Raw genomic sequence first — 63,098 nt, forward strand, 5'->3', positions numbered from 1 at the left:
CGTATATTGCATTATTTGTTTCAGAAGTACAGATCTGTGATTCAACAGTCTTGCACAATTCACAGCGCTCACCATAGCACATACCCTCCCCAATGTCTATCACCCAGCCACCCCGTCCCTCCCACCCCCCACCACTCCAGCAACCCTCCGTTTGTTTCCTGAGATTAAGAATTCCTCATATCAGTGAGGTCATATGATACATGTCTTTCTCTGATTGACTTATTTCACTCAGCATAACACCCTCCAGTTCCATCCACGTCGTTGCAAATGGCAAGATCTCATTCCTTTTGATGGCTGCATAATATTCCCTCGTGTATATATTCCACATCTTCTTTATCCATTCATCTGTCGACGGACATCTTGGCTCTTTCCACAGTTTGGCTATTGTGGACATTGCTGCTATAAACATTGGGGTGCACGTACCCCTTCGGGTCCCTACCTTTGTATCTCTGTGGTAAATAACCAGTAGTGCAATTGCTGGATCGTAGGGTAGCTCTATTTTCAACTGTTGGAGGAACCTCCATACTGTTTTCCAGAGGGGTTGCACCAGCTTGCATTCCCACCAACACTGTAGGAGGGTTCCCCTTTCTCCGCATCCCCGCCAACATCTGTCGTTTCCTGACTTGTTAATCTTAGCCATTCTGACTGGTGTGAGGTGCTATCTCATTGAGGTTTTGATTTGGATTTCCCTGATGCCGGACGATGTTGAGCACTTTTTCATGTGTCTGTTGGCCATTTGGACGTCTCCTTTGGAAAAATGTCTGTTCATGTCTTCTGCCCGTTTCTTGATTGGACTATTTGTTCTTTGGGTGTTGAGTTTGATAAGTTCTTTATAGATTTTGGATACTAGCCCTTTATCTGATATGTCATTTGCAAATGTTTTCTCCCATTCTGTCGGTTGTCTTTTGGTTTTGTGGACTGTTTCTTTTGCTGTGCAAAAGCTTTTTATCTTGATGAAATCCCAATAGTTCATTTTTGTCCTTGCTTCCCTTGCCTTTGGCGACGTTTCTAGAAAGAAGTTGCTGCGGCTGAGGTCGAAGAGGTTGCTACCTGTGTTCTCCTTTAGGATTTGGATGGACTCCTGTCTCACGTTTAGGTCTTTCAACCATTTGGAGTCTATTTTTGTGTGTGGTGTAAGGAAATGGTCCAGTTTCATTCTTCTGCATGCGGCTGTCCAATTTTCCCCAACACCATTTGTTGAAGAGACTGTCTTTTTTCCATTGGACATTCTCTCCTGCTTTGTCAAAGATGAGTTGACCATAGAGTTGAGGGTCCATTTCTGGGCTCTCGATTCTAGTCCACTGATCGATGTGTCTGTTTTTGTGCCAGTACCATACTGTCTTGATGATGACAGCTTTGTAATAGAGCTGGAAGTCTGGAATTGTGATGCCGCCAGCTTTGCTTTTCTTTTTCAATATTCCTCTGGCTATTCGGGGTCTCTTCTGGTGCCATACAAATGTTAGGATGATTTGTTCCATTTCTTTGAAAAAGGTGGATGGTATTTTGATGGGGATTGCACTGAATGTGTAGACTGCTCTAGGTAGCCTTGACATCTTCACAATGTTTGTTCTTCCAATCCGTGAGCATGGAACGTTTTTCCATTTCTCTGTGTCTTCCTCAATTTCTTTCCTGAGTATTTTATAGTTTTCTGAGTACAGATCCTTTGCCTCTTTGGTTAAATTCATTCCTAGGTATCTTATGGTTTTGAGTGCAGTTGTAAATGGGATCGAGTCCTTGATTTGTCTCTCTTTTGTCTTGTTGTTGGTGTATAGGAATGCCACTGATTTCTGTGCATCGATTTTAGAGCCTGCTACTTGACTGAACTCCTGGATGAGTTCTACCAGTTTTCGGGTGGAGTCTTTTGGGTTTTCCACATACAGTATCATATCATCTGCAAAGAGTGAGAGTTTGACTTCCTCTTTGCCGATTTGGATGCCTTGGATTTCTTTTTGTTGTCTGATTGCTGTGGCTAGGACTTCTAATACTATGTTGAACAGCAGTGGTGAGAGTGGACATCCCTGCCGCGTTCCTGACCTTAGGGGCAAAGCTCTCAGCTTTTCCCCATTGAGAATGATATTCGCTGTAGGTTTTTCGTAGATGGCTTTTATGATATTGAGGTACGTACCCTCTATCCCTGTACTCTGAAGAGTTTTGATCAAGAAAGGGTGCTGTACTTTGTCAAATGCTTTTTCTGCATCTATTGAGAGGATCATATGATTCTTGTTCTTTCTTTTGTTAATGTATTGTATCACGTTGATTGATTTGCAGATGTTGAACCAGCCTTGCAGCCCAGGGATAAATCCCACTTGGTCCTGGTGAATAATCCTTTTAATGTACTGTTGGATCCTATTGGCTAGTATTTTGGTGAGAATTTTCGCATCCATGTTCATCAAGGATATTGGTCTGTAATTCTCCTTTTCGATGGGGTCTTTGTCTGGTTTTGGGATGAAGGTAATGGTGGCCTCATAAAATGAGTTTGGAAGTTTTTCTTCCATTTCTATTTTTTTGGAACAGTTTGAGGAGAATAGGTATTAAATTCTTCTTTAAATGTTTGGTACAATTCCCCTGGGAAGCCATCTGGCCCTGGGCTTTGGTTTCTTGGGAGATTTTTGATGACTCCTTCAATTTCCTTAGTGGTTATAGCCTGTTCAGGTTTTCTATTTCTTCCTGGTTCAATTTTGGTAGTTGATACATCTCTAGGAATGCACCCATTTTGAAGAATCAGCTTCTGATAGTAAAAAATAGTAATAGGGTTTTGTTAAAAGATGGCGGCCTCGTGATCCAGGGTGTTTCTTTAGAATGGATTGTCTATATTCTATCACTCCTCCAACTGGCATGACAAGGTCCAGGTCTCATTTGCTGTGCAGTAACATTTTATGCAGTAGGTGTCCAGATAAGTGGAGTTGGGAATACTCCATCATCTTACAGGGGAAAGAAACCAGAGAGGAAGAAGGGGGAATAAAGCAATGAGAGGTGTGTCCCAAATTCTGCCTGTCAAACAACAAATTTCTCAACAAATTCCAATGTCACGTAGGCATCTATCCCCCACCGAAGGAGAGGAACACCGTGGCTGGGGGATAGTTATTGAAGTCACCTACATAGAGAGACTGAACCCTGTCTAAAGGGTCTCTTTAACAGATCAGATTGGACTGCTTTAAACAAGATTAAGCATTTAGTTATAGTCTTTCCCTAGAAGTAACGGATAGGAGCTAGGAAAGACTAGAAAAATTAAAAGTAACAGTAAAATTTTTACAATTTCTCTTTATATTAAGTGTAGTCTACATTTAATTTCGCTATGTAGGCTGTTTCCAATGCTATCCACACTACTCCACAAGAACCAATTGACTTAAAGTCTTAGGGGACTCATTTCCATAAGCTTGCTCCAAGCATCTTTCCTATAAAAGCAACTACTAACTCAAACGGAATTAAAAATAAAATTACAAGTTCCCTATCTCATGTCCCTACTCACAAATCTATATCGGAGATATAATGCTTAAGAAAATGTGCACACTGGGGCTCCTGGGGGTGCACTTGGTTAAGCAATCGACTCTTAATTTCGGCTCAGGTCATGATCTCAGGGTCGTGGGCTCAAGCCCCATGTCAAGCTCCAAGCTCAGTGGGGAGTCTGGCTCTCCCTCTTCCTCTGCCCCCACCCCACTTGTGCTCGCTCTCTCAAATAAACGAATATCTAAGAAAAAAAAAAAAAAAAGAAACCAGGAAAGGAAAATGCACAGCACCTGAGACTTCTTCAATAAGAATAATGGAAATGAATCAATTCAAATCCCTCCTCAAGAGAAAACTGGAGAAGTACAATGAAGGAAACCAAAAGGAAAGCACAAATATGGAAATAATAAGGATTAAAATAAGAGTTGATATAGTAGAGAATACAAAACACTAGATTTAGTTAACACATTAAAATTCTTGTTTGTTGAAAAAAATTAAACTACTTTTTCGAGAAAAAAAGGGAAAGGGGCACAAATAAAGTTTTCAAAATGATAAGAGATAACGACCCCTGAATTAGAGAAAATTTTTTAAAATTTAAGTCCTCGGGCGCCTGGGTGGCTCGGTTGGTTAAGCAACTGTCTTCGGCTCAGGTCATGATTCTGGAGTCCCGGGATCGAGTCCCGCATCGGGCTCCCTGCTCAGCGAGGAGCCTGCTTCTCCCTCTAACCCTCCCCCCTCTCATGTACTCTCTCTCTCTCTCTCTCATTCTCACTCTCTCAAAATAAAAATAAATCTTTAAAAAAATAAAATAAAATTTAAGACCTCTTTGCAAATAAATGTGAAGACCTAGATGAAATGGATAATTTCCTAGAGAAATACAGATCACCAAAACTGTCTCCACCAGAGAGATAAAGTTGAAATCGACCAATTTACATGGAAAAAAATAGAGAAAGCCATTCAGGAACCATGCCAAAACGTAAGCACAAGGGCCAGATGGTTTTGCATGGAAATTCTTCCAAACCTCCTAAGTCCAGATAGCCCCAGGGCTCTTTAAATTGTTCCAGAATATTGGAAATGAAGGGAAATTTCCCTAATTGCTTTTTAAAAGGAAGTATAGCATCAATACCTAAGCCTGACAAACAATGTACGAAAGGATAAAACTATAAACCAGTATCTATCATAAGTATCCATACAAAAAATGTCCAATAAATTATTAGCAAATAGACTCCAGCACCACATTGTCAAATGTGATACATCCTGACCAAATAGCATTTAAACAGAAATGAAAAATCGGTTTGTTATTAGAAAATCTATTAATATCATTCACCTTATTCATAGGTAGAAGGAAAAGGAACCATAAGGTTATTCCCATAGATGATTTTTGAAAGCCTTTGACAACATGTATTAGCTATTTACGATAAATAATAGAATAGCTGTTCACTCGAGAAGAAAGTGGCTGGAGAATACTTGCTGAAAATGACACACACACAAATTATAGACTACTGTAGTTGAGTATCTCACTTACTTCACTGGGACATATTGGGAACCAAGCAAGTGTGTCTATCCACTACCATTCAATATCGAGATGGAGGTTTGAGCCAATACAATGAGACGAGAGAAGACAATTAGGGACGTAAGACTAAGTACAGAAGAAGTGACAGTGTGGTTCATCCATGAGATGGAATCCTAGCCAGCAATAAAAGAGGACAAGCTACGGATACACACCACTTGGACGATTCTCAGAATCTTTATACTGAGTGAAACCAGTCTCCAAAGGGACTTTGTTTTACTTAGCTCTAGATGCTCCGCATTTTCTTATGGTATGAAATCTACCCTGAAGTCAAACAATCTATGAATGTTAATGAATGGATGAATAGATATAAGCTCCTAAACCTCCAGAGATGGGAATTTGCCACATGTTTCATCCTCCTGTTGTATGAACCACAATGGGTAGTATTTATCAAGGACCTCTATCTGCCTTCTGCCCTGGGAGACAAGTGGGCAACACTGCTCTCAGGGTACTTCATGTGGGCCTCCCATGTCATGACCCTGTATTTCCTTTTTCTTAGGAGGTAGATGTGGCTCTTTGATTAAATATTTGCTTACAGAAAGCCATAACGCAATAGGATCTTAAATTCATAATGGAATTTTGGCTGAAACTCCAATGATAAAAACAGTAGATTCAAAGCGCACCCACATTCTAGAGTGTGAAATCAAATCTGCCTCACTCAGAGTGACGATTTTGAAAGGAATTGTCAGCTTTTTTGTGCTGTGCTTCTCTTATCCTCAAGGCTTTGCTAACTTTTATTAAATGTACAGTCTAGGGGGCCTGGCTGGCTCAGTCAGTTAAGTGTGTGCCTTCAGCTCAGGTCATGATAGCAGGGTCCTGGGATGGAGCCCTATATGGGGCTCCTTCCTCAATGGGGCGTCTGCTTCTCCCTCTCCTTCTGCCCCTCCCCCTCCACTCGTGCTCCGTCTCTCACTTTCTCTCTCTCTCAAATAAAGAAATAAAAGCTTTTTTTAAAATGTACAGTCTAAACTCATATGCGTTTTGGGAAAATGAAGGAGAGATAAATGTCCCTTGGGGCAAAATGGCTTGGAGCATGGAGAAGCCCATTTCAAGATGGCAGAGCAAGGAGAGTTGGCATAAGTCACATATGACCACCAGGACATGTTCGTAGAACATGAAAATGTGCTTCGGGAAGCTCTGGAAATGATTAGGTGAGAAGTACCCAGTAGAAAAGGGAGAGAGACACCTCCTACTGTTACCCATACCTTAAAGGGGAATTTTTGCCCCGGGAAAACCAGAAAGGTCACACGATTTCTATCAGTGAAGAATGAAACCTTGGTTACACATGAAACCTTCGTTACACATGATTTCTGGAACCTTGGTTACACAAGCTTTCTATCAGGGCAGAATGAATGAATCCAAGGAGATGTGGTGGTTGACTGGCGGAGGGGTTGGGAATGTGGCTAGAATCTTCCCGGGAAAAGGAGGAGAGATGTCTTGAGGGTTGACCAAGACCAGCTCCCAAATCATCTTGAACTTTTACCCAAAAGTGAAACTTGCCCTGTGTTCTTAGAAGAAGGAGCAGCGGTATTTTCCAAGAAAAAGTGGACTCCAATTCTGTACAAGTATGAGAGAACAGAAAAGTTTTATTCTCATAACAAGAAGCAAGCAATTCAGCTGGGTGGGGCGTGGTAGTGTGCAGATGACCTACAAAAAGCAGCAAGTAATCAAGGTGTGGTAGCAACAGTTAGTGTCACAAGAAAAGGAGAGAACTGGTTAATTCAGCAAATATATTGCATTGAATTTAGTCAAAGAGCTGCTATAGATGTGTCTGAACACAGCAAACATTGTTCCCTTATGTGTTGAATTTCTGTCTGTCATCCACCCTTTCTGGCATTTCACTTAGTTGAGTTCCGAGAGATCTATTTTCCAGATGACCCTTTGTTCTTCAACGCGCAGACGATAAGGATCAATTTGAGTCCTTCTGCAAAATTGTAATTAAACAAATTTCCAATCATCTGGAAAGAATTCTATAAGCCTCTCCATCTATAGATTACCCAACACAAAACCAATCTTTCTAATAAACCATATGGGTGAGGTGATCACTGTGTCCTAAAGGCAAAAATAAGGGAGTAGAAGTCACAGAGGCAGATGATCCAGCAATCTAAAAAGAATCTAGAGGAGAAACTTTTACTAGGGAGCAAAAGAGAAAGTTTGGGGTCATCTTCTTTGAAGAATTCACAAGGTAGAGAGCATCCATACTTTCTGCTTTGGAGTTCCACAAATTGACAAGTTGGCCCTCCCCTGTTAAGTCAACCAGACCTCTGCCAATCGCTAACGGTGAACTTTATTACATCGCTTAGTTGGGAGAGCCTGGGAGACGCAGCTGAGAGCACTCTGACTTTGGTGAATGAGTGTGGGGGTAGGATCACCAGGAAACATGCAGGAAATAGATCTTTGCATTCCTTTTAATCTTCCTTAAACAGAAGTGAGAAAACAAATCGAGCAATCTGCAATGCTTGCACGATTAAGTCAAGTATCCCAGCTTGACTCTCAACTTCATCTCTGGCATTTTGCTGCTTTAGAGCATAGAGAGCCTCCTTCTCTGCTAATTCTCGCTCCATTTCTTCCTTTTGGTTCTGCTGCTCCAGTCTGTCCTCCAGCTTTCTGATTTTCTCTTCGAACTCCTCTCTGATCTGCACCATCCGTCTCTCTAGCTCTGCTCTGTAAAATTCTTGTGTCACTTGGACTTGTTTCTGAATCTCCTCTTCGGCCTTTCGGTACATCTTATTGGTGAAGCATTTTCCTTTGTTCTCCACCACGACGCGCTGGACCAGGGCCAGCAGCTGCGTTCTCTGGGCCTCCTGCTCAGCTCCTGTCGCCCGATTGTTGAACAGGCAGTAGCGATCCCCAAACTCATCCACCAGCTCTCGGATGCCGTCTGGAGCGTCCTCTAAGAATTTATGGAAACTCATGCCCTCCAACTCATCTTTCCGGGTGAATAAGAGAATCATGTATCTCCTAGCTTGGGTTCCAAACATTTCCAGAACCTTCTTCGTGGCCCTGTACTCTTCCAGCGTGTACCGGCCCAGTGAGACCACCAGGAGCAGAACGTGAGGCCCCGGGGAGGTCAGGAGGATGCAGTGAGCGATCTCCTTGCCAGTGTCAGCATCCCGTACCTCGGTGTCGAAAATGCCAGGCGTATCCACGACGACAAGTTCTCGCCCTTGCCACCAGCTGGCTCCTTTCTGACAGACCTTGGTGACTGATTTTGTTGCATGGCTGGAAAGAAACACTTTCTCTCCAAGGATGCTGTTGCCCGTTGCACTTTTTCCTGCTCCAGTCTTACCCACTAAGACAAGTCTCAGCTGTGAATCTCTGTGGTCTTGGCTTCCAAGCCCTGGGACATCAGGAAACAAAAGCCAAGGCATCAGGATGGACCTCTGGCCCCTTCCCCAGCAGGGCTCCTGTTCCGCTCACACACTCCTCCTCTCTTGCCCTAGGCTCCCCGCCCGTGAGTGACCTCTGCACTCGCAGGAACGCTACAGAAGGCCCTTCTGCAGAAGCCCTATTGAAAGTCTATAGAAAGCCTGATGTTCCTCTTGCCGCACGTGGGGAAGGCCCAAGGACTTTCCAGGATTCCGTCGGGCTTCTTACTCTTACCTTTTGTAGCTAAGTAGCCCACAGAAGAGGAAACAAAAGAGCTCAAGAGGAGAATTCTGAGCTGCTGCAGGTAGCTCTTCCCCATAAGAGCAATGCAGGAAGTAACTCGAAATCCGACTTTGGGACGTCTCTGTGGGCGCTCCTCCCCCAGTTTGTAGTCAAAATGGGACTTTTCTTCTTCCCGTTAAGAAGCCAGGTAGGGGGTTCTACAGCCCATCCCATCCTGGCAGGGTACAATAGGGATGCCTGGGCAGAAAGACCAAGCGTCCCTTTCTAGTTCCTGTGCGGGACCACCCTGTCAGGGATTGTGACGCGAGAGAGGACAACATTCCTCCATTTAAAATTAAAGACCTTAGCTTCGAATCTGGGGACATTTTTTACATTCGAAATCAATACATTAAAGAATGCTAGCCAGAAAATGCTGACAGTTTGCTGAAGTGACTTTAAAATCCCTTGATAGATTAAAAAATGAAAGAAAGAAACCCATACAGGTTAGTGCCGGTGGAGTTATCCTTTCTTAGTTCCACTAGATGAAGCGCATTCTCCTTCCTAGGAAAGTGGTCAGCTAATCCCAGCACAGCACGGCTTAGCAATAGAAACTCTGTTCTCAGAATGACCGAGCCTTGAGTGAAACACCAAATCATCCATACAGCTCTTCTACATTTGTCTTCACTATTTCTCTGCATACGTCCTTCCTGTGTCTACAGGGTCCTGGGCTTCAGGATTTGTTAAGCGTAGAACTGGGAACCCCGGGATGGAAGACAATGGGCAATTTCATTTGGGAGCCTGTTTCTCCGAGAAGGCAGACCCTGCTGGCCCGGCCCTCGAGTGAGTCTGGTTCCTGCATGAGGAATCCTGTATTACAACCATCCATTTCGGCTTGAAGGTGATGCATACGTTCCCACACTCACAACTCCAGACACTATTATAAATTCCGTTTTATTTCTCAGAGAGGGTATCGCCATTTACCCAGTTGCCCAGACCAAAAATCTAGGCATTGCTCTTGATTCTTCTCTTTCCCTTCCTTTCCCCATCCAGCCCATCAGCAACCTCCCTTGGCTCCACCTGCAAATCTGTCTGCTTCTCTCCACTGTGAAGCCCAGCACACTGGCTCAAGCTACCATCGGCATCCATGCCTCCGGAGGAGGCTCCCAGTTGGTCTCTCTGCTTCCATTTTGTCCCCTTCGGTCTACTCTGTAAATTGGAATATTCTTTTAAAAATAGCAAACAGAGGAGAGCTATTGCAGAACCCCCAACTCTGCCTTCCACAAAATCTGTAGGTATCACCCCCATCGCTTCTGAGCATTAGCAAAACCATCCCTGATGCAGTTTCTCACATCTGATCACCAGAATCCTGGGTGAGAGAAGGAGATTTCCAGAAACCAAGAGCACTGAATACAGGATGGTGAGGATTATCTAAGGGAAAAATGTGGATGGGAGTTCAGATGATTATTCAGTCAGCAGGACAATGGAAGACTCCAACCTGGGGACATCCCTAGGGCATCTGTAGGCCTAGTGAGAGGGAGCAGCAAGTCAGGGGAAGAGACACAGAAAGGCCCTGTAGCAGGAGAAGGTGCAGGGGGTCCAGAGGAAGTAAATGGAGAGGAAATCAGATATGGGGGTGGGATATTTTGCTCCAGCAAGGATGAGGGCTGGCTGCTAGCTCTCCTTCCTTCCCCCCACACACACAGGCGACGCCCCCCCAACATCCTCTCACCAAGGCTCCCAGGTTTGCTGGAGCATGCACCACTCTTCAGGGCTGACATTGTAGCGGGAACTCCTGCACAGAAAGGAACACAACTAGTCATTTTAGGGACACGGAAAGTAAGTGGAAACCTCAGCCTTCCCTGGCCAGCAATTGCTTTTTCCTGTAAACTTGCTGCTTGCTTTCTCCTCCCGTATTTCCCAAAGCTTCTCCACTCTCCAGATTGGCTCCTCTTCAGATTGTTCCTTTTTCTCTACACAAACAGATGCTTGGAGGGCTTTGTTGGTACTGCTTCTGGGCACCCTTCCCCAGCAATCCTAGGGATTTACTGACAGACCCCATACACCCCCCCACTTATGGAAGCCAGTGTGCCTAAACAATGCATTCCTTGCTAATAAATTCCTTTCTGCTTCTTCTTTTTTAATGTCCTCTCTGTGCCTTTATGCCTTTCTTTTGTGTGGCTCTGTGGAGGGCCCCTCTCCTTGCAGGGTGGGCTGCTGCCTGATTCATGAATGCTCCATAAAACCAACTGGATCTTCCAATTTGCTTGGTTGAATATTGTTTCCTAAGAAAGAACTCTCACTGGAGCAGACTTTGGTTAGGACTGGCTGAAAATACTAGTTGTTAGGGACAGGTTCATCTGATAAGAAGCCATCCAAAAACATTTAAAACAGTATTAGGAAGACAGACACTCCTTTTGTAGGAAGAGTTATTTCTTTATCCTTTATGCATAGGGAGTAAGAAACACCTTCTTGTAAACTGAGAAGAGAAATCACAGACTTTTTCAAAGTCAGCTTTGGCCACAAAGTTGGTGTTGGTGATGGGTGTTAGGGAGTAAGTAGGAGAACAGAAATAGGAAAACAAAAGGGTTTTGGGTGTTTCTTAAGGTCCTTGTTCCAGCATGTGGGCGTTCTCTCTCTCTCTCTCTCTCTCTTTTTTAAAGATCTTACTTAAGTGAGTTGGGGGAGGTGCAGAGAGGAAGGGAGAGAGAATCTTAAGCAGGCTTCATGCCCAGTCCAGATCTCGACGTGGGGCTAGACTCAGGACCCTGAGATCATGACCCAAGCCCTAGTCAAGAGTCAGACACTCAACAGACTGAGCCACTGTGATGCCCCTGGGCCCTCTCTTCATTCTGCAATGATGTGCTGTTTCTCCCAGTTTAGATGTGAAAACAGAGGACTGCACTTCTGTGGTACTGGCCCTGGTGGCTGAGTCCTTCCACTGCCTGAAGAACAAGTATCCAGGGGCCCCTGGGGGGCTCAGTCGGCTGCCGGAGTCCAGCTCCAGCAGGGAAAGGGTCCTTGAAGGAAAGCACGGCGTCGGCGAGGGAGGAGACACGGACACAGGATCAGGCTGCGAGCATCTCCTCCCGAGAGCCTCGGAGGGACTTTATTTATACATTAGAATATTTCCTTGTTTTTTCCATTCTTTCATAACATGTGATTTTATTTTTTACATCTTATTACAGTCATCTTAAATCATTTTGGATTTAAAAACAAAGGTACTAGACAGAGCGTGACCGTGCGAGACGAAGCGTTACCTATCTGCTATTGTGTGCTAATGCGGAAAAAGTTATATTTTTACTCTTGCTTAAAGATTATCTAAAGTTTATTCTTGCTCCCAAGGCAACTTACAATGTGTGCACCCTATCCTATCAAATAACATAGGGAGGTCCCTGTGCTGTGGGAAGGACATGAGATTTTCCTTTCCTAGAACTCTGATGGTTCAGAGGTGCCCGAGGAATCTCATCAATAGGGACTTTTACTAGGCCTGGATCCAACAGCTCCCTTAAGCGAAACTTATTAAAGAACTCCGCGTTGCTCATGTTAGATGAATTACGGATTGGAGGACGTTGGGTATTTTTACTTCTTGGCCCATCGTCAGCCCCTTTGGAATCAGTTTCATTGTGATTGCTTACATAGGCATAACTAAATTTATAAATCATTTTATCATGAAACCCCAGAAAAAATCCCATGATTATAAAGATTGCCTCAAATAAAATGAAAGGAAGTAGCAGGAGCCAGCGGTGGAGTCTCTTGATTTTCAGGATTGTCCCCCATACTTGGACTTTGTCAAACAGCATGAGTAGCTTGGCTCACGCCAGTCGGCTAAGTGGCCTACTCTTTGAGTTTGGCTCAGGTCATAATCTCAGGGCCCAGTTGGGCTCCACACTGGACATGGAGCCTGTTTAATGTTCTGATTCTCTTTCTCCTTCTCCTCTGTCTCTACCTGCCCCCTCCTGCTTTAAAAACAAAAAAAACAAAACCAAACAAAACATAAAAAACAGGGCTCCTGGGGGCCTCAGTTGGTTAAGCGTCTGCCTTCGGCTCAGGTCATGATCCGGGGTCCTAGGATCCAGCCCCACATCGGGTTCCCTGCTCAGTGGGGAACCAGCTTCTCTCTCTATTTCTGCCATTCCCCGCCATTGGTGCTCTCTCACGAGCCCACATGAGCTCACTCCCTCTCTCTCTCAAATAAATAAGATCTTAAAAAAAAAAAAAAACCACCAAATCTACAGCTTAACGTCAGCAAATACTGGAAATAGGAACCAACAAGAAATATACTTTCTGAGAACAAGTATGCCGGTAGGTTTAAGATCTACACCCAGGGCAGGGGTCCTCTCTCCACCAAATCACATGTTACACTCTGTCCCCCCCCCAAATACCCCTTTTCTCTTACCTGGAAAATCTGAGTCCTGCTCCCTTCTCTAACTTTGAAGGCAATGCTAAGCCGCAATGTTGAGAAAAAGGAGAGAGGAAGTGAGGGGAGGAGCTGTTCAAACATCTTCATGTAAGAGACCTGCCCGCTTCAGCATCTAGCCCGGAAATAGAACTTTCTCAATCATGGATTTGATTCGTGCAGTCCAATAGGGTAGCCACTAACCACATGGGCTGTTGACACATGAAATGTGATCTAGGTGTGATTGCAGAACCGAATTCTTAATTTTACTTCATTTGAATTAATTTTTTTAAAGATTCTATTTTTAAGTAATCTCTACACCCAACGGGGAGCTCAAACGCACGACCCCGAGATCAAGAGTTGCAAGCTCCACTGATGGAATCAGCCAGGCACCCCATTTGAATTAATTTAAAGTTAAATAGCCGCATCTGCCTATTAGCTACCATATTCTGCCATGCAAACACTCTACCGTGAGGGATAAAATATGGGTTATGCTGTGACATTCTGAAAAAACCGCTGAGTCGAAACCAGAGGCTGCCAGCTATTGCGTAAAGCCTGCGGTCCCGGACCCCACGTTTCAGCACATCAGGCCTTCCAGCCCAACACCTGCCCCTGGAGCTTTAGGCCTGTATCAGCATAGGCAGCCCTACCTCCTCTCCTCCCTCCCAGTCACTGGGGGAGAGACAGCTGCAATTTCCAAGGTCTCCTCTGCTTGAAGCAAGTGAGGGTAACTGATCCGCTTTTAACTAATGAGACGGGTCCAGAGTCACCCTGCGAGATGGTGCTCAGACCATTTGCAATAGGCTAATCCTTGGCATCTGACACTATCTGTCATGAAAATGTAAACTGTGAGACTATTAGGGGGGTGGTGAGCAGCATGGATCCCAGTTCTCTAGAGACATGGATTCCATTATGAAAGAGGTACCAATTTACAATCATACCCCATAACTGAGACTTTATTTCAAGTTGCGTAACACTTGAGTAATTATACAAACTGCTAACAATTCCAAAGAGATAAAATAGAAGACATAAATATCTCCGAGGATAGTATGTGGTCGGCCTTGTGCACACAAGCACAGGGTAACAGGAGACGGGGCAATGGAATAAAGTGTGCACTAGGAGTGAGGATAAAGAACATTCTAGAACAATATAACCCAAATAACAAGGACGACTCAGCCCTTGGGCGAGATAGGCAAAAAAAGCAAGTCAAAAGAACAGGCAGGGTGTAAACACATGTCTGTGATTCCGAAGTGATTTAAAGAGAGAACAGGTAGGATGATATTTTGTTACTAAGCGTAAGCCCAGCCAGAAGGTTTGTATCATTGTTTATTTAAGTGTGGGAGTGAGAGCAGAGATTGATGTACAATATGATCCAATTGAAATTTTAAGTACTATTAAACCCCCAAGCCATTACTTAGAGAGTCCTTATTGGGGTTACAAGGATCACTACATATGTTCCCTACATACATAGGGAATTCTCTGTTATGGCTGACATTTGTTAATGACACCCAGGTTCACGACCTGAGCCAAAGTCAGATGCTTAACCCGCTGAGCCACCCAGGCGCCCCTGAAATGTGTGTACTTTGCTCTCATTTTTGACGGCTATTTTCCCTGAGTGCAGGATTTCAGGCTAGCTGTTCTTTTCTCTCAGCACACTGAAAATCTGCCTCCACTGTTTTCCTGGCTTCCTCCTGGCTGTGAAGAAGTCAGTGGACGGACGCTTGTGTGGTTCAGCCGGTTAAGCGTCTGCCTTCAGCTCAGGTCAGGATCCCTGGGCTCGTAGCAGAGAGTCTGCTTCTCCCTCTGCCCCTGCACCCCACCCCCCGCTCGCACTCTCTCTCTCTCTCTCTCTCTCTCTCTCTCTCAAATAAATAAATAAATAAATAAATAAATAAATAAATAAATAAAATTTTTAAAAGGAAAAGAAAGAAATCAGTGGGCACCCGGCCGGCACATTTGGTGGAGTGCACAAAAATATTGGGGGGAAAAGAGAAATTACATAGGAAAGAGAGCGGAGGATGATTCCTACACACCTCACAGGACAGCCCCCAGGAAGTGTGTGGTCCACAGTCGATGTCAGCCCGGTTCTCAGAAGCCTCTCACAAGAACACCCACAAGCTTCTCACAAGAACTTCTCACAAGAACACAAACTTGTTGTAAATTTACCTGTGCACGACCGCACCTCTTTTCTGTCTTCCCCACAACCATATCCTGCCCTGTTCTCATCTCACCCGTCACATGGGGTTGCGGGCACTTCACAGGATATGAGGTTAAGGTGCAAGGTGCATGCCCCCTACCCAGCCCTGCCACGGCTGCCTAGTGAAGGACCGTCCCAGCTCCGACCTGAGCTGAGCGAAATGGCCAGCGCACGCTGTCCTGCCTGACTCTGATCTTCAGAGTCCTGACGGTGGAGCTTCAAAAGCCCAGACTGTTTACAGAAAACTTCGGAGGTTGATTTTTTTATTAATTTTATTATTGCTTATTTGAAGTAATAACAACTTGTACTTTGAATTAGAATTTCTTTTTACAAGTTGTGAACGGCCACAAGTGATGGTGTGTGAATATAAATATGTAAAAGTAGTTTGCACATTCTTACTATATTTTATTTCTATTTAACAAGAGACCGGGGATTTCAAATTCAAGATGGCAAACTGGCCATAGGCTAATCATTGTAGAAAAGGGATTCATAGACATTGTAGACCGTAGACACTCTCTCTTTCTGTTTTTTGAAACTTAAAAAAAAAAAAAAATCCGGGGCACCTGGATGATTCAGTCAGTTGAGTGTCTGACTCTTGATTTTGGCTCAGGTCGTGATCTCAGGGTCTTGGGATCAAGTCCCAAGTCGGGCTCCCTGCTCAGCAGGGACTGCTTCCGGATTCTCCCTCTCCCGGTGCCCCTCCCCCAACTTGGGCACCGCACACCGTCTCTCTCTCTCCCTTTCTCTCTCTCTCTCAATGAAGTAAATCTTTAAACAAACAAACAAACAAACTTTTCCTCTTGACCCCTTCAAATACCTATCAGATTAGTTGAAGAACTAAACCTCACAAAACTGGTTCTCGCTCCTTCCTTTGCAAGTCCTGTACGGATCTTCTAGAGTATAGCTTTGGACGGTGGGGATATTGGCAATTATTGAAGACTCAGCTGCAGTTGAGGGAGATATCTATGTTGCTATCCTGCCACATTCACCCCAAGCCTTTCACATAATCTTCAGACCCAAATTTCAAGTTAATGCAGATCATTTACATTGGACCCTACCTTTGACAAATGATATTCAACTTGTCACAAACCTAACTGAACGCTATTGCTCCTGACTCTACCCTTCCCCTGACAACCTTACCTGTCACCCTTAACTTTCCTATTTCTGAAAAGAAGCATGATCGTCGGACCCATCACCCACGTGGACGCATCCCACACATCCTTCACAGTAGACTTCAAGCCCTGAATTCTTCCTCAGGTCTTCCTCTATAAATCCTAGTTTAAATTCTGCATTATGGATCATGACTAGCACATATTTCAATAACGGGGATCATGCACACATTAAAGGCTGGAACTTCCAGAGTCCTCAGCACTCAGAAAACTCGGATATAAAATATGTTCAGATGAGTGAGCAATATTTCATTTGTCAAGTAAAAAGACAATGATTTATTTGATTTACTCCTTTTTTCCGCTGAGTATGTCTTACCTTCCAAAATAGAATATAAGGCTGAGAGAAAAGAAATCAGCTCACAGAAGTTGCATGTTCAATAGGCCTTAACACAGGTTAATCGAATTCATAATGCTTCTGCACATCTCGGAGGGAAAATGCCTTTTAAATGGTTTTTAAATGAAAAACATCAGGACACGGCATGAATACTACTGCACAGATGAGTCGCTCACAAGGAAGTATTTTTGAATATAAGAATCGCATGAAGGCAAAGAGCAGTTTGGTCCAGCGGTGTTATTTGACATATGTTATGAATATGTTTGCTTTATGAGAGTTTTTTTCTTCCGTGTTGTTTTTACTCCCTTCCTAATACTTGTGATGAACCTTAGAATGAGCAGAGATTTAGGATCTTATTTTTTCCAGACGTAATCTCTAATCCGTCTCCCTAAAATTCATGGATACAGTAAATACTCTTAGTCGTGTTCATAGTCAAAACAAAGATGACTGTAAAAATTCCAATGATTTGGGGGCACCTGGGTGGCTCAGTCGTTAAGCATCCGCCTTCAGCTCACATCCTAATCCTGGAGTCAGAGGATCGAGCCCCACACTGGGCTCCCAGCTCAGTGGGCAGTCCACGTCTCCCTCTGCCCTTCACCCTGCTCGTGCTCTCTCACCCCACTTCTGCTCTCTGGCTCTCACTTTCTCAAATAAATAAATAAAATCTTTTTTAAAAAATTCTAATGATTTGAATTTGGGATGTCTGCAATCACTGTACGTGATAGAAAGTCACCCCTCCAACTTCGAAGTTTCTCAATTGTTTTAGCAAGACACAACCTTTCAAATACTCACTGCCAATGTCACAGCTTGGAAGGGGAAGGAAGAGATTTTTCTGGTGGCAGAAAAGACTAGAGGGAATTTCAAACCAACAACAGCCATAAAGATCAGGGCATGCTCTGAAAGAAAAGTGGGAATCTTAAGATTTATCCATCAGAACTCTAGCAGCAAAAAGATGGCCTACTCTCATCGGGTCCCAGGGGGAAAGTTCAGAGAAGGGACTTCCTACAAACTCTGGATTCAGGGCTTTGGGAATGACAAGGGGGAGTGCTAGTAACGGTGAGAAGATGATATCCCAACCCTAAGGGGCTGGACAAAGACTGGAACCCAGAAGGTGAGTTGGGTAGAGAGGCTGTCTTGGGAGGAGCTCTCACCGTTGGCTTGGGGTTGTGGCTGGTCAGAGATGGCCCTGCAGGGAGAGAGGCAGGAGAACGAAGACCCAGTCTTGCTTTTCTACTCCCCCGGGGTCTCCTACTTGGACTTCCCACTGGCCAGGCCAAGCAGAAGTCAGAGAGCGAGACATCCCACCAATGTAGTCCATAGAGATCAGCCTCCTGGGGCAGAGAGCTAGGGTGAAGAAGGCGGAAGCGTGGGTCTGCAGAGGCCAGTGAAAAATATTTGGCACAGAAGAGATTTTTAGTTACAGTCAGACACATTTTCAGTTAGGATGGGACCTAAAAAAGAAAAGAGAGAAAAGCATTAAGAGAATCTACCATCTTTGAGATCTCCGTGAACGACAGAAGCAGCTTTCCAGAGAAACCCGATGCTTCACTAACAAATTACTCATAGACCAGCCCTGCAGCAGCACATGCCACCAGTGGCACGCCCACGTAATGTAGGCAGGATTTCGTATTTGAATTTTCCTAAACTGAGTCCTTCAAGTCTATACATCATTGCCTGAGAATGCCAGTTTTGTAACTTCTTAAATTTGTCGGCACTGTGAAGAGGGACGGAGAGGGGTGGGGCACGGAATGGGAGGTGGTGGGGACCAAGCTGGGAAGAGGTCTCATTCTGGTTAGCTGTCACTGCAGAACAAACCATTCTGAAGCTCGGTGGCTTAAAAGAGCAACCATCATTTATTTTTTTCTCATCAATCTGCAGTTTGGGCAGGACTCAGTGGGGATTGCTCATCTTTGCTCTTGGCAACTCTGTCCGAGGTGGTGGGGCAGGTGGAGAACCTGCTTCCAAGTCACCTTGCTTGTATGGCTAGCAAGTTGGTCCAGCTGGAAGATAAAAGATAAAAGAAGATAAAAGGGGAGCTGGCCAGCGACGTCAAGCTGGGGGCCTCTCAATGGGCAACATGGCCTTTCTCACACCATGATGGCCCATTTCCAAGGGCAAGCACCCCAGCAGGGCAGGGGGGCATTTTCCGCGTCTAGCCTTAGAGTCCCAAGGGGTTGCTTCAGCCATCTGCTATTTACCAAAACAGTCACAGAGTCCATCCAATTCCAATTCCAAGGTAGGGGACATAGACCCCGCAACTTAGTGGGAGAAGTAACGAAGTCAGATTGTAAGAAGAATGAGGAGGACAGAATCTATTGTCAAAGCCATCTTTGGAAAATACAGTCTAGCACTATTACAAATCATAGTAAATTCAGGAGCAAAAGTGAAATTGACATGACTACCAAAACATATGCCGTATTTTTGAAAGCACCTTCATAATCCTATCTAAAACCTCTTCAAGTATACCCTTCTCGGCTTCTTCCCTTAGATTTTTTAGTTTTTCATCATACTTCATCTTCAGCGCTTTTATTTTTCCCTCCCGTTCTTGCTGTGATTGATGAGCATATTCCATTTCTACCAGTTTAATTTCATTTCTTAATTGATCAGTGTAGATTTTCTTCAGGACTTCTGCCTTTTGTTTCAGCTTTTCGTCTGTATCCTTGTAAATGGCATCAGAAAAGTAAGCCCCGACCTTGCTCCACACCATGTCCTCTATCAGCGCTATCAGCTCCAGCACTTGAGCTTCCTTCTCGGCTTCCGTGGCTTTATTGTTGAAGGCACAGTAGCGGTTCCCACATTCCTGGATGATGTTCCTGAGGGCTACATCTGCACCTGCTATATAGTCACTTAGGCTCTGACCCTCCAAGTTATCTTTGCGAGTGAACAAAATGATCATGTGCTTCAAGGCTGCCTTCCCAAAGACAGCCTTGATCAATGCCACGGTCTTCTGCTCTTCTTCTGTATAGCGGCCCAGCTGCAGAACCAGGAGGATGGCGTGCGGCCCGGGGCAGGAGCAGAGGACACAACGGCTGATTTCCTTGCAGGTGGTTTCCAGGGTCTTCCTGGTGTCAAAGAGCCCCGGGGTGTCAACAACAAGAAGATTCCTCCCGTTCCGTTCCTGGGATGCTTTTTGACACTCTTTGGTAACAGCGTGAGCAGCAATTCTGGATTCAAATTCTTTTCTCCCAAGGATGGTGTTTGCTGTTGCGCTCTTCCCATTTCCTGTTTTCCCTACCAGAACAATCCTCAGAGTCCTGTCGGGCAAGTGAGCCATGTCAGTATCACGAGGCTCCGGGGCTTTAGGTATCCGCAGACCTTAAGGAAGGCAAGGAGAAGAAAAAGGGTCAATGGAAGTTAAGTGGAAAACATTACCTCCTCTTTTCTCTTTTCTGTTCCTCGTTGAAAATGTGTAGTAGTCTACTATCCATGTTGATCCCATAAAGACAGAAAGATGAAACAGTTCAATCACCATGGAAGCAATAATAAAATAGTTAAAGAGTTTCCACACCAAAGAGTACCAGGTGCAGATGGTTTCATGGGGAACTCACTTCTACCCTTAAAGATCGAAGAATCTCCGTGCACCTTAAGCTATTCCTGATGATTTAAAAAGAAGGAAAACTTTTGATTCTTTCTATGACATAGGTATGATACTGATCCCGAAGACTAACACAGATTTCACCAATAAATAAAGCTACAGGCCTGTCTGATTTGTGAATACTAATACAAAATCCTAAATGAATTATTAGACAGTAAAAAGTAACACACCATGATTAAATGTGATTTATTTCAGAAATCCTAGGGTGCTTCAATAGGAGAAAATGGGTTGTTACGACACATTCTCATGAATAGATTAAGAAGAAAAATACCTAGATGCAGAAAAAACATTTCGCCAAATGCAATACTAATTCGTGTTTAAGGCATTTCATAATTTGAGGTATTAGATACTTCTTTAATGTGATTTTATAGACATATAAATTTAAAATTTTTTGTCACCACTTATTTTCCACTGCAGCTAGAAGAGTTGATTATAAAATTCGTTTGGGGGGGCGCCTGGGTGGCTCAGTCGTTAAGCATCTGCTTTCGGCTCAGGTCATGATCCCAGGGTCCTGGATCGAGCGCCGCATCAGGCTCCCTGCTCTGTGGGAAGCCCGCTTCTCCCTCTCCCACTCCCCCTGCTTGTGTTCCCTCTCTAGCTGTCTCTCTCTCTGTCAAATAAATAAAATCTTTAAAAAAAAAACAAAATTCATTTGGATGAATGAAAAAGAAAATTATCCTGGACAATCAAGAAAGATAAGAACCATGAGGGAGGACAGGCTCTACCAGGTGACAAAGCATTGTAGCCTCTATAATTAAGGCGCTATGATGTCAGTGCATGAACAGAGAGTCAGAACAGTGAAACCAAACCAGAAAATTCAGAAACAGACCAAATTGATCATACTAGATTCATGAATATTCAATTCAATTATATTATGTTACATTTATATTCAATAAGGCAGCACCTCACATCAATGGCGGGAGGATGGGGGAAGACAGACTAATAACCAGCACTGAGATAACTATAAAACCATACAGAAAAACACCAAACTGCATCCACTTTCTTATGCCATTCAAATTCTAAATAGATTAGAAATCTAAATATAAAAAACAATCCATATAAATACTAGAAGAAATGTGGGTAAATTCTTTGTAGCCTGGACTGGATAAAATATTTCTAAGATTTTAAAGAGAGTAAGGAAAAAGACTCATAAACTTGATTACATAAAAATCTAAAAGATAATGTGAGGCAAAGAACACTACAGACATTAAAACACAAACGTCAAACTGAGGGAAAATTTTTTCAGCCAATATCAAAGAGGGTTAATTTTCCTACTATACAAAGAATAATGATGAATAAAAGAGAAAATTAGCCTATTATACAGAGAATTCCTAAAAGTAGAGAAACAAAAGACCAACAGCTTGTTAGAAAATGGAGTAAGACATATGAATAAAGAGTTCAAAGGACAAAGTGTAAATGTCCCTTGAATATATTAAAAGATTATTAACACTCCCTCAAACTAGAGAAAAAGAAATCAAACATAGAAAAAACAAAATAACTAAATTAAGACAATTCAAATTACACCGAGATACTATTTCTCAACGACAGGTTTGGCAAAAATCGAAAAATTTGCTGGTATACTCTGTTGGGAAAGGTTTAGAGGAAATGAGTCCTCTTCGTTTTTTTAATATATTTTTATTAATTCGTTTGACAGAGAGAGACACAGCGAGAGAGGGAACACAAGCAGGGGGAGTGGGAGAGGGAGAAGCGGGCTTCCCGCGGAGCAGGGAGCCCGATGTGGGGCTCGATCCCAGGACCCTGGCATCGTGACCTGAGCCAAAGGCAGACGACTGAGCCACCCAGGTGCCCCAGTAGGTCCTCTTCTCCATGGATAATAGGAATGGAAAAACAGTCCAAAACCTACAGAGAAGAAGTTAGCATTATCTTGCAAAAGTACATGTGCATGTATCCTTGGAGTATTAGTCCCAATTTTAGGATATATGCCTGTATATGAGGACAGGCCTCCCCAAAATGTGCCACTTTGGCATGCTGATTATTTTAAATAAAAGTTACTAAAGAAACAGCCTGTGCAAGAAGGACACTCAGACCCTCCTCTGTCCCCCTGCAAGTTGGAAACTAACCTCCCATGTGAAGGATGCCCTCCCTGTCCCAGGAGCTAAAGAGACATCCTTACGACCAGAGATGGGAGATTTAGAGCCAAGAAGGTTGTACAGACAACTCTTGTTACTTTTTACTCATTTCCTACCACAGCCCAAAGTTTATTTAGAATTCCTTACTAATTGAAGCTCCCAAAGTTAAGTTTTCTTTGTTTGGTCAATTCCTCCCAGATTCATTGTCTCTTGGTCTAAAAAGCATAAAAACTGCCTGGCTTGGTCATTTCTTTTGGTCTCAATTTCCTTACTGGCCTTCTTGCACACTCTGTTTTTTTTCTCCTCTTAATCTGCCTCAAGTAAATGTCATTCTTAGTCCAGCTGGAGGACCTTGAAGGGTAGAGGACCAATTTTTCCTTCCCTACATCCCAAAGCTACACTGACAAAAATACAGGGAAAAGAACATGCATAAGTCTATTCACTGCATCACTATTTATAATAGCAAAAGAAAAGACCAAAAATCTATCAAATGCCCATAAATAGGGGACTGGTTGAATAAACTAAGGTATAGTCACACCGTGAAGTGTAGAGGGCAGTGACAACTACCTCTATATGTCCGTATGGAGAGATCTCCAGGATATTTCATTAGGGAAAACAGGCAAAGCGAAGAAAAAAAAAAAATGCACGGTTTACTACCATTTCTCTAATAAGGAGGAACGTGAAGTATACGTATAAACTATAATATACATATTTCATGTACATGAAAAAGCAATGGCAGGAAAATCTGAAAAGTAAACAAAGAAGCTACTTTGATGGGGATGGGAAGAGCAGGGTGGAGGGGACAAGGGTAGAAGCTGGAAACTACACTTCTTTAAATATACTTAGATTTCACAGATTTGATTGTTTGATGTTATGTTAATCACCATACATGACATCATTAGTTTTTGATGTAGTGTTCCACGATTCGTTGTTTGTGTATAACACCCAGTGCTCCATGCAGCATGTACAGGTATTCCCTGCTTCTTTAAAGTTTGAATTACTTGGATACCTGGGGGGCTCAGTCGGTTAAGCATCTGCCTTCAGCTCAGGTCATGATCCCAGGGTCCTGAAATCAGGCCCCACATCGGGCTCTGGCCCTACACTGGGCTCCGGCCCCATACTGGGCTCCCTGCTCTGGGGGAGCCTGCTTCTCCCTCTCTCTCTGCTGCTTCCCCTGCTTGTGCTCTCTGTCTCTCTGTCAAATAAGTAAATAAATAAATCTTTTTAAAAATTTAAAAAACAAAGTTCGAATTACATCACTTTGCTTTTATGAAACACCTACACGTGGACCTGTTTTTGCTAGCCAAAGTAAATTCGAAGAGGATTTTCATTTTTACAAAAAATGCTGAAAGCAAAAACGGTGTTCAGCGTCTGTTTTACATTTAGATGAACCACTTGAGAGGCAGCACACATCTTGGGCCGTGAGAATGATGCTGCCAAGCCCCTTCCCTAGGAAGCCCACACAGCATCTCAGCATCCAGCTGCCAGAGCTTTGAACCATGTGAGCGCGTGGGCTTTACCTCAATTGATTCTGTGCATTTGTTAGCAAGTTGTGTCTAAAGCCATCAGAAATGCATAAGGGAGGTGGTTTTGGGGGGATCTGGGAATACCCAAAATTTTTTTCCATATAAATTAATGGAAATTGTTTCTCTGCATTTTGGTTTATGAAAGATTTTATAGGAGCATTCTGCTTTCAGACAGTAGGGGAAACCTGTAAATAGTTTATATAATTATACAACAAAAACTTTATCTTAAAATACTAGTAAGGGGCACCTGGGTGGCTCAGTTGGTTAGGCATCCAACTCTTGATCTCAGCTCAGGTCTTAATCTCAGGTTCATGAGTTCAGGCCCCACAATAGGCTCCAGCGTGGAGCCTACTTTAAATAACTAAATAAATATATATATATTTTTAAATACTCGTAAAAATAAAAAGCAAATGACACATATAGTATTTGGTGTGATGGATAAACCACATAAAAATTGGCCAAAGAAACTTGAGAATGCAGTAATTTCATTGTCCATCCATAGTGGAATATACCATGAGGCCAAAAAGGGAAAGAAACCTACCAAAAATAATATGAAATTGTTTTCAGGAATCCTATCTTGTTCTTAGCTTTGTGTGTGTGTGTGTGTGTGTGTGTGTGTGTGTGTGTGTGTCTAGTTTTGAAGGCCAGTGACAAGCCCAGTGGCAAAGAGCATCCTGAGTGCCCACACTGTGCTCTTCAAATGCCATTTCCCACTAAAAACATTAGGACTCTTAGGAAAAAAGTACTGATCCCAGGTCTGGGCTAGGAAATGTGCAAGTGGTTCCTAGGCTGTCTCGTCATACTATAAAGCAAGGATGCTATCAAAAATTACTCAGACCATGGGGCGCCTGGTTGGCTCAGTTGGCAGAGCACGCAATTTTGATCTCGGGGTCATACTGGGTGTAGAGATTACTTTAAAAAATTACTCGAGGGGCGCCTGTGTAGCTCAGTCTTTAGGCGTCTGCCTTCGGCTCAGGACATGGTCCCAGGGTCCTGGGATCGAGCCCCGCATCGGGCTCCCTGCTCGGCGGGAAGCCTGCCTCTCTCTCTCCCACTCCCCCTGCTTGTGTTCCCGCTCTCGATGTGTCTCTCCCTGTCAAATAAATAAATAAATAAATAATCAATCTTTAAGAAAATATTAAAATTAAGAATTACTCAAATCTTATCAAAAGGACTAAAGAGTCAACTTGAAGAGGCTCTGACAGAGATGGGGCAATTTGATGATCCATAGAATAATATTTCCAATGGATTGAAATAGATCAAATATGTTGAAATCCACGAATTCATAACAATATCATCATGTTTAAAGAAGTCAGTTTTGCCTTTTGGGGAATGCTAGGAAATAAGTCCATCATTCTGAACATGGACAAATAAAGGGAAAGAATCAAGCATGCCTTTTGTGTTACGTAACTGGACCTCATGGAAATGAAAGAACTGTTGAGGGGAAGTTCTTTTTATAGGGTTATTCCATCTAATAAATGAAGAAAGAATGATAGAATTAGAATATCATAATTTGTGACCCTTAATGAAACCATTTTACTCTAGGCTGTCATTAGTGTCTGCTAAATCACAGGGAGAGAGAGAAGCAAACATAATGTGCCTTCCGATGTATGTTTACAACGGCTACTATGAAATAGTCCCATCCAAAAAACGAGGAAAACCTTAATCTGATCAAGCCTCTCCTTAAATATAAATTCATACAAAACACTGAAACTAGAAGAGCATGCTAAAGGACATCTTGAGGATTTAATCAAAAAAATGTATACTGTCCAACTCTGTTGGACAAAAGACTGCCCCTTTCTTAAACAACAACAACAAAAATTTCCCAGACAGAAACAGGAAGGTGGAAACTTTCACATTAAGCGAAACTCAAGAGATATCAAATAATTGCAATTTCTGAACCTTATTAGGATCTGATTTCCAAACAATTTTTAAAATTATGAGACCATTGGGGAATCTGAATACATCTGGTAATTTTTTTTAAGTTTCTAATTCCTTTTCAAAGTCTGAAAAAGTCACATTTTTAATGGACTTTATCTTTCAGACATACATACTCAAATTTTTACTGATAAAGTGATAGAGCGTCTGACATTTGCTTCAAAATAAACTGGGATGGGTGGGAGGGGCTTATAGATGAAACAAGATTTACACAAATTGGTAATTGTTGAAGGCACATGGAAGTTCTCTTTATCTTTGAATGAGTTAAAAATCTCCCACAACTGGGGATGCCTGGGTGGCTCAGTCCGTTTAAGCGTCTGCCTTCGGCTCAGGTCAGGACCCCAGGGCCTGGGTTTGAGCCCCACCTTCTGCTCCTTGCTCAGCGGGGAACCTGCTTCTCCCTCTCCCTCCCCTCTCCCTCTCCTTCTGCTTGCCCCTCCACCTGCTTGTGCTCTATCAAATACATAAATAAAATCTTAAAAAAAAAAAGAAGTAAAAAAAATTTTCCCACAATAAAAAATTTAACTTCTTTGTAGTTTAGCAACTACCGAAAGTATACTCTATACCAAGCACCCCGGTAAATAGGTTTTGTACATTCTCTTCTTTACTCCCCAAAATTACCTGCAAGGAAGCCAGTTTTCTTATTCTAATTTTTAAAAGTTTATTTATTTCTTATTTAAGTAATCTCTACACCCAACGTGGGGCACGAACTCACGATCCCCGAGATCAAAAGTCACACATAGGCTCTTCTGACTGAGCCAGACAGGCACCCCTATTCTAATTGTTTAAATGAGGAAATTGATGTGGCTCAGAAATGCTCAGAGACTTGCCCAAGGTCACAGTGCTAATAGGCATTGGGCAGAGGAGGGATCCAATTCAAAGTCTGTCTGACCACCATGTTCATGCGTAATAACCACTGCACACTATGGCCTCCTCCTGGTTCGCTCCTGATCCTTGATTCTACATTTCCACTTACATTGAATCAGAAATAGATCGGGGGAGACCAAGGGAGATAGCACACACTCTTTTCAGAAACACTGAAGTGGTAGCAAGCCTGGAATTAGGGAAGGTAACAAAAGGGTTTCAGACACACTGTGTCTGTAGAATAGCTACCTCTCCACCCCCATGGCACTCCCTCCTCACCTCATCTGCTACACTGCCAGTCACACAGCTGCGCCCCTTAAATGTTGCTGAGTCCTTCCTCAGTAAACTGAGTTTGGCTTCCTGTGCCATTAGTGACTAAGGTACCCCTGGGAGATTAATGAAACCACATTCACACAAGGCTGGGATTCAGACCCTTTTTCAGGAAAAAGAGGGATTCGGACCCAGTGGTCTTTACATTGCCTTCCGGCCCTAAAGACCTACTTTGAGGACACTAATTTCCCACTAAGGGAAATGGATGGCTCGTCAGGCAGCACTCAATGTCTGTCACAACAGCAACTGCTGAAACGTGTGTTATTCAGCAAGTTTGTCCCGTAAATACGAGACAGGGCGACATTGCGCAAATCAGTCTCTTTATTCCCACCCTACACCCCACCACTACCCCTCTGGCAGCATCCTCCTTGCTGGGCTGCTTGGCACAGTACCTGGTCCCCTCTCAGACCAGAGTCCACCCCCATGCATACCCCTGTGTCCCGCTGCATCTCACAGCTCCATCGCTCTGAGGCCAGGCTCACCTTTGGAAGAGCTGATGAGTTCGCAGGTTTTTTCCAAAGAAGCTGTTTGAGCTGGTGCTTTTGCTGTAACTGTAAGGAAAAAGTGTTTGTACCCTTTAAAACCTCTGAGCCAGGAAGTTCTGATTGGGTGGAGCTAGTGAAGGAAGAGTTTGCCTTTAAAGAGACGGAAATATTGCCCCATAATTTGGGGGCTGCTTTAGTTTTGCCAAGTTGAAACCTTTTTCTCCGTGTGTCTGTTTTCACACCAAAATTTCCAAAGCTATATTTGTTGTGTGGGGTTATAATGGTGGATCAAAAGGCCCTTATTAAATGACCCAAATCATGCACACAGAGCCAGCCACAGTGTCTGATCATCTATCCCAGATAGAGTGGGAGACTTTCGGGTGATTCTGGGAAGAAGGAACTCATATATGCGGCTTTGTGTTTCCAAATTTAGAGCCTGGGGATACTACCCAAGGATTGTCTGATATGGGTTTTTATTATAGTCTTTCATGAAGGTCTCAAGTTACTCATTCAATGGGATACCACCTCACACCAGTCAGAATGGCTAAAATTAACAAGTCAGGAAACGACAGATGTTGGCGGGGATGCGGTGAAAGGGGACCCCTCCTACACTGTTGGTGGGAATGCAAGCTGATGCAACCACTCTGGAAAACAGTATGGAGGTTCCTCAAACAGTTGAAAACAGAGCTACCCTACGACCCAGCAATTGCACTGCTGGGTATGTACCCCAAAGATACAAATGTAGTGATCTGAAGGGGTACACGCACCCCAATGTTTATAACGGCAGTGTCCACAATAGCCAAACTATGGAAAGAGCCAAGATGTCCATCGACAGATAAGTGGATAAAGATGTGGGTATATATACAATGGAATATTATGCAACCATCAAAAAAGCACCGAAATCTTGCCATTTGCAATGACGTGAATGGAACTAGAGGGTATTATGCTAAGTGAAATAAGTCAATCAGAGAAAGACAATTATCATACGATCTCACGGATATGAGGAAATCTTAATCTCAGGAAACAAACTGAGGGGTGGGGGGTGGGAGGGATGGGGTGGCTGGGTGATGGACATTGGGGAGGGTATGTGCTATGGTGAGTGCTGTGAAGCGTATAAGACTGATGAATCACAGACCTGTACCTCTGAAACAAATAATACGTTATATATTTAAAAAAAAAAAAAAGAAGAAGATAGTAGGAAGGGAAAAATGAAGGGGGGTGAAATCGGAGGGGGAGACAAGCCATGAGAGACTATGGGCTCTGAGACACAAACTGAGGGTTCTAGAGGGGAGGGAGTGGGGAGATGGGTTAGCCCGGTGATGGGTATGAAGGAGAGCATGTCGTGAATGGAGCACTGGGTGTTATAGCAAACAATGAATCATGGAACACGACATCAAATCTAATGATGTAATGTACGGTGACTAACATAACATAATAAAATAAAATTTAAAAAATAAATAAATAAAATGGAGCACCTACTTCAGGGCGTTGTTTGAAACTAAATAAACTAGTACATGTGGTACTGTTAGATCGGCACTTGGATCACAGTGATCACTAAGTGTTAAGTCATAGTAGGGACAAAAGCCCTGATGCTAGTCCCGGGTCCGCGATTATCCTCCAACAGCTGGCTTACGGTAGGATTTCACATCGTAGGGGTCTGCATCCGTCACCTTGGGCTGCCGCAACACCACAGCCTGGGGCCTTAAGCAACAGGCATTTATCTCCCACAGTTCTGGAGGCTGGGAAGCCCAAGGTCAATGCGCCAGCCAAGCCGTTTCCCTGGCGAGGATCCACTTCCTGGCTTGCAGACGGCCCCTTCTCACTGTGTGCACACCGGGTGGCATGAGGAGTCGGCTCTCTGCTATCCCTTCCTACAAGGGTCCCATCATGAGGACCCCACAGTCATGACCTCATGGACACCTAATTACCTCCAAAACTCCTTATCCCAAATACCGTCACCTTGAGGGTTAGGGATTCAACATATGAATTTGGGGGACAGGGACACAATTTAGTCCACAACAGTACCCGAATACATGAACAGAACTGAAGACCCTTCGGGGAGAGGAGAGCTTGGCAGATCCTTACGTCATGTTTTCTGTCCCTGCAGAGGGCCTGTCCTCACACCCTGCGAATGGCAGATATGAAAGTTCTAGGATTCTACTGACTTCTGGCCCAGCTTCTCATCCTCTGTCTATACATCTGAAAGTACTTCCTTCCTACATCTTCAAGAAATAAAAATCACAAACTTCTGCCAGGAACACCGCTTCCTTTGGCCAGAGATCAATGTGGGGACAGACACAGGGCTTGATCCAGTTTGTCATTTAGCAAGAAGGTCAAACAGATCATGGGTGAGGAAAGCGGCCGGGGATATTGGAGCCAGCTATCTTGTCACCAAATAAAATTAGTTAACTCCCCTTTCTAAGAATCCCCTTTAAGTGAATTGTTAGCTATCTCTCAAGCTTTCTGGGTTCTCCCCACTCACTCCTCCCCCAAAGGGCACTGCCTGAGAAAGAAGACTCAGCACCTCCACAGCCTGTCTACCGGGGCGAGGGACCTGGACTATCTCTATCCCTGCACTTATACGTCTTTAAGGAAATGGTCTTCCGGCTCCAAGGACTGGCAAGAAGAGCTACCTCCGGCAGTCTGAGGTCAGCCTTGTCACAAAAGAGATACAGGTGTTAGGTGTGCCAGTGTGCTTGGGCTGGATCCCTCAAAGGAAACACTGATCAAAGCCTGGTGAAATACAGACCAGCCCCCTAGAAACTTTTGCTCTCTTCCACTCTGATATATTCGGTTATTCTAATAAACTAACCATGACCACTCAGTCCTGCTATCAAATAGGTCTCCATTTCCTTCTAAGCCTTGTCTGAAGGCTCTGCCAAAAGCTATTGTTCAGAATTTGTATCTTCAAAAGACAAACACAGCCTCAGAGCTTCTGGGGAGGGGAGGACTGTAGGAGGTACTCCCAACTATTGTCACTCCAAGTAGACTCTTCAGAGCAGGTTTCCAAGATGGCGGCACTTAGTCAACGCTCAGACTGGGCCAGTGAGCAGAACCAGGACTGCTGAGACCCTTACTCCGGAAGCATATGTCCCTCATGAAATCAGACGACTGACTCAAGATCCAGCAGAGTGAGAATTAATTACATAGGACTGAATGAATGGATTAAGGAAATTTATTGTGGTTATTTGTTTTGAATATTGATGGCATTATTTTCAATGTTCTACTTGTATGGATATACGAGGAAACCTGATTTCTTTCTCCTTAAACTACCTCTAATCCACAATTTAGTAGACTATGAATTTGTCAACTGATATCAACCATTTTTTTTCAAACTTTTTTATACCAAACCAAATGAGTGAAAAATCGTTTTAATTGTAAAAAGTGAATTTAGAAAACATCAAGTTATTAAAATAATAAAATCAAGGCAAAATCCACCTAGTCACAAGACTAACATTAAGGGACTATTTTGTTTTTATTTTTGGGTTTTTTGCCTATTAAATTAGTGATTTATTTTTATTTTTACTTTTTTATTATTATGAACATATAATGTATTATTTGTTTCAGGGATATAGGTATGTGATTCCTTAGTCTTACACAATACACAGCGCTCACCAAACTACATACCCTCCCCAATGTCCATCACCCAGCCACCCAATCGCCTCACCCCCCAACCGTTTTAAAATGTTATCTGATCTTCACTTACCCTCAGCATTTCCCAAACAAATGCTTCTGCTGAGACTCGTTCACTTTGATGATGATAGAATCATTTGTATCGAGTCAGTAAAAATCTCTCATTTTACAAAGATACAATTGGAAAAACCAATTCTGCATGAAGATCATATGTACAGTGTGGTTTTTTTTTTAAGTGGAGGAGGGGCAGAGGGAGGGGGAGAGAGAGAATCCTAAGCAGACCCCACATCCAGGGTGGAGCCCGTTGTGGGGCTCAATCTCAAGACCCCAGAGATCATGACCTGAGCCGAAATCAAGAGTCAGATGCTTAACTGACTGAGCCACCCAGGGACCCCTACAGTGTGATATCTGAGAGTGATTTTTATTTAACCAAGGACAACCAGACCACTACTAAGGAGCAATGGTTGGTGTTGTATACGGAGCAAATGCCTACAAAACCTTCCCAAGAAAACATGACATCTGACTTCCAGGATCCCTGTCTCTCAGGAAATAAAGTCCACTCCCTGGCAGTTCAGAAAACTTGGCAGATTTTGGAGACCTCAAAAAAAAAAAAAAAAGAAAATTCACGGAGATGGATAGGCACAGCATGCCAATTTTATTGGAGAAAGTGTTTGGGTCTCAGTTTCCTACCCTTGGATAGAAGAATGAGAGAGGCTTTGAAAAGTCTGACTCAAGATGCATTTTGAAAATTTCCAAAAGAAGTCTGTTCTTTGGAATTAATAGCTGCTTAATACTGTTAGGCTGAGCAAATTCAAGGAGGTTTTTCCAGTTAAGATTCTTGCTGCATCCATGGAAGTCATCAGGCCATGCGTAATACAGCCAATCTTCTGGGACCAACAATAATTGTTGGAGACTGTTTATGATCACAAAGTAGACAACACCATTAAAATGGTCCACAATTTAGAAATAGGTAAGAGAGATTACTGAGTGTTCTTTCATTCTGTGTGATGCTGTGCTTCCTTCACTATGCTCTGAGATACTTTACAACTCTATAAGGAAAGAGAGGTATTTTGCATATTTCTGCCTTATAGATATGCAAATAATTTTCTGTCTAGTAGAAAGTGTAACTCAGAAGTTACATTTTACAATTCTCTTCGAGAGTCAACCCTAGATTCTCAAATGAACTTTGAACCAATTATAATATCCTACCGGTTCCCTCATTAACCAAGGAGGCGAGCAAAATCTTTGTTTATACTTGCACAAGAGTCTGTGATTTTGCCTTTTTTGTTTTTTTAAAGTAGGCTCCACACCCAACGTAGAGACCTACGACATGACCCTAAGATCAAGACCCAAGCTGAGATCAAGAGTCAGCCTCTCAGTTGACTTAGCCGGCCAGGAGCCCCATGATTTTGTTTTTGTTTTATTTTAACAGCACTGTAACAAGAAAGACAGGGAGAAATAGCAGGAGCAAAGCCTTGGCGGTGGAGCTTTACTGGACACAGGCAGAGAACAGCAAACAATTTGGAGAAGAGGAATCGTGACCAGCCAGCCCCCTTAAGGGCCTCCTGTGTTCCAGGCACCAGCCATTACATCATTACCACTTGACTCCTTACGACCGTGTAAAACAGATATGAACAGGAACAATGACTGATAATTTGGGTACAGAGAGCTCCGCTGAAACTACTGTATTACATTGCTTCTCAAGGAGAGAAGTAGAAGATTGGCTTTGGAAGAAAAGCTGAGACAGACTGTAATGATTGTTGAGTACCAGGCCAAGGAATATGGACTCTCAGCCCTAGGCAGTAGAAGTCTCCCCAGAACCAGTGACATAAGAAAACTATCCCAATGGGTTTACAGAGAACTGCAACTAGGACTGGAAAGGAAGAGATTGGGGGGTATTTTACCCTCAAACAGCATGCACTGTCCCTTGCTTACCACCCACCAGGTTGAATTGTGCCCTCCTCAAAGATACGTTCACATCTTAACTCCTGGTACCTGAGATGTGACCTTTTGTGGAATAGGCTCTTTGCCACATCATTAAGTTCAGTTAAGGTTGCTAAGGTGAGCCCTAATCCAATGACTGGAATTGTTTCAAAATGAAGGAAATGTAAGCACAGATACACAGAGGCGCCTGGGTGGCTCTGTGGGTTAAGCATCCAACTCTTAATCTGAGCTCAGGTCATGACCTTAGGGGCTGTGAGATGGAGCCCCTCGTTGGGCTCTGTGCTAGGTGGGGAGTCTGCTTCAAGATTTTATATATATATCTGCCTCTGCCCCCTGCTCCTGCACACACTCTCTCTAAAAACCAATAAACAAGCAAACGCAGATACACAAAGAATCCCATGCGACAAAAGGAGTGATGTACCTAGGAGACAAAGAACGCCAAGGATGGCCAGGAACCACCAGAAGCTAAGAAGAAGCAAAGAAGGATCCTTCCCCAGAGACTTCAGAGAGCGTGCGGCCCTGAGAACGTCCTGATATTGGACTTCCAGCATCCATTGCCATGAGACAATGAATTTCTGCTGCTTTAAGCAACGGTTTGCGGTTGTTACAGCCGCCCTGGGAAACTACTATAGATTTGGGGGCCAAGAAATGGGTGGCTGCTCTAAAATTACCTAACATCTAGAAGTGGTTTTGAAATTCCTTAATGGATAGAGGCGGGAAGAATCCTGAGGTACAGGACAGGAAAGGCCTAGATCTCCCTGAAGAGAATGCTGGTGGAAAGATGAACATAAGGGCACTTTGTGGTGAGGTCCCAGACAGAGGTGAGGACCAGGTTGCTGGACACCGGAGGAAAGACCGCACTTGGCACAAAGTGGCGAGAAGTCGGCTGCACTGAGTTCCACTGCAGGGTGGACCGTAGGCCGTGTAAGTCATGAACTGGAATGTTCAGCAGAGGAGGTTTTCGAGAAAAGTGTGGAAGGTGCACACCTTGCTGGTTTCTCCTTGCTGCTTCTCATAAAATGCAAGAGGAAAGAGACTGGCAACGCGTGCGCCAGCAAGGAGCACCAAGATGGCCAGCAACCAGCGGAGCCCAGGAAGAAGCAAGCAAGGTCGTCACCTAGAGCCTGCAGAGAGAACGCGGCTCTGCGGCCATCTTGCTTTTGGACTCGGGGCGACGAGAAATCAAGTTCGGCTGTTTCAAGCTCGAGGTTGGGGCAAATCTGCAAGAACAGGGCTAGGAGATGACTATGTCCCCTTTCTCCTCTCCTCCACCTTTCCCCCTGCCCGTGTTTTGTCCCAAAGATCTCCCCTCTGCATCACACCATGCGAGCAGGGTGAATTCTCTGGACTATGTTCTTCCTCATTTCCCACCAGGTATCTGGCCCAGATAGACCACGGAAGTCTCAGCGATGAGAGAAGAAAGCCTTCTCAGGAGAATTTAGATTTAAATCCTCTGGAGAATGTAGTTGTTGTCAACAATTTATGTAACACCAAAACAAAAACTAAAAATTTGTTTCTTCTAAAGAGAGATAGAGGGGCGCCTGGGTGGCTCAGTCGGTTAAGCCTCTGCCTTCGGCTCAGGTCATGATCTCAGGTCCTGGGATGGAGCCCCACGTCAGGCCCTCTGCTCAGTAGGGGAGTCTGCTTCACCCTCTCTTCTCCCGCTCCCTCCCCCTGCTTGTGCTCTCTCTCTCAAATAAATAAATAAAATCTTAACAAAAAGAAAAAAAGAGAGAGAGAGGAACTTAAGGCCTGGCAGTGCAGGTACAGCCTCCTGAACTCTTCAGGGGAACAGGCAGACTGTCCAGGTGGGGTGAGCTGAGGAGGAGGTGATGAGCCCCCTCGGCCTAAAAGGTAAATGCATACCCAGTCCCAGCAGCAAGAGTCAATCCCATGCTCTTTACACAGTACCAAAAACACTCAAAAGGACTATTTTATCTTAATCAGCACTGAATGTCTCCTGTTAATATATGAAATGCAGGCAGTGGAAAAGCGTGTGGGTCTGATTCTCCCCTTATCGTTGTCTATGGCTTCGAGGAGACCAAAAAAACCCCAACAAAACCATAACCCACGTGAGGCCCAGTATCTCACGTGGAGAAGAATGAGGAAGTCCTAGATTATCTAAATTGGAGGCCAACTCCAGAGTTGTATCATAGGAGAATACTGGGGCCTCGCCCAGCGAGGACAAATCCCCGGACTCTCCCACTGGCACGAAGCATGGGCCCGCGGACCCGCAGATCTTCTCACATGTTGGTTGCTTGTAGTTATAAAACCTCCACGGCAGAACGGGGCACCGTGGTCCTCAGAGGGAGAGCACGAGGGGGGCCCAGTCCCAGGCTCCTGGCTTGAGGGGTCTGGTGTGGGGGAGCAGTGCGAGGATGCACCTTCTTCTCCCACTGCTTTTGACTCCCTGGGGCCGCAGAGTAACGGACAGTTCCGGACAGTTCCCGATACCAGCTTTATTTACCACCTGGCACCAACAGCCAAAGGAGCAAGAAGCAAGAAAACAGGCAGGTTTCCCCACCAGGTTTCGGCTTCTCTCAACACACACACAGCTCCCTTCCTTCCTCGTCCACCTAGACTTTTCCTCCCCACACCTCCAAATCCCACAGCATTTGCTTGGCAGCACCTGGATTCTTAGGCATTCCACGGTGGAAGAGGCCCTGCTCCGGAGAACAGGGATCGAGGAAAGAATCCAGCGGCTGCCAGATCCAGCCCACAGCACTGAGTGACTTGCTGGGATTTACAAGTAAGTTTGCACAGTTGGTGCTATTACCTTCATTCCTTTCTTTTGGTTTCAACTTAACATCGTTTGCTGCTTCACTCCGATCTTCCTGTAAAGAGAGAGCGTCTAAGTGCTTTACTGCACATGCTAAATGTGATCAATAAAACGTTGACAAGGGGGCACGTGTTGGCTCAGTTGGCTAAGGGTCCGACTCTTGGTTTCAGCTCAGGTCATGATCTCAGGGTCCTGGGATTGAGCCCTGCATCTGGCTCCCCACTCAGTGGGGAGTCTGCTTCCCTCTCTCTCTCTCTCTCCCTTGCTCTGCCCCCTCCCCCGTGTTCTCTCTCTCTCAAATAAATGAATGAATCTTTAAAAAAGACTTTTACAGGGATAAAGGAACGATTGTAATGTGTCTGTCAGCACACCACAGTATGGCTTTTTCTTGTTGTTTCCATAATCCCCTACATTTCCGATAAATGAGCAACAGGGTGATTTATTGTAAATTCACGTGTGTACAGAAAAACATACATCTTATCTCACCCACAGCCATTTCCTCCCTCACCTCCCCCGAGTCTGTCTTCCTCACCACTTTGAGCTGTGGAAACACGACCACAAGATTAGGTCACGAACCCATGTCCTTTTTTTTAAGATTTTCTTTCTTTCTTTCTTTCTTTATTTGACAGAGAGAGAGAGAGAGAGCACAAGCAGGGGCAGAGGCAGAGAGAGAGAGGCAGACTCCCTGCTGAGCAGGGAGCCTGACTCAGGGTTCCATCCCAGGACCCCAGATCATGACCTGAGCCGAAGGCAGATGCTCACCCATCTGAGCCGCCCAGGCGCCCCCCAACTGTCCTTTTATTCCTGCCCAGTGCTGTGCTCCCAGGGCACTGGAGGAGGACGGCGGGCCTGGGAGGAATCCCGGGATGGCGATGGCACTGGTCTCTTCCTGGGACACTCTCCCCACCCCTCCGCAGGCTGGTGCTGGCCTGAGGATGAGCTGCGGGATTTCCTGGAAATCTCCAGCCTGCGCTGGGGCCGGGGTCAGAGCGAGCACTGCGGTTAGCACTTTTGACTCTGACGTGCACTGAACAAAATCAGCTCTGCTCTAAATCGGTACAGGTGCACGTGGAGGTGGCTATCTTTCAAAATTTGAACAAATTTTAACGCAAAGCCCAAGTAGCTAAGAAACAGCTGAGCAGCCTCATTGTCTTCGACTATTATTTGTCAGGAAGACATATAACTTGAAAATTGTATTTACATGACTCACTTGTAGGCTTTCGAAGAGCGCAAGTGACTGGAAATGGAGGGCGACGGCCGCGTTTCTCTCCCCTCTACAAGGATGCGGTATTTGCACTTAGCAGGAGAGCAGGTCTGCACGTAATCCTGCCACCTGGCTCCCCACTCAGCGAGAGTGCTTTCAGCTACAACAGAGAACAACAAAAAAACTATACAAAATCCTGCCACCCAGGAAGAAGGAAGAAGAAGGGAGCAGCAATGTAGCCGGGGTTCTATCTAAAATGGCTGACGCCCTTCCACTTCCAGAACGCACCGTGAGGACCCCGGCAGGCTTCTTACCGGTGGAGAAGCCACAGCCGGTGAAACTCAATTAAAAAAATGATTAAAGTCCCTAGGAGTTCTCCTAAGGTCATATAGCAAATAAAGAAATATTCATTCAGGGGCGCCTGGGGGGCTCAGTCGTTAAGCATCTGCCTTCGGCTCAGGTCATGGTCCCAGGGTCCTGGGATGAGCCCCTCATCGGGCTCCTTGCTCAGTGGGGAGCCTAATTCTTCCTCTCCCTCTGCCTGCCGCTCCCCCTGCTTGTACACTCTCTATCTCTCTCTCTCTCTGACAAATAAATAAAATCTTTTAAAAAAATACAGAAATTATTATTTTTAGAGCAAAATAGAAATTCTGCAGTTGAAAAGTATAATAACTGATATGAGAAAATTTACTGGTGGGGCTCAATGATAAATTTGAGCCGGTAGAAGCAAGAATCGGTGAATTTGAAGATATAATAGTTATAAACATACGTGAACTTCACAATCAAGGCCTCAAACACACAAAACAAAAATAACAGAAGTCAAGGACAAATAGACAATTCAACAATAAGCTGTAGGCTTTAATACCCCACTTTGAACAATGGGCACAGCAACTAATCAGAGGTCAAAAGAGAAAGAGAAGATGTGACCAAGACTATAAACCAACTGGGCTACCACTGGAACACTCTACCCAACAAAGTAAAAAACACATTCTTTTCATGCACACAAGGAATGTTTTCCTAAATATGATCAATAGGCCATAATATGAGCCTCAATAAATTTAAGAGGCTTGAAAACATACAGTGTGACAGGGGTAAGTTCTTTTACGTCAGCCTTGGCAATAATTTTTTGGATTTGACCCCCAAAGCAAAGGCAATGAAAGATAAAATAAATAAATGGAATAACATCAAAGTCAAAGCTTTTGCACAGTAATGGACCATCAACAACATGAAAAGGCAATCCACTGAATGGGAGAAAATGTTTGCAAATCATATATGTGATAAAGGGTTAATATCCAAAATTTATAAAGAACTCATATCATTCAACATCAAAAAACAAGCAATTCAAGGGGCGCCTGGGTGGCCCAGTCAGTTAAGCTTCTACCTTCAGCTCAGGTCATGATCCCGGGGTCCTGGGATCGAGCCCCACATCGGGCTCCCTGGTCAGTGGGGAGTCTGCTTCTCCTCTGCCCCTCTCCTCCGCTCATGTTCTCTCTCCCTCAAATCAATAAATACGTTCTTTAAAAAAAAAAAAAAACACCAATTCAGTTAAAAAATGGGCAGAGGAACTAAACAGACATTTTTCCAAGGAAGACACACAAATGGTGATAGGTATGTGAAAAGAGATTTAGTGTCACTATCATCAGGGAAATGCAACTCAAAACCACAATGAGATCTCACCTCATACTTGTCAGAATGGCTGTCATCAAGAATACAAGAGACAACAGGTGTTGGCGAGGATGTGGAGAAAAGGGGACCCTCGTGCACTGTTGGTGGGCATGTAAATTGGTGCAGTCACTGTGGGAAACAGTATGGAGGGTCCTCCAAAAATTACAGCTAGAATTACCATGTGATCCAGTATGGGAATACAATCATGGGTTACTAAGTTATAGGACCGCATAGCCCAGCAGAGACCTGCTTTCTGTCTTGTTGAAAACAACAGGACATGCTTTGCTCATCTAGAACAGGCTCCACCAGATTTGGGGGATTCGTAGGCTTGCCTGCCTTTGCCTTACCTATGGAAACTCATCTCCAGAAATGGTAAAGTCTACCCTTTGAATTGCTTTAGATTAATTGCCTTGTTTGCTTCAAGAACCTTGTAACCCCCTGCTCTGCACTTTCCGTGAATTCCTATGATGTATGTTACTTTGTTACCTGAAGTCTTTGTATTAATAAACAGGAGAGTCTAGGAGTGGCTCAGGGACTCTATCCTCAGGCTCCATCTCACCTCTCTTGACTGATCCGTAGTCTGGAGTAATTATTTCTGCCACCGTGGGCTTTGCTGGTCGAAGCCCACAAGATAGGAGTCGGAATCCTCAATCCAACAATCCCACTACTGGGTATTTCTCCAAAGAAATTGAAAGCAGAGTCTTGAAAAGATATCTGGATTCCCACGTTCCCTGCATTATTCACAACAGCCAGACCTGGTAACAACCAAAGTGTCCATCTGTAGATGAATGGATAAAAATCTATCTATAATTTAATATAATATTAATATAATTTATTTATAATCATATATATATAAAATTATTCATCCACAAGAAAGAAGGACATAGTGTCCCTCGCAACAACATGGGTGGAACGTGAGGGCATTATCCTAAGTGAAATACGTCGGACACAGGACGACAAATACTGTATGATATCGCTTCTCCATGGAATTTTAAAAAACCAAACTCACAGAAATGGAGAGTGGACCGTTGGTTACCAGAGGCTGGAGGAAGGGAAATGGGGAGACATTGGTCAAAGAGTACAAAGTTCCAGTTATAAGATGAGGAAGTTCTGGGGGTCTAATGCACAGCACAGTGGTTAGAGTTAATACCACTGGATCATACATTAAAAGTTGCTAAGAGAATAGTTGATCTTAAATGCTGTCACTCAAAAAAAAAAAAGCAATGGCAATGATGTGATGTGATGCGGGTGTTATTTAATAAATACTACAGCGGTAAGCATTTTGCAATATGTAAGTGTATCAAATCAACACATTGTGCCCTTTAAACTTACACAGTGTTACAATTCAATTATATCTCAACAAAGCTGCGTGTGGGGGGGGGATCCGGTGGAGGGTAGTGGGTTGGCTCTCGTCACTAGAGAGAAGAAGCTAGCAAGAATGGGTAAAAATCAGACCCCAACCAATTAGCTTCAGATGAAGTTAACTCCAGAAAGTTTAAGTGAGTTAGGCAAGATCACAGAGTGGATTAATGACCTAGCCAGGTCCGGGGCCCATATCACCATATGCTGTTGCAGCCTTCTCTCCACACAACGGCTGGCTATTTACTCACCTCTCTCATGACCCTCCTGAGAGAAGAAACAGCAACTTGGGTCAGAGAGAGCAACTGAGGCTAGACTACGCCTCGTATGAAAAATCTCCTTCCTCTGCCTGCTGTCTGATCTTTAATGACTGGAAAAGTCCTCCTTTTCTTTAAGAATGACAGGACTGGCAGATAGGACCATGCTGGTGACCCTGTCCAACCTGATGTCCAGTCGAGGGAAGGAGACTCTCAAGAGGCCATTTCATAGGAAAACACCTAAAAAAAAAAAAAAAAACCCAAAAGGCAACTGGAGGTAAGATTAGTGGGCAGAGGTTGGAACTGAAACAGGCCTCAGAAATCTCAACTGCTCTTCTCTGAGGTTACAGCCCCGTACTGGGGGCAAGATGGGGGTTACAGGGACCTTTGGAAAACATGGCCCCAGTCCAAAGCAGGGGTTGGGTTTCCCATCGGAAAGGCTGGCCACGGTCCTGTCCCTTTAAATTGACACCCTCCCTCCGGGGGCTCTGAGCTCTGAGAGGCTGGGACACTTCCTCCCCGTGCTGGGAGGGGCATCCTTCTGCGCTCACAGCCAAAGGGAAAGCACTAGGCCAGGGGCCTCTCTGCCGCCCTCAGAGCCTGTCACCACTGCTGCGGGAAAGGTGAGCCCACAGGGCAAGGGGGTCGCCTGGGGAGTGGGAGCTGTGAGGACTTGGGGGCCTGTGTGAGCTCACTGAGCGAGCACCTGCCTTCTACTACCGCTGAGGATGAGGAAGGGGAGCGGGCTCTAGAAAGGTAACTTCGCGCTTCACACTTCTAGGCTTGGAAGGATGCTCTGACTTTCAAAGTAAGTTCAGAAGAAGTGCTAAGCATCTTCTCCAGTCGTGGCCTGCACACACTCCTATCTGGGACTAAATCCTTTCTCCTTCCCTACTCCCCCACTAGTAATAAAGGTGTTTGCTAGAAGGACTCCAGGAGCAGAGCACACTGGAGAAGCCGGCAGACACTCCCCGAGGGCAGATGCAGCAAAGCTGAAAGATATTTCTGAGGACAAAGAAACCGGTCTACCCTCAGACTGTGGTACAAAGTGAAAATTATGTCTATGAGCTGGATCCTCCTCAAACGCTCCACCTCCTCAGCCCTGTGTGCGACAGGGACTAGCAGGAGCCAGCGACCATGACGAACACCGTCTTCAAACCCTTGCCCTACACGTGCCCTTACACGTCTCTCCCCCCAGCCCGAGCCGCCCAGGGCTGTGTGGGCTGCGAGCCCGCTTCCTACCCTCATCCCCACTGGAAATGAAGGGCTTGGACGGGGTGAATGGCTCAGAAACTCAGAGCACCCACCAAAGGCATTAGAATCACTCAGGGGGGTGGGGCGAGACATACCTTTTTTGGTTTTGTTTTTTTAAGTACAGATCTGTGAATCCAAATGTCAAAGAAATAGATATATTTTAAAGGATCCTTAGATATGTCCAAAGGATAGCAGGTTCAGAAGCACTGGACTAGATAAATCATCTACAATCCCATTTAAGATAACAGGAGTCTCCATGTTTTACATTCTTCACTGACTACACAGCTTTGTAACCCCGGATTTCAGCTTTCAGAAACTCTGGAAGAACGCTCCAAATCCCAATCCAAACCCTGTGGGAGGTTCCAAAGGGCCCAGCAGTTGCGTGAATATTCTATACCACAGCCTCTCATTTCCAGCATGGACAAGGGCTTCCGGCTTTAGCTACATGCTTGTTCTTTGCACTGAATCTTCTGGCTGTTTCTTCACTTCTGCTCTGGGGTCAGTTATGGGAGTTCGCTGATTTGTATGCACAAGACCACTCCTCACCTAAGGCGTGTGGGGTGACCTTTACTGAGGGCTTTGGGGGGGGTGGCAGGGTGTTGCTGCAGAAACACAAAACACTTTGGACTGAGTACCAGGCAAACCTGTCACCTGAGTCCTCTGGCCAGAGACAAGTTATCCAGCAGCCCCTGCCTCTGCTTTTCCTCATGTGGTGCCCACGGGACAGAACACGGTCACCCACAGTAAGCAGGTGTCGCCATGAAGAGGTAGACGTGAAATGGATGGTGAGGCACAGACAGGACTCAGACACGTGGGAGAGAATCAGTGGTCAGAGGAGCAAGCACACAGGTGGGAAAGGAAAGGTGCCGAATCCCGCTCTCTGCGGAGCAGCCCACCGAGTAGGGGGCGAGCGGGACAGGGCGCCGGGGAGGCGGACGGAGGATGGGCTGCGCGCCTGTGTCCAGGCTCTCGTGTGCTCAGACAAACGTCATCGCGAAGTGTTTCACTGTATTAAACCACGTGGGAATTGGGTATAATCACTTAGTCGGAGAGGCCTCAGATTTGGGGCAAGACCATCAGGAGCTGGAGGGCAGTGGCCCGTCTCCCCAGGCGCACAGATCAAACTTGGACAAATGACACAAGCCCAGTTACTCGGTTTGCTGAGAGCAGATCACAGGCTCTTCAGATCAGCTTGGGAGGGATGTTTTCTTTCCAATTTCCACAAACAAAATGCAAATTCTCTTCTTGTTTTTGCCCCAGGCCGACTGCCCTAAGGTGGTTCCTAAGTCGCTGAGCAAACTTTCCGATGCTCAGGGTTTTCCAAAGTCTCCCCTGGCTGTGGCATCTCCTGGGAAAACTCAGAACCTACAGCTTATGTCACTGACACAGAATCACCTGGGAAAACATTAGCATCTAAAGCTCACTCTCTGATACAGAGGACCTGCTATCATCTGCCCTCTGCTTTTTCCATTCGAGGTCCCTGAAAAGTCACCAAATGCTCTCCCGGTACCGGGCCAACGCCAGCCAGGTCCTCCCAGGGTGGTTCTTCCCCATATGCTGATGTCAGGGGAAGGCAGGAGCCTTCACCTTTTCACTGGGGTACCACCAGCGTTTTGGACCTTGCCTGACCCACGTAGGTAGTTATACCTATTTGATGGATGGATGAATGAATGAATGAATGAATGACCAAATTGTCTTTGGGGCTCTTTCAGGCAAATGGGAGGACGGAAGATGGCAAGAGATGAAGAAAATGCCTATGGTAAGAATTTCCTCGCGGTGTGTACTGGCCTCGGGGGTCAGCTCTGGGGAACAAGGGGATGTGCCAACTCAAGACTGAACAGACACAAGTCCCAGAGGTGTCTCCATGCTGGGCTCAAACAGCAAGAGCCCAGATTTGCCTTTGTGCTGCATCTCCGCCCCGCCCTACTGTGAGATATTAAGTGCTTTGACTAGTCTGTGCCTCCCAACCCAGAGGGTAAACCGAGGATGAGAAATCTACTCTGACCCCCACACAAGAGGAGGTGGGGGGAATGAGACCAGGGACTAGAGGGAACACGATTTACCAGGTAGAATGTGCTAGAGAACAAGGATGGGGGCTTAACAGGTATCTTCCTGGCAGCAGGTGTGAGAGCTAGGGAGGAGGAGGGCAATTGGAAGGAGGGAAGAAGGAAAGAGACCAGCCCCCCTAATCCTCTGAGCAGCCCCGGGAGAAACAACTCTCTGTCACCACTCCCATCTGTGCGGAAGACGTTTAACACTCAGATGGAGCAACTTCCCCACGGTTACACGGCGGGCACACGCTGCGGCTGTGATTCCAACGCGCGGTGGCCGGGACTGCACACAGCCCCTCACTCCCAGGCCTCCGTGCCCTCCCGCCTCTCCTGGCTGGGACGCGGGAACGGCGCCCGGGAGAAGCATCCCAGAGGCCAGGGCAGGTGTCAGGCGGCAACAGGTCTGCACCGCGTGCGGGCCCAGACAGCACGTCCGCGGAGTCAGGGCCTGCCATCACGGAGCGGTGCCCTCCAGAGAGATGCGCACCAGCTGCTGGAGCGGGGCCAGGGGCCTGTGCTGAGGCCAAAGACGCAAGAGACATGGGGACAGACGCCCCGGGGCGGAACAAGCTCTGACCAGACCCCCTAGGAAAGGCTCGGTCGGAGAAGCAGAAGCCCAAGGCCTGGTGCTCTGCCGTGTTCCACAGGCGCCCCCGGGGCCCCGGGGAGCGGGAGGCGGGTCCGAGGCGGGCAGCCCACGCCTGCTGTGCCCTCACAGGTTCCGAGGACCCGGACGACGCGCCGCCCGCGCACGAGCCCCGGCTCAGGCTCATCCTGGCCGGCAAGACCGGCGCGGGCAAGAGCGCCACGGGCAACAGCATCCTGGGCCACGGGCGCTTCCCGTCCAGGCTCGCGTCCACCCCGGTGACCAGGACCTGCGCCCTGGGGAGCCGCCGCTGGGCCCGCTGGCGCGTCGAGGTCACCGACACCCCGGACCTCTTCAGCGCCGACGGCCGCCGCGCCGACCCGGACTGCGCCGAGCGGGGCCGCTGCTACCTGCTGTCGGCGCCCGGGCCGCACGCGCTGCTGCTGGTCACCCAGCTGGGCCGCTTCACCGCCCAGGACGAGCAGGCCGTGCGCGGCGTCCGCGAGCTCTTCGGGGCCGGCGTCCTGGCGCGGGCAGTGCTCGTCTTCACCCGCCGGGAGGACCTGGAGGGGGCCTCGCTGCACGACTACGTGCGCGACACCGACAACCGCGCGCTGCGGGCCCTGGTGGCCGAGTGCGGCGGCCGCGTGTGCGCCCTGAGCAACCGGGCCGCGGGCGCGGCGCGCGAGGCGCAGGTGGAGGAGCTGCTGGCGCTGGTGGAGCGGCTGGCGCGGGAGCACGCGGGCGCGCCCTTCACCAACGCCGTGTACGGCCTGGCGGAGGCCCTGCGCCACGCGCCCCCCGACCTCAGGCTCCGGCGGGTGGCCCAGCTGCTGGCGGCCGGCGGCTCGGCGCGGGGGCGGGGGCGGGGGCGGCGCTGGCTGGAGGTGGCGCCGCGCGGGTGGCGGCGGGCGCTCGTGCTGCTCGGGGGCGCGCTGCTCCTGGGCCTGCTGCTCTGGCGCCTGAGACCAAAGGCCTTGCAGGAGGTCAGTCCCGACTGACAGTCCAAGGACGACTTCGGCCCATCGACTGATGATCACTTCGCCGCTCGTGCGGTGTGCCTTCGGGGCCCACAGGCTCTTCTTTCCTCCTTCCCTGGCGGGGATCACCTAGGCAGCGTCCCGCCGGGGCCCGGCTCCCGCAAAACCTTCCGCTGGGACGTGGCCCTCCCACGGGCCGCCCTTCCAAGGAGTGGGAGCCTGGCCGGTAAGGCACGAAGTACTTGGCGCTGAGGAGGAGTAAAATCTCTTTCCCACCTACTCAGCTCCCAAACACCACACCTCCTACAACCATTCCCTTGGGCACTGAGGTTTCAGCATATGAAACATACTGGGGGCACACCAACAGACCAAAGCAGACACGACCCTCCCTACTGCCTATCTAGCTCTTACATACAGCTGCACGTCCGCCTTTGGAATCCTTCTGGGTTTTATTATTCCCTGTGAAAGAGATGTCAGGTTCATGCATGTTAATGTTTCCTTCTGATTAATCAGTCTATTTACTTTACAGTAATGTACTGCCAAAAAGACAAATGTAACTATACTGAAAATAATGTTTTCCAATTTTCTAGTACTGATTATGGTTCCTGTCTTACCAAAGTGAAGTAGAAGTTTGGGTAATGTCTTCAACGTGGTTATTGATCTGGACTTTTATGCAAAACAAACAAACAAACAAACAAAACAGGCTCTTCTCAGACAATGCAGAGGAGAGGGAGCCACAGGCCCACCCACACAAGCCTCAGAGCACCTGAAATTAGGAGGGTATGCTGGTCCTGTAGAGTTTTGTCGGGGTGGGCCAGCCCAGGAAAGTGCTTGAACGCCACATCATTAGAAAATCAGACGCCATCCTTGGGTTGTGTCACCAACTGATAGGATTTCCTTATTTCTATTTCAGAATGTGACAAAACACTTTAAAGGAAGTCCTTCTCTTTAAATCAGCCAAGCTCTAGTCAAGATTGGACGGCAGAGGAGGCACCTCCTCACCTGGCCCAGGGTTCAGGGGTGGGGAGAGAAGGTGGTTGTGAAAGGGGCCCTAGAGCCATCCCAGCTCCACCTGGAGAACGAGGGGCTTACACACCTGTGCTCAGATGCCCCCGTTTAATGGGGTAGCAGGATAGACATCGGGGTGAGCGGCGGTCATGAGGCCTCAGGCCCCTGTGGCAGTGAGCTGGGCTCTATGATGCGTGGCTGGGCAAAATTCTATGAGTGATCCCCCTCTTTGGCATCCTCAGCAGCCCTGCCAGGTTCACACAGGGGCTCTGAGCTAGGGATTCGAACAAGCTCTAACAAGTTGAAGGAGCAACTTGGCAACCCAAGAGGCAGCAGAGAAGGGGCTGGGGTTGAGGGGATGGCCGGCATCCCCAGCTTGGCCTTCCGGGGCCACGTGTGCATGAGCTCCCACTATTGGCCAAGGCTGCTTACCAGTGGGGCTGATTTTGAACCTGTTTCTCTTTCATTTTTCTACTCTCTTACATACATGTGTCCACATGTCGTTACCTACTGTCTGTCTTGTTTGCAGATGGAAATGTGATTTTAAAATAAATAGAAGTATTATGACTTTTAAATTCTCATATGCAAATATACGCTTGAATCAAAGGAAGGCTTCGACATCTATGGGTAAAATGCCACGTGGGGCATCGTAAGGATGTGGCATGTGGCCTGGGGGCTTGTGTTTCAGAGCCGTCCCCTATTTACCTGCTCCATGACGTTATGCCCAAGGGCATTCAGCTTTTTCTTTTGAGATGTTGATATTAATATTAATCTTTATAGTTTTCATGTATGATGAAACAATATGGTGAGCACTTCATAGGTTAAATTCTATAAGACTGGGGTACAGAATCAAAAATTCCAAGAGGAATCTTTTCATAACAATACATACTTACAAATAAATAAATTTCATAGAAAGATCCATTTCACACCCATAAGTACATTTCTTATTCATGATAATAAACACTGCACATTATGTGTGTGTAGAGCTGGGAGCTGGCGGTAATATAAAGTAGGGTAGGATGAGTTGCCAGAGACTTACAAGGTGCAAAAGTGAAAAGATATATATCCAATAGGTTCCGTTTCTCTAGAGAACCTAATACAGGCAGACCTACTGAGAAAGTCCCAGTCCCCAGGTTCAGGTGCACAAGCCACGCCTAGGCCCGAAGCCGGACCAGGACAAGAGATGCCACCGCCCAGCCACCACCACGCCCATGCCAGCACCTGCCACGTGAGCACTGAGTAATAAGCACTAGCCGTCCACGACGGGCCTGGAGGAACACTGGGAGGCACAGTTGTGTAGATGTGACTAGAAGCTGAAGGTGGACAGGATGAGAACACTCAGTAAAACCATGTGGCATTTGAGTGCCCACCCTAAGCTCAAGGCAACTCCAGAGAAACACAGGGCCTAAGCTGCTCCCACGGTAATTACAGCAACATCCCAACCCAGTCCAACTCCTGGGCGGCTGACTCAAACCCCACACTAACAGCCTGGCAGAAGAAAAAGGGGGTCAGTATCCAGGCATAAGTACTATTGATTTCATTTCCTACTTTCCTTCTACGTATGATGTCCACAATGTAATAAAATTATGAAACTTTTTTTCATAAAGCAGGAAAAAATAATGAAAAACAATCAACAGAACAGATGCAGAAATAGTCCTGAAGCTGGACAGGGATTTTAAAATAACGAGGATTGAACAAAAACTGGACAACATGAAATAAAAGATGGGGAAATTTCAACAGACAGGGGAAAACCACAGGAATCAAATATAAGTGGTAGAAGTAAAAAGCACTAAGACAGATGAAGTGGTCCTTCGAAGGCACAGCAACACAGTTTCTTCAACACAGCTGATGAAGGAGTCAGTGAATTTGAAGATAAGAGAATAGAAATTCTCCAAACGAAAACAACAGTTAAAAACGAGTGAGAAGAAGAAAAACAGAACAGGGTCCCAGAGCTGTGAAAAATTCAAACAGGTAACAGGTGTATCCAAAGTACCAGAAGAAGAAAAAGAGAGAGAACGAGCAGAAGAAATAGTGAAGAGATAATGGTTGAGACTGTTCTAAAAACAATGAAAGACACCAAGACACAGATTCAAGAATCCCAGGGAAGTTCAGGCAGGATAAATACAGAAACAAACAACTAAAAATCTAGGCACTTCACATTCAAACTGTTAAAACCCAAAGATAAAGAGAGAAACTTAAAAATAACTCGGGGGCGGGGGGGAAGACAGATTATATTAGAGGAATAAAGAGTGTAAGAACAGATGATTTCTTGTCAGACCCTGCAGTCCAGAACACCACTGAGTGATATTGGTATATCACCGAAAGAACAAAAGTGTCATCCCAGATTTCTATGAACAATAAAAATAGCGTTCAGATGTGAAGGAGAGCTAAAGGCTGTCTCACAGGAGCTTAGCTGATTTCCTGTCGGCCCACCTGCAGGACAACAAATATTGGAAGAAGTTCTTCGGGCCAAAGGAGTGAATGTGATACCAGACAGAAATCTGTAGTTACCGAAAGAAATAAAAAGCTCCAGAAGTGGCAAAAAAGAAGATAAATAGAAAGTCCATTTTCTTACATTTTATAGCTCTAAAAGATAACGGTCAAAAACAAAACGAGTCATAGTGTTTTGAGGAACCTACAACGTATGTAAAAGTCAAACATATAACATAGGAGGACACGCAGGAGGGAGAAATTGTAAGTATCCTAGTGTAGGTTTCTTAAACACATGTGAAGTGGCCTAATATTACTGACATGTAGACTGTGATAAATGGTCTAAACAGCCCTGAAAAGACAGGGACTGCCAGACTGGATTAAAAAGCAAGACCAACCATACGTTACTTAAAAGAAACTCACTATATATAGAACCAATGTATTCATTTTCTTTCGGTGCCTCACAAATTACCCCAAACGTGGCAGCTTGAAATAACACACGCTTATTAGCTCACAGTTCCTGTGGGTCAGGAGTCCAGGCATGGCCTAACTGGGTCCTCAGCTCAGAGTCCACAAAGCTTCAATCAAGGTGTCAGCCATGCAACCGTTCTCATCGGGAGTTCAGGATCGTTTTCCAAATTCGTTCAAGTTGTGGGCGGAATTGAGTGGCTTGTGGTGGTAGGACTGCAGTCCTCCTGGAGGGTCCCAGGCTGCCCCTCTTGATAGGGGGTTCCCAATAAGGAATATTTGCTTTCTTCAAAGCCAGCAGGAGAAGCTCTTGCTTTTCAAACTTTTCTGATTAGGTCAGGCCCACCTGGTATAATCCCCCTTTGACTAACCTAAAACCAGCATTTAGGGATCTTAATTCCATGGCAGAGTCCCTTCACCTTTGCCATGGGAAGTGGCCTCCATCCTATTCACAGGTCTGCCCATGCTCAAGGGGAGGGGATAGTCCAGGGCACGTACACCAGGAACAAACGGAGCTTGGGGCCCATCTTAGAATTGTGTCTACCACAACCATATAGATGGGTTAAAAGTCAAAGGATGGGCAAAGAAATACCATGAAAACCCTAATGAAAAGAAAGCTGAATCACTATATTAATAGAAAAATAGGTTACAAACAAGGAATATGATCAAAGGAAAGCGCGCCTGGCTGGCTCAGTCAGTTAAGCAACCGGGACTGTTAGTTTCAGCTCAGGTCGTGATCTCAGGGTCGTGAGATGGAGCCCCGCATCGGGCTCTGACTCAGCACGAAATCTGCTTGAGATTCTCTCTCCCTCTGCCCCACTTGCTCATGCTCTGTCTGTCTCTCTCTCTCTCGAATAAATAAATAAATCTTTCTTTAAGAAAAAGATAAAGACAGACATTACAGAAAGATAAATATGTCGACTTACCAGGAGGACTTCATAATCCTAAAAATGTGTGCACCTAAAACTTCTTCAAAATACATGAAGCAAAACCTAAACTAATCAAAAGGACAGATAAACCCAAAAGTGCACTTGGAGACTTTAACCTCCTTTCTTAGTATTCAGTAAAACACAAAGACAGAAAATCAGTAAGAATACAGGAGGCATAAGGCTGGAGACTTTCCCCTTAAGGTCGGGAAAAGGCCAGGATGTCCACCCTTATCATTCCAGTTCAGCATCCTATTGGACATCCAGCCAGTGAGATGAGGAAAGGGAAAACCACCACCACCACCACCACCACCACCAAAAAAACAAGTCATAAAAAGTGTAAAGGAAATAATAAAGTTCTCTTTATTCAGAGATGACATGATTATTTATGCAGAAAACCCCCAAAAGGGAAAAAATATTCCAGAACTAAGAAATTGGCTTAGCAAGGTAGGAGAATGCAAGGTGAACATGCAAGGATCCACTATCAGCAGTGAACCATTGGAAATTGGAATTAAGTCATCAGCACTCTTGTAGTAGCATTAAAAACCATGAACTACTTTGGGATAAATCTAAGATTTTAATGCTGAAAACTACCAATGTTGATGAGAAAAATCAAAGAAGACCTAAATAAATGGAGAGATAGCCTATGTTTGTGGATAAGAAAATTCAATATTATTAAGATGTCAATTCTCCCCTAATTTCATCAACAGAGCAACGCAATCTCAGTCAAAATCCGAGTGGGATTTTTGGTAGATATTCACAAGCTTCTTCTAAAATTTATACAAAGAAAACAAAGAACTACCACTATTTTGAACAAGAAAAAGTTGGAGGATTCACACTCCCTGATTGCAAGATTGACTATAAATCTACACTCCTCATAACTGCGTGTAACAAATAGTATTGTCAGGGCCTCTTACTTGAGGAGTGGTCGCACTTTCTCCTGAGAGCACGGAAGTAGTGGGCTGCATCCGCTTGGCCACAGAGCAGCCTACGGTCTCCTCGTCTTTGCAATCTCTCGGAGGACCGCCTGTGATACACATCGCATTCTGGTTTCATGCCTGTTCGAAGATAAAACTGGTTTTTTTCTCTTCCATGTTAATGGAGAGGTTTTCCGAGTTGGCAAGAGATTGTTTTAAATTATATTCCCCCCAAACTCTCAGACGATGATGATTAGGTGATTCTAAGCCTACCTTCCAATAGCAACAGAAAGGAATCTGGAGATTCTCTAGGACAAGACCGGGCCCTGCCTAAGCACGTATTGTGTTCTGATCTTGCTTTGCAACGTAACAGGTTTTGGCTTATTTGTTTAATTCTAATTCCAGTGTAGTTAATACACAATGCTGTGTGAGTTTCAGGTGTTCAATATAGTGATTCAACAGTTCTAAACGTTACTCACTACTGCTCATCATGTTAAATGTACCCTGAATCCCCATGACCTGGTTCACCCACTCTCCACCCACCTCCCCTCTGGTAACCATCAGTTTGTTCTCTATGGTTAAGAGTCTGTTTCTTGGGTTATCTCTTTGCTTTCTCTGTTCATTTGTTTCCTTTCTTAAATTCCACATATGAGTGAAATCATAGGGTATTTGTCTTTCTCTGACTGATCTTATTTGCCTTACACCCTTTACATCTGTCCAGGTTGCGAATGGCAAGATTTCGTTTTTATGGCTAAATAATAATCCATTGCATATATACCAGATCTTCTCTATCCATTCATCTATTGCTTCCATAGTGTGGCTCTTTAAATGATGCTGCAAATACAGTAGGTTGTCTTTTAGTTTTGTGGATTGTTGCCTTTGCTGTGCAGAAGTTTTGTATTTTGATGGGGCCCCAACAGCTTCCTATGGCAAGAGAAACAAAAGCAAAGTAATCGTTCTAGATTCATAACTGTAGCCTTAACTGGGCAATCAGTAGACAAAGAGAAGAGCCACAGCCTCCCAACCCTCCCCTCCCCACCCACCCCCACCCCCACCCCCAATAAATGGACCCAGAAGCTCCAGACCCCTAAAGCCCCTCAGGGCTGGTTTGTCAGAGGACAGAGAAGGGGCAGCCAGCACAAGGGGTCTGGCAAGTCCTTCAAATCCCGTCCTTAGAGCTGTTCTTTCAGCCCCTCCGTGGACCAGCACAGCCTTTCTGTCCCTGGTAGGCAGGAGCATGCATTCTAGAAACAGAGCCTTGACCAGGGGTCTGGGGAGTCCCGCGGAGCAGGTGCTCCTGCCATAGGGGCTGAGGGGAGTGGCTGGCGCCCCACTAGGTCATGGGGGCGTTTCTTAACCTGGGGGGGTCCATCACTGCCTTCAGAGCCTCTACTTCCACGCTCTGCTTATTTCAACGAGTCCTAAAAAGCAAATGGGAGGAGGCATGGCGACCCTGGCAGGCTGGGGCAGGAGTCGACCCGTTAAGGGAGCCACATGCCCCTTGCTCCCTGCTCTCCCGGTGCTGAGGGCAGCAGTTCCGCCGCCGACCCCGGGGGTCTGTCCTGGTCGGAGCGGGGGGGGCCGCGCTCGCTAAGCCCCTTTGCCTTCTGGCCCCCAGGCCCAGCCCTGGAACCTAAGGCTTCACTCACAGCTCCTCCCCAGCCGCACCCCCACCCCCACCCCCACTTCCTGCGGCGCCCTCTCCGCCTGGAGAGCAGCCCCGAGAACCTGCAGCCGCCCCAGAGGCGCCCGCCCGCCCCCCAGAGCCGCCTGCGCCCCGAGAGCCTCGGGGAGAGCTGCCCGCTCCCCACCGCCCAGAGCTGGCCTGCGCCCTGAGAGTAGCCTGGGGAGCCGCCGTCCAGCACGGAGCCCGCAGCGCTGAGCCTGGTAAGGGGAACCCGGTGCAGGTCTCAGCGTCTTTGGGGGTCTGAGGGCCCCGGGTCTGGCTGGTGACTCTGCTGTGATCTCACCCAGGCTACCGCCCTTGTGGGTTCGCCCCGCACTGGACCCGGCCGGTGATGGTCAGAGTTTCGTGCACAGTGGACTCGGGTGGCCGGGAAACAGGGTGGGAACCTCTGATCCTGTGCTCACAACCCAGCGATTTCATGACCGAGTCTTCGTCCAAAAGGTCTGTCTGGAAGAGGAAGATGGATTCTCAGGGTTCCAAATGGCAAATATGGAGTCATTATTTTCCCACCACCCGTGAACCCAGCCTTTCAAAGGAGACTCCTCAGGGGACATTGTCTCTTGACTTTGCTCTGGAAGCCATTCCATTCTCTCCCAAATCTCCCTCCCCCCCCCCCCATTTCCTGTGACAGGAGGAGGGACTCTATTCTAAGGCAAACAGACTATGCTCAGGGCATATGGGAACAATCCTTTTGTCTGTTAACCCTTCAGTGAAAGACACATCACAACCTCACAATGACTAAAGTACCCAACAAGTGACACTCATACCAGGAAATATAGGGACTGGGCACTTGAGTGAAGGAGATATTTATGAATAAGGCACACAAGAAATATTTTTATCCTTCCCAGAACAGCATTAGAGAGCTTGCTTTCTCAAGTTTGATAAAATAAAAAATAAAATCAGGCTCATATAATTTAAAAATCAGAATGTACATTATGTTTCTTTGCCTTAAACTCTTACCTAAGCTACACCCTCCTACTATCCCTGTCCGATGCTGTCATCATCTCCGCTTGCTCGCTGCTTGCCACTCTCTGCTGACACCTGGTCCCGTTTTGGAGGCGATTAGGCAGAATTTTCCTTTGGAGGAGAAATCTGCCTCCATTCCCCGTTCTCTCACTTTTGCCTACTCTGAGATTGACACATACTGCATTCCTGCAGCTATACGTGCTTCCTCCAGTCTTTTCTGATGCTTTACCATCCTGTTACTATTTTGTCTATGACTCATTTTGGCTTTTCTGTCAATATCATTTCGGACTCACCTCTGGACACGTTCTTTTATAAGATTTCATTTATTTGTTTTGTTTTAGAGAGAGCATGCATCCAGGCAGGGGTGGGAGGATGAGGGAGAGAATCTCAAGCAGACACCACACTGAGTACCGGGTCAGGCAGGGGGCTTGATCGCACGACCCTGAGATCATGACCTGAGCCAAAATCAAGAGTCGGACCCTTAACCAACTAAGCCACCCGGGCGGCCCTGGACACTTTCTTATCTGTTAATATCTGCCTAAAAATCTATCCCTCAGGGGGAACGTATGTCTCCCCCTGCAGTCTGACCACTCAGAAGGTGGCTCAGGAGAACCACCTGGGCTGCATCTCAGCTAATGTAACCTGAGGTTCACTGGCATTTTGTGTCAGCCACATTACTCCATTTGGGTCTCACTTAAGTCAAAGCCTCAGATTGTTTTAAACTGAAATGCTTCAATTCAGAGCAACTCCTGCCTCCTGCAATTTTATTTTTGAATAATCTTTCAAAAAAAAAAAAGAAGAAGAAAAATGTGCACTCGAGGTTTTGCCATACAATTCTCTGTGTTCATTTTAAGGCAGGCTTCCAGCCTGTCAACATCAGTTTATGTCCTGACTGCGGGATGGTAACATTGTATGTGGTGTTCGGAGAGGCTAGTGGATTTGTTTAGAAGAATCTCTTTTACCCCCTGTGGAATCAAGGAGAATTTGCAGGCCAAGGAGCACCCGCCCTTTTTTTAATCTTAATTGTGTGGCAATCTGGTGACCTTGGGCAGGTCATTTGATGTTCAATTTCCTAATATGCAAATATTGTTGACAGTTCAACACCTATTTTGATCACATCACAGGGAATTTAGAAGGACAATTAGAATCGCGGACAGGAAAGAACTCTGAAGGTTACAGATGGCTGCAGAGAGGATGCTTCCAATGATGAAGCCCATTGTCAACATCCTCACCTCTATCGTGGTCTTTATCACATGAATTGATGGATTCCAGCATATTTTCTGAGGTTCCCAAACCTCAGAAAATGCCATCTAAAGTACAAAAGATGTCAGAGAATTTGAGCAGTTTTAGCAGAAGCCAGATAATTGACCGGAGGCTAGGACAGCCCATGGAAAAGGGTGAGGAAAATGCTCTTCTCGGGGCTTAAGGAAAGGAGGGAGCAGGGGAAAGGAGGGAGAAGGAAAGGAAGAAAGGAAACAGGGAAGGAAGTTATCTTAGTACATTCTGATAACCTGGAAGTGGACGGTTTCCCCCAAGGAGGGCCAAAAAAATCCACTGCATGAATGGAAGAAGGAGCAAAAGTTATTTCATTATAACAGAAGCAACCCGAATAACAAATAAACTATGAAAAACATTTTTCATTCAATGGTAATTAGTAAAATGCAAGTTTAAACCAATTCAGATGTCCTTACTTACGCCCTTAAGAGTGACAAAAAATTAAGTCTAACGTCACCAAGTTCAAGTGCAGGTTTGGGAATTCTCCTCTGTGGCCGGTGCCAGTGGGCGTTCGCCCAACCATCCTGGGGTCGTACTTGGCAATATCTAGTCAGGCGGCAGCTGTCTGCCCCAGGTAATTTGTTGCACGTGTGCGCCGGGGGGCAGAGATGGGATTATTCTGCAGCATTGTTTGTAGAAGCAAGCAGGTAGTTTGAAACAGCTTAAACGTTTGCTAATAAATAATTGAGGGGCATCTGGGTGGCTCAGTCCATTAAGCGTCCGATCTTGATTTCGGCTCGGGGCCTGATCTCAGGGTTGTGGGATCGAGCCCCAGGTAGGGCTCCACGCTCAGTGTGGAGTCGGCTTGAGAGTCTCTCCCTCTGCCCCTCTCCCCACTCGTGCTCTCTCTAAATAAATAAATAAAATCTTTAAAAAAATTGATAAAACGTTACATACATAACATCATTTACATAAAAAATTGCAAATAGAACACAGTACTATACACCATCTCTAGAGACATGTGTATGTAGAAGTATAAATAGACAAACGAGTATGATCCTTAAAATCCTCAGAATATTGGCTCCCTCTGAAGGAAGGAGGGAGGGGGACTGACACTGGGGAGCCGCAAAATGTAAATGGAGCTTAATGTGTAATGTTTCCACTTCTCGGTCAAACAGAGCAGCTGCAGCAGATGCCGAACTATTTACATTCGTTCATGGTAAACGGTGGCCATTTGTGGTATAACTTTGTGGACTTCACCCCTTAATAAGGGGGTTTCACAACCACATGACCTTTAAAACTGAATAAATGCAATGCAGCCTCAGAGCTCATCTTAATTACCGTTGCGTGTCTCGTGCACCCTTGCCTTTTCTAACCCCAAGAAGAAAGACCCAATATTCTGTCTCATTGCAATGAAACTTTCATGCCAATCAATGGTTGTGCCGATTTCTGGTTAAATCGGCTGGGATACAAAAATGATGATATTGGGAGACCTCAGAGGACCCAGAGCCCACCAGGAAAGAAGCTGGATTAAAATCTGAGCAGGCGATGAGGTTATCTTGAATTTGTCCTGAATGTTGATTCTTTCCCTTCCGTTATGGCACCACCTTCTCCCTGATGGGTGTGTGGGGTGGGGGTTGGAAGGGGTAAGGAAGGTGTCAGTGCCCGGCTCTCTACCACTCTTTCCTCTGCTGTCAGTCCCTGAAGGAGTCCTTGTTCCCACTCTGCCCTCCCACTGGAAGGAACCTTGTGCTTTCCTCTTTGCCCCTGGAATGTCCATCTGACAGCTTCTGGGACTGGAAATTCTCAGTACTTCAGACAAACCAATGCCATTTACAGCAAGGCAGGTTTTTTCTCTGTATTCTAGCGAGTTCACCTACTTTGATCGCAAACACTAATAATAATGTCCCGCTCCTGGTTCCACAGAAGAATGGTTTTTTTCATTTCACTTCAAGTTGGAGAAAGAGAATCAACTGATTTGTTTTAAAATATTTCCTAATTTCCTGTAAGTTGCAAAAACAAAAGCAACAAGTGCATTGCGTTAACATAAGCTAGCTTCGCCTGGGGTTTGCCCAAAATTAGTCATAGGTATTTGAAAGTATAAAATGAGTTCAAAAACTAGCAATGGAAATGGCTTATCCTAGGATAATTATTCTTAGATGTCTGCATTAAAAGTGTTCTCAGGCCTTAGCAACTCCTATATGAATACTTGCTTTTATTCCTTTCCTGTTTTCTATTCCAGAAGACGATGGAAGGGCTTCAGAGGGGCAGATACGGAACGATGGCTGAAGGTAAGGAAGCCCGGACGTTCTCAGGAGCTCCGGGCACCCGGGAGAGTCGCCGTTCTCTCTCCATCGACCCCCACCTCAAACACAGGGATAGAAACCCTGTTATTTTAAAGTGAAGAAGAGGGGCATCTGGGTGGCTCAGTCGGTTGAGCGTCTGACTCTTGGTTTCAGCTCGGGTGATGATCTCAGGGTCCTGGGATCGAGCCCCGTGTCATGCTCCATGCTCGGTACGGAGTCTCCTTCATACTCTCTCTGTCTCCTACCCCTCATAATCATGCTATTTCTCTCTCTCTCTCTCTAAAATAAATAAATAAAATCTTTAAAAAATAAAAATTAAAAAAAAGTGAGGAAGAAAGAGGCAAAAATCACTTGCTCTCTACCTTCCCTGTGGTCATCACCCCATCCACTGTCACCCACACGTGATTGGTGGGAAATGTGGAAGTGAAACTCCCAAGTCAGAGTCTGAAGGATTTGGAACCCGACTGTGAGAACAATTTCTCTTTCCTGGTCTGCTGCCAACTGGAAAGAGGAAAAGTTCCCGTGGAGATTTAGGAATCATCCTTGTTACCAATACTTAAGGAAAGGAAGTACCAACACAGAGTAGAAGGAATAAACTAAGAGAGTTTAGGAGGCTGAAATGAACTTAATTCATTTGAACTCATAAGAACTCTAAAAGTCCTGGGGTTCTCACCCGCCTTCACCCCTTGAAGATTGTACTCTCGGCTCAGCGTCACCCTCCCCAACACCATTCTGTAGACATCTCCTGCGATTCGGTCGGCCAGATCCCTCCAACCCCTGTGCTTCTAATGCTCCTCACTCTTCACCAGCCTCCCATCCGGGGACATCTCCCAGACTTTGTCCTTGACATTCACGATCTTCTGTCATCTCACTTTTTAAGATCCAAGTGCCCACCCCAAGAGCAGAGACCCGGGACAGTCAGCTGGTCCTTGGTGGGAGGTCACTGCACCTCTGACCTCTGAGCTGTCCTTTTCCCCTGAGGTTCGGATGCATGTGTTGAGCGCTGCTGTGGGGGTATGATGGGGATGTGGGGGTGGAGAAGAGGGGATAATATTTTCTCACTTGTGGCTTCTCGTCCCCTGCCTCCTTCTAAACTTATATTTATGTAGCGTGAAATTGGCCAAAGCACCATCTGTGGAAAAGCATGGGGACCACAGTCCTTTTCCCCGAAAAGCCCTGTTTTCCCCTGTTTTCCCTGCTCTAGAGGAAGTGCTTGGAGATCCCAGGGCGCTTCCTCCCTGGGCTGTGGGTCCAAGCATGAGCTTCTAACGTAGGTTTTCTGTGATCCACGGGCATCCGAAAGTTGTATACACACTTTTGTAGGTATTTAGATAGGATTGATTTGGGGGAGGGAGGTCCACAAGTTTCATGAGGTATCATGAAGGTCCAAGACCCGAAAACCGTAAGAATCACTAACTTAGTGGGACACAAAAAAATTGTTTTTATAGGCAGAGAGGAAGATAACTGGTTTGCAACATCCACCTCACTGAGGATCGTCCTGGTGGGCAAGACGGGCACTGGGAAGAGTGCCACAGGGAACAGCATTCTCCGCCAGCCAGTGTTTGAGTCCAGGCTGGGGACCCAGCCTGTGACCAAAACCTGCCAGGGCGAGACAGGGACCTGGAACGGAAGGAAACTCCTGGTGGTTGACACGCCCTCCATCTTTGAGGCAGAGGCTCAGACCCAAGAGATGTACAAGGACATCGGGGACTGCTACCTGCTCTCTGCCCCGGGGCCCCATGTACTGCTGCTGGTGACCCAGCTGGGGCGCTTCACTGCCCAGGACACGGTGGCCGTGAGGAGGGTGAAGGAGGTCTTCGGGGCAGGAGCCATGAAGCACGTGGTGGTCCTCTTCACCCACAAGGAGGACCTGGACGGCGAGTCCTTGCACGATTACGTCACACACACGGAAAACCAGAGCCTGAGGAGCCTGGTGGGGGAGTGTGGGAGGAGGTACTGTGGCTTCAACAACATGGCCACCGGGGAGGAGCAGAAGGCGCAGCTGGTCGAGCTGATGGCTGTGGTGGGGAGGCTGGAGCGGGAGAATGAGGGCGCCTTCCACAGCAATGACCTCTTCTTTGAAGCCCAGAGGCTGCGGCGAGGGGGCGGCTGTGCCCGCGGGGAAGAGCACAGGCGCTACCTGGACAGGGTGCGGGCGCAGCTGGGAAAGCAAAGGCGACACCTGAGAGACCCCAGGAGTAAGTGGGCCTGCGGGGCGCTGCTCAGAGTCACAAGAGGGATGTTTTCTTGCAGTGGGGTAACTGTTGTCCTCATTATATGCATTTTGATTTTTCTTGCCGCTTTAATTAACTTGTGTGTTACTCATGGACACTGAGCATTTTCAGTGATTTCTGCAATCAGCTGACTTATCTTTTCAGAGTCGCCATGTCTGTGTCAGATTCTTTGTTTTTTACATGATTTCACGTTCTTTTGCTCTTCGTCACATCAGACATACTGTCCGTCTTCTTCAAGTGCTCTTAGGTCAATAAAGTCCAAAGGAAAAACTATTTTTCTTTTTTTGTTTTGTTAAAAATTGTGACGGTACACGAGAAACTAACTGTCCGGAAGTGTTTGGGGACGTGCTGGGAGGCAGGCGGTGGGGGGTGAAGCCGTGGGGATGCCCCACCTCTGGTCCCACCTTTGTGCCGTCAGGCTGTTGAGGGGAGACAGGTGTTTTATGAAAAGCCGGTGGCATCTTCCTTATTTTATTCAGAAACCTACCTGATTTCATCAGAGTTGGTCACAAGAGCTGATGCCCACCCCCAACCCCACCCCTGCGAGAGAGAATGATGAGGATGGAGGTGGGGGAGAGATCCCGAGGTGAGAAGAGGCCGGGGAACAGGTGCAGGAGGGAGCCTACCATGGTGGGGCAGGAGAGAAAGGGGTCAGTGCAACAGGGTGGGGGCTGAGCCTTAGGAAAAGCAGTCACTTGGAAATTCTCAGTGGTTGGAAATAAAGGAAGAGAATAATATTCACTCCTTCTCATAGAAACAGAAGTAATTTGGGGGAAAGAAGTTGGTGGAAAGCCTGACATCCACTGTTTCCAGACACTGGAGTAGAGTTCCCTTGCCTCAAAGCAAGAAACGGGTTCCATGTCCCCTCGCTTCAGTTCCCCGTCTCCCTGGACCCATGCATCTCCTGCCTGGGGCTTCCTGTGTCCACACTCTCAGCTGACCAAAGAAGGCCTGTTTCTGGCTGACTCAGGTGAGTCTTCCTCTTCAGGTTTACCCTTCTCGGTCTCATGTGGTGTGGCCTGACTAGGGGTCCACTCTGGCCCCAATTGCCCTTCATTCAGGGAGAGGGTTTGGGGAGCTCCATTTTGACCTTGATTCCTGCTACACTCTCTACCGCAGCATACTAGGGGTGCTGTGCTTTGGATGCAAAGGTGATAGTTTGCCCAAATGACTCCATTCTCTGTGTGTATATGCTTTTATTCAAAACTATGGAGGAAAGAAGGGGCTCCTTGGCATTCTGAATGGAAACAGTGACATCTGGAATAGCAGTTCAAAAATTACTAACACGCTTACTCTTTTGTCTTTCTAAGCGTATGACCATGGCTAAAATCCGTCAGAGGTATACTTTTGGGTTTTACAAACTGGATGGAGGAGGAATCATATCTGAATGCAATTTGATATGCATTTCTTTCCATATGTGTGTGATTAGGCATCTTTTCATATGTTTTTCTGCTGTCTTCTTTCGTCCATTTTTACAATGGGTTGCTGCTCCCTTACCTTTCAATTTCCCAGAAACTTTACTTATTAGGCAGATTAGTCATGTGTCTATTATATGGCTTATAAACGTTATTTTCTAGTTTGTTATTCAAATTTTACTTTGTTTTTGTTGTTGTTGTTGTTTGTTTTTAATGATTTTATTTTTAAGTAATCTCTGCACCCAGTGCGGGGCTCGAACTCACAACCCCGAGATCCAGAGTCTCACACTCCATTAACTGAGCCAGGCAGGCGCCCCTTTACTTTGTTTTTTAACAAAGTAGATGTGTATTGCTATTATGTAGGCATATGAATCCATAAATTTGTGTGCTCTGGTTTTTGAGTCATACTTAGAAAGACCTTCCACATGGATCAATTATGGTGGAATACTTTTCTGTTGCCTTCTGGACCTTTTTTCTTTGTGCTAACATTTAAATCTTTTATTCATTTGTAATTTATTCTGGTGTTTATCAAGCATTGATCCTGCATTTCTAGCATAGACTGTACTTCAGGTTACTAAGTAAGTGAAGAGGGAAAGCATATCCTAATACAAAATTCTAGCTACATATTGGAAAGGAAATAGGAGAATAGAATATTACCATTTTGCAACACTTAATAATGGTTTATTCAGTGATCATCACTAAGTTCCCCCTGATGGAAACACAGGGCACTGTTTATGAGTAACATTGCCAAAAATACTGAACTTGATTCTGATGCGTCTGATCCAACCAACCACAGCTAAGTTCCAACTTACAGAAATGTATGAGACAGAGGATCATATTAAATGACATCGTGAGGATGCAAACAGCAAAGTTCAGAATGTGAGAAAGTCAATAGTACAGATGTCCGGTGTCTTCCACAGATAACTCTGCAAAAGAAGACAGGTGGGCGGGGTCTTCTGTTTCAGGGCATGATGGAATAACCGAGGTTATTATTTACCACCCATCCTGTAATACTGTGAATTATAAGACATATGTATTTGATCAAATGACCAAAATATATTTTTCATATGTATTTGGTTTTTGTCCATGGTTCATGGCTCACAGCTCCTAAACCCCTTGAAATTTTCTGTCATACTGGTGATAAAGGTGTCTTTGTTATGTTAATGAGGGCGACTTTCAGACCCACCAAGGTGGGGCACTGGTTGTCCAGAGGACCAACAAGGTGATTAGAGGATTGGAACTCTCAGTCCCAGCCAGACTTCCCAGGACCAGAGAGGTGAGGGGTGGAGGTTGAATCAACCAATGGCTAATGACTAGGTCTATCAGGACTATGCATCGAAGCCTGCACAGAAACTCAAAAGGTCTGGGTTTAAATATAAAGACACAGATAGGTTAAAGTCGACGAACTGGAAAAGATAGAGCGTACATGAAGTATACGAAGCCTGCAGTGGCTATATTGCTATCAGACAAAACGGGCTTCAGAGCAACCCCATCTCTCCTCCAGGGATAAAGAAGGACCTTTCCCAGGGATGAGGAGGTTAATTCATCAACAAGACACAATAATACTGAAAGTACGTGTGTTAAAGGATTTTCTCCTTCGGTGCCCGCGGTTCTCGGTCACGCCCCTTCGAAGAATGAAGAGGGAGACCAGGCAGAGTGGTGGACAGCAGAGCAAGGGTTTATTGAGTTTAGCAATAGTACAAGCTCTCAAAGAGGGAGGGGACCCGAGAGGCTTGCCACCGGAATTTCTAAGTCTAGGGGGTTTTATGGGCTTGTTGGCTCGATGTTTTAATCTGATTAACCCTCCCTGTGCCTGTCATCCAATCAGGTTTCCGTCATCTATCTATCACGCAGGAAAGGGTGGAGGGCTCCTTCCAGGGTGGTGTAAAATCCTCTTACAAGTGGTTTGCTCTTAGGGCGGGGGGCCCCTTGTCCCTGCCTGCCTTTCTTCCAACTGTCCTTCATCGCATGCACCTCATAAGTAACCGAGTTTCAGAAAAACAAGAAAACTTCAAAATTAAAGAAGTAAAACTGGCAGAAGTGAATGGAGAAACAGACACATCCATGGTTATAGCTGGAGATTTCAACAGTCCTTTTGCAACAGGGTGTATTATTTCCTTTTCTCCTGAAAACTGAGCAAGATAAGGGAAGAGAAATCGTGTTTCATAATTCAGATTTCTTCCCATTGAACTCTGACTTGAGATTTCACTTCCACATTTCCCACAGTCTCATCGTTGAGTGGCTGGGATGGGGTCTGGAGAGGAGTGTGGAGGGACAGACGGAAG

At 45.8% G+C, this 63,098-nt stretch overlaps 4 protein-coding genes and 2 long non-coding RNA genes across 19 annotated transcripts; 2 read left to right on the forward strand and 4 right to left on the reverse strand.

Moving 5' to 3' along the window:
- Positions 1 to 6,580: 6,580 nt before the first annotated feature.
- GIMAP4 (GTPase, IMAP family member 4) lies at positions 6,581 to 18,398 on the reverse strand. 2 transcript variants are annotated; one of them, XM_025864775.2, is made up of 3 exons: positions 15,035 to 18,398; positions 10,335 to 10,397; positions 6,581 to 8,354 (listed from the first exon to the last, which is right to left on the reverse strand). In XM_025864775.2, exons 2-3 carry the CDS (start codon positions 10,381 to 10,383, stop codon positions 7,423 to 7,425), a joined length of 981 nt encoding a protein of 326 aa, XP_025720560.1. In that variant the 5' UTR covers positions 10,384 to 10,397; positions 15,035 to 18,398; the 3' UTR covers positions 6,581 to 7,422. The 2 variants fall into 2 exon arrangements, with proteins under 2 accessions (XP_025720560.1, XP_025720561.1); XM_025864776.2 differs by lacking the exon at positions 15,035 to 18,398 and adding an exon at positions 13,002 to 14,823.
- A 137-nt stretch (positions 18,399 to 18,535) lies between these two features.
- GIMAP7 (GTPase, IMAP family member 7) lies at positions 18,536 to 19,975 on the reverse strand. Its single transcript, XM_025864777.2, has one exon. The coding sequence runs from the start codon at positions 19,973 to 19,975 to the stop codon at positions 19,100 to 19,102; it is 876 nt and encodes a 291-aa protein (XP_025720562.1). The 3' UTR covers positions 18,536 to 19,099.
- Positions 19,976 to 35,545: 15,570 nt separating this feature from the next.
- Positions 35,546 to 40,608, reverse strand: LOC112817609 (uncharacterized). Of its 3 annotated transcripts, none has more exons than XR_012376673.1 (4): positions 40,365 to 40,608; positions 39,314 to 39,509; positions 38,471 to 38,604; positions 35,546 to 35,940 (listed from the first exon to the last, which is right to left on the reverse strand). It is a non-coding gene; the product is annotated as an uncharacterized lncRNA (long non-coding RNA). The 3 variants fall into 3 exon arrangements; XR_012376674.1 differs by having other exon boundaries at positions 39,314 to 39,532; XR_003206435.2 differs by lacking the exons at positions 38,471 to 38,604; positions 39,314 to 39,509; positions 40,365 to 40,608 and adding an exon at positions 37,096 to 37,228.
- A 266-nt stretch (positions 40,609 to 40,874) lies between these two features.
- Positions 40,875 to 46,824, forward strand: GIMAP1 (GTPase, IMAP family member 1). 9 transcript variants are annotated; one of them, XM_073887482.1, is made up of 5 exons: positions 40,875 to 40,993; positions 41,277 to 42,473; positions 42,885 to 43,261; positions 43,337 to 43,383; positions 44,394 to 46,824. In XM_073887482.1, the coding sequence occupies exons 3-5, from the start codon at positions 43,179 to 43,181 to the stop codon at positions 45,260 to 45,262; spliced, it is 999 nt and encodes a 332-aa protein (XP_073743583.1). In that variant the 5' UTR covers positions 40,875 to 40,993; positions 41,277 to 42,473; positions 42,885 to 43,178; the 3' UTR covers positions 45,263 to 46,824. The 9 variants fall into 9 exon arrangements, with proteins under 9 accessions (XP_073743583.1, XP_073743587.1, XP_073743584.1 ...); XM_073887481.1 differs by lacking the exon at positions 40,875 to 40,993 and adding an exon at positions 41,000 to 41,178; XM_073887486.1 differs by lacking the exon at positions 42,885 to 43,261 and having other exon boundaries at positions 42,352 to 42,473.
- A 1,987-nt stretch (positions 46,825 to 48,811) lies between these two features.
- LOC112818353 (uncharacterized) lies at positions 48,812 to 52,664 on the reverse strand. Its single transcript, XR_003206567.2, has 2 exons — positions 51,769 to 52,664; positions 48,812 to 51,131 (listed from the first exon to the last, which is right to left on the reverse strand). It is a non-coding gene; the product is annotated as an uncharacterized lncRNA (long non-coding RNA).
- Positions 52,665 to 52,698: 34 nt separating this feature from the next.
- GIMAP5 (GTPase, IMAP family member 5) lies at positions 52,699 to 59,671 on the forward strand. 3 transcript variants are annotated; one of them, XM_073887492.1, is made up of 4 exons: positions 52,699 to 52,877; positions 52,965 to 53,118; positions 57,101 to 57,149; positions 58,613 to 59,671. In XM_073887492.1, the coding sequence occupies exons 3-4, from the start codon at positions 57,107 to 57,109 to the stop codon at positions 59,497 to 59,499; spliced, it is 930 nt and encodes a 309-aa protein (XP_073743593.1). In that variant the 5' UTR covers positions 52,699 to 52,877; positions 52,965 to 53,118; positions 57,101 to 57,106; the 3' UTR covers positions 59,500 to 59,671. The 3 variants fall into 3 exon arrangements, with proteins under 3 accessions (XP_073743593.1, XP_073743592.1, XP_073743591.1); XM_073887491.1 differs by lacking the exon at positions 52,965 to 53,118 and having other exon boundaries at positions 57,104 to 57,149; XM_073887490.1 differs by lacking the exon at positions 52,965 to 53,118 and having other exon boundaries at positions 52,700 to 52,877.
- The last annotated feature ends 3,427 nt before the right edge of the window (positions 59,672 to 63,098 follow it).

Source organism: Callorhinus ursinus, unplaced genomic scaffold, assembly GCF_003265705.2.
Source record: "Callorhinus ursinus isolate GAN/ISIS: 27379988/994484 unplaced genomic scaffold, GSC_fseal_2.0 scaffold80, whole genome shotgun sequence".
NCBI classification, from domain to species: Eukaryota; Metazoa; Chordata; class Mammalia; order Carnivora; family Otariidae; genus Callorhinus; species Callorhinus ursinus.

What these genes read in the sequence shown, in the direction of transcription:
- GIMAP4 (XM_025864775.2), bottom strand. Translation starts at nt 10,383, where the DNA reads ATGTCAGCCCTGAAGAGTGGTGCATGCTCCAGCAAACCTGGGAGCCTT. An exon ending in CAGCAAACCTGGGAGCCTTG is followed by an intron (nt 8,355 to 10,334) that starts GTGAGAGGATGT and finishes CTGATGTCCCAG; the next exon opens with GGCTTGGAAGCCAAGACCAC.
- GIMAP1 (XM_073887482.1), top strand. Translation starts at nt 43,179, where the DNA reads ATGCTGATGTCAGGGGAAGGCAGGAGCCTTCACCTTTTCACTGGGGTA. An exon ending in ACCTTGCCTGACCCACGTAG is followed by an intron (nt 43,262 to 43,336) that starts GTAGTTATACCT and finishes GGGCTCTTTCAG; the next exon opens with GCAAATGGGAGGACGGAAGA. An exon ending in AGATGAAGAAAATGCCTATG is followed by an intron (nt 43,384 to 44,393) that starts GTAAGAATTTCC and finishes GTGCCCTCACAG; the next exon opens with GTTCCGAGGACCCGGACGAC.
- GIMAP5 (XM_073887492.1), top strand. Translation starts at nt 57,107, where the DNA reads ATGGAAGGGCTTCAGAGGGGCAGATACGGAACGATGGCTGAAG. An exon ending in ATACGGAACGATGGCTGAAG is followed by an intron (nt 57,150 to 58,612) that starts GTAAGGAAGCCC and finishes TTGTTTTTATAG; the next exon opens with GCAGAGAGGAAGATAACTGG.
- GIMAP7 (XM_025864777.2), bottom strand. Translation starts at nt 19,975, where the DNA reads ATGGCTCACTTGCCCGACAGGACTCTGAGGATTGTTCTGGTAGGGAAA.